The sequence below is a fragment of the Rutidosis leptorrhynchoides genome, chromosome 6 (assembly GCF_046630445.1).
Source record: "Rutidosis leptorrhynchoides isolate AG116_Rl617_1_P2 chromosome 6, CSIRO_AGI_Rlap_v1, whole genome shotgun sequence".
In the NCBI taxonomy this organism is placed as follows: Eukaryota; Viridiplantae; Streptophyta; class Magnoliopsida; order Asterales; family Asteraceae; genus Rutidosis; species Rutidosis leptorrhynchoides.
Window position 1 is genome coordinate 2,323,946 of NC_092338.1, and position 72,089 is coordinate 2,396,034.

At 33.7% G+C, this 72,089-nt stretch overlaps 2 protein-coding genes across 3 annotated transcripts; both read left to right on the plus strand.

Moving 5' to 3' along the window:
* The first annotated feature begins 34,831 nt into the window (after positions 1 to 34,831).
* On the plus strand, positions 34,832 to 60,538 carry LOC139852286 (intermembrane lipid transfer protein VPS13). Its single transcript, XM_071841555.1, has 47 exons — positions 34,832 to 35,132; positions 35,450 to 35,527; positions 35,828 to 35,940; positions 36,326 to 36,419; positions 37,843 to 37,886; positions 38,047 to 38,115; positions 38,989 to 39,050; positions 39,310 to 39,517; positions 39,940 to 40,008; positions 40,107 to 40,186; positions 40,621 to 40,770; positions 41,089 to 41,152; positions 41,830 to 41,931; positions 42,017 to 42,211; positions 42,290 to 42,417; positions 43,387 to 43,537; positions 43,845 to 43,943; positions 44,041 to 44,142; positions 44,716 to 44,774; positions 45,071 to 45,173; positions 45,818 to 46,000; positions 46,082 to 46,198; positions 46,424 to 46,710; positions 46,831 to 48,335; positions 48,445 to 49,634; positions 50,270 to 50,398; positions 50,522 to 50,677; positions 50,913 to 51,521; positions 51,595 to 51,666; positions 52,066 to 52,542; positions 52,642 to 52,825; positions 52,929 to 53,688; positions 53,795 to 53,911; positions 54,844 to 55,117; positions 55,213 to 55,326; positions 55,409 to 55,492; positions 55,891 to 55,941; positions 56,024 to 56,203; positions 56,287 to 56,615; positions 56,979 to 57,341; positions 57,670 to 57,733; positions 57,887 to 58,033; positions 58,179 to 58,283; positions 58,618 to 58,728; positions 58,815 to 58,919; positions 59,036 to 59,105; positions 59,580 to 60,538. Exons 1-47 carry the CDS (start codon positions 35,036 to 35,038, stop codon positions 60,278 to 60,280), a joined length of 10,551 nt encoding a protein of 3,516 aa, XP_071697656.1. The 5' UTR covers positions 34,832 to 35,035; the 3' UTR covers positions 60,281 to 60,538.
* Positions 60,539 to 64,216: 3,678 nt separating this feature from the next.
* On the plus strand, positions 64,217 to 68,706 carry LOC139852464 (DNA polymerase kappa). Of its 2 annotated transcripts, none has more exons than XM_071841761.1 (14): positions 64,217 to 64,335; positions 64,570 to 64,742; positions 64,887 to 65,060; positions 65,189 to 65,312; positions 65,395 to 65,495; positions 65,690 to 65,776; positions 65,925 to 66,020; positions 66,132 to 66,252; positions 66,438 to 66,566; positions 66,916 to 67,007; positions 67,089 to 67,200; positions 67,482 to 67,792; positions 67,973 to 68,295; positions 68,470 to 68,706. In XM_071841761.1, exons 1-14 carry the CDS (start codon positions 64,245 to 64,247, stop codon positions 68,582 to 68,584), a joined length of 2,049 nt encoding a protein of 682 aa, XP_071697862.1. In that variant the 5' UTR covers positions 64,217 to 64,244; the 3' UTR covers positions 68,585 to 68,706. The 2 variants fall into 2 exon arrangements, with proteins under 2 accessions (XP_071697862.1, XP_071697863.1); XM_071841762.1 differs by having other exon boundaries at positions 67,116 to 67,200.
* The last annotated feature ends 3,383 nt before the right edge of the window (positions 68,707 to 72,089 follow it).

Consider the following 72,089-nt stretch of genomic DNA (forward strand, 5'->3'; position numbering starts at 1 on the left):
GTAAGGGTGTAAGTCGAAATTCTGTCCGTGTAACGCTACGCTATTTTTAATCATTGTAAGTTATGTTCAACCTTTTTACGTTAATGTCTCGTAGCTAAGTTATTATTATGCTTATTTAAAACGAAGTAATCATGATGTTGGGCTAATTACTAAAATTGGGTAATTGGGCTTTGTACCATAATTGGGGTTTGAACAAAAGAACGACACTTGTGGAAACTAGACTATGGGCTATTAATGGGCTTTATATTTGTTTAACTAAATGAAAGTTTGTTAATGTTAATATAAAGATTTACAATTGGGCGTCCCTATAAATTACCATATACACTCGATCGGACACGATGGGCGGGGTATTTATATGTACGAATAATCGTTCATTTAACCGGACACGGGAATGGATTAATAGCCACTAGAATAATCAAAACAGGGGTGAAATTACATTCAAGGGTAATTGGTGTAATTGTTAACAAAGTAGTAAAACCTTGGTTTACACGCAGTCGATAACCTGGTGTATTCATTAAACAAAGTATTAAAACCTTGTTACAATTCGAATCCCCAATTAGTTGGAATATTTAACTTCGGGTATAATAATAATTTGACAAGGACACTTGCAATTTATATTTATGACTGATGGACTGTTATGGACAAAAACCAGACGGACATATTGAATAATCCAGGACAAAGGACAATTAACCCATGGGCATATAATTAAAATCAACACGTCAAACATCATGATTACGGAAGTTTAAATAAGCATAATTCTTTTATTTCATATTTAATTTCCTTTATTTTATATTTAATTGCACTTCTAATTATCGCACTTTTATTATTTGTTATTTAATCGCACTTTTAATTATCGTACTTTTTAATTATCGCAATTTTATTTTATCGCATTTTTATTATTTGCAATTTCATTATCGTTATTTACTTTACGCTTTAATTTAAGTCTTGTATTTATTTTATATTTTACATTAGGTTTTAACTGCGACTAAAGTCTTAAAATCGACAAACCGGTCATTAAACGGTAAAAACCCCCCTTTATAATAATAATATTACTTATATATATGTTTGTATTTTTATAAAAGTAAACTAATATAGCGTTGAGCTTTGCTTAAAGATTTCCCTGTGGAACGAACCGGACTTACTAAAAACTACACTACTGAACGATTAGGTACACTGCCTATAAGTGTTGTAGCAAGGTTTAGGTATATCCCATCCGTAAATTAATAAAACTTGTGTCATATTTTGTAGTATTTTGTATTAAAAATAATACTATTTCGTACCCTCACGCTACAACATCAAGTTTTTGGCGCCGCTGCCGGGGAACTATCTTAAAAGCCGGAAGCGCAACGCTAATATAAAAAAAAAAAAAGATTTTTAGTTACTTTTATTAAAAATTCGCTTTTGTAAAAATACGTTTTAATTATTCAAAAATATAAAAAGAAAAACAAAAATATAAGTATTTTTAGGATTTTGTTAAATATTTAAATTTTATAAGTTTCTTTATTTTTATTTTAGTTTATAAAAATATAAGTTTTAATTTTAATATCTTTTATTTAATTAAAAAACAGAAAACAAAATAAAAAAAAAATTAAAGAAAAAAAACGCGTAAAAACACAAAGCTGTCAACTGAATTCCTGAACCCCGCGACTCGCGGGGTGTTCTTCTTTATTTGCCGCAACTCGCGGAGACCTTCTGACACACGGACAAAACCCTAATCAAGCATTGATTACGGGTTATTTTTAATTATTATTAATTATTAAACCTAATTATAATTATTATTATTATTATTTTTAGTTTTAGTTTTATTTTTACTTTTTATTTATTTATGTATTTAGTATTAATTAAGTTTTTATAAAATTATAAAATTAATAGTTTTATTAAATAAATAATATAAAAATAATATTTTTATAAAAATTGTACTTTTTACAACTTTTTATATATTTTGTTATTTTATACCTTTTTAATCGTTGTAGCGTAATATTTGTATTTTTTTAGCTCATATTTAATTTTAAACTTAGTTTTTGATATAATTATTTTTACTCCTAGATTTTTAGGCTTTGCCGTAGAATTTCTTAAGTGCTTTTTCTTTAGACTAAGATTTAGGTGCTTTAGAATTTTGCGACGCCTTTTTAAGTTTTAGTTTCTTTTTAAGTTATTTCCATTTGGGATTTAGTTTTTCCTGTAAGCTTTAATATTTTTAGACACCTTTTACTATGTACCAATTATCATTCCAATTAGTAATCTCAATTTGCGATTATAATTTTAAGTTAGTTGTAGTAATAAGGTTAGGTTAGTTAAGTATTTTTAAGTTTCTATAAGTTTCTTTTATTTTTCCGTCACATTTTTCAACCATTTTTTTTTCTTTTTCAACCTTTTTCGACGAACTCTTTTTCTCTCTTATTTCTCGCCATTCTAGTTTTTAGGACTTAGAATTTTTTTTTTTTTTTCTACTTCTTATCTAAATTTCTTAAAATTACGAAAATTTATTTTAAGTGGTTAAATTAATAGACATCAAAATTTTCTGGTTCGTAGTAATAGTTGGATTTGTACGTGGACCGGGTTATTGGAGCCAAACAGTCCTCAATTATATTGAGACCAAACGAATCCTGCCCCTCTGCTGCATCTTTTGGCTATTCGAAACGTGGGCAAAATCAGAAAAGTCTATTGATTGGATAACTTATTATAATTTTTCTTTCCTTTTAAAAACTAATAGGATATTCAGTGAATGCACCGAGCAAGACGTTCATCACCTTTTGTACGTTCACCACCTGTAACTCGATCAAGACATCGTTTAACAAATATAACCGCCGTTGATTTTTCTTTAGAATCGTCATCCAGTCGACCAAGTACTTCAGTTCAAATTTTCGATAATCCAGTTTTTGAAACAAATCTCACAATTGAGAATCCAGAGAATATTCAGGAACGGTTCATAGATCCTGAACCACTAAACTTTCCTCCGGAACCACCAATCATTCAAACAGAGATTGTTGAGGAACGAACCATTAAATCAGAATCATCTAGTGATACCGATTCAACAAATTCAATTATGGAGAATCTGGAACCTTTAAGTATGGAAGACCGAATGAGAGCTAAACGCACTGGCCAAGGTCACGCAATTACTCATCCAGACATTAATGCGCCAGATTATGAAATCAAAGGACAAATTTTACACATGGTGACTAATCAATGCCAATTTAGTGGTGCGCCGAAGGAAGATCCAAATGAACATCTACGTACCTTTAATAGAATCTGCACACTATTTAAAATACGAGAAGTGGAGGATGAACAGATATATCTCATGTTATTTCCCTGGACTTTAAAGGGAGAAGCCAAAGATTGGTTGGAATCGTTACCTGAAGGGGCGATTGATACATGGGACGTTTTAATTGACAAATTTCTTAAACAATTCTTTCCTGCATCTAAAGCAGTAAGACTTCAAGCAGAAATTGTTACGTTCACACAGAAGCCAAATGAAACTCTATATGAGGCGTGGACAAGATATGGAAAGTTATTAAGAGGATGTCCGCAACATGGTTTAGACACCTGTCAAATAGTACAAATATTCTACCGAGGATGCGACATCACTACAAGAAAAGACATAGATATAGCAGCTGGTGGTTCTATTATGAAGAAAACCGAAACTGATGCTTACAAAATTATTGATAACACTGCTTCCCACTCACATGAGTGGCACCAAGAAAAAGACATCATTAGATCATCTAAAGCAGCTAGAGCCGATTCTAGCCATGACTTAGATTCCATTTCCGCAAAGATAGATGCTTTCGAGAGACGAATGGAAAAGATGACTAAGGATATTCACTCTATACGAATTAGTTGTGAGCAGTGTGGAGGACCACATTTGACAAAAGATTGTCTCAGTATTGAATTAACAATGGAACAAAGAGAGAATATTTCATACATAAACCAAAGGCCTGGAAATAATTATCAGAATAATTATCAACCGCCAAGACCGATTTACAATCAAAACCAGAATTATAACCGAAATATTCCATACAATAACCAACAAGGTCCTAGCAATCAACAAGTATCCAATAATACTTACAATCAGCAAAGACCGAATTTTCAAAACAAACCACCACAACAAACCGATGATAAAAAGCCGAATTTAGAAGATATGATGACGAAGCTAGTTGAAACTCAAACGCAGTTTTTCACATCTCAAAAACAAACAAATGAACAAAATGCTCAAGCATTTAGAAATCAACAAGCTTCTATTCAAAATCTGGAACAAGAAGTAAGTAACCTAGCAAGGTTAATAGGTGAAAGAAAACCGGGAAGTTTACCTAGTGATACAAATGCTAACCCCCGGAATGAAACAGCTAAAGCTATTACCACAAGAAGTGGTACAACACTTAAACCACCTGAAATACCTGTAACTTCTGATGAAATTATTCCTACTCCACAAGAACCACAACCTGATCAAGATAAGGAAAAAGAACCGGTAGTTGAAAAGGTTAATGAAGATAACACAGTTAAGGATAAACCTTATGTTAAACCATACCAACCACCACTTCCTTATCCGAGTAAAATGAAGAAAGAAAAACTTGAAGCCGAGCAATCCAAATTCTTGGATATGTTTAAACAGATAAATGTAAATCTTCCTTTCATTGATGTGATTTCAGGAATGCCAAGATATGCTAAATTCTTGAAAGATCTAATCACGAATAGAAAGAAAATGGAAGAACTCTCGGCTGTTACTATGAATGCTAATTGTTCAGCAGTGCTGTTGAATAAGATACCAGAAAAACTATCTGATCCAGGAAGTTTCACAATTCCATGTTTTCTGGGTAGTCTTAGTTCAATAGAAGCATTGGCAGACTTAGGTGCTAGTATAAATCTAATGCCGTATTCACAATACGCTAAACTAGACCTTGGAGAATTGAAACCAACCAGAATAAGCATACAACTAGCCGATAGATCAATAAAATATCCTAGAGGGATAATGGAGAACATGCTAGTTAAAGTTGGTACTTTAGTATTTCCAGTAGATTTTGTTGTTTTGGACATGGAAGAAGATTCTCAAGTTCCTCTCATATTAGGAAGACCATTCTTAAACACGGCTAAAGCAATGATAGACGTGTTCGGTAAGAAATTGACCCTAAGTATAGAGGATGAGAGTGTTACCTTTTCAGTTGATAGAGCAATGCAACAACCACAATCTGCAGATGATACATGTTATTATATTCAAACTATAGATGCACATGCAGAATTATTAGAAGAATTTCTAGAATTACAAGGAACAGGAGAATGTTCTTTAGGAGAAGGTAATGAACCAATTGATGAAGCTGAAATGTTAGCTACACTTATAGCTAATGGATATGAACCAACAACAGAAGAAATTCAAATGCTAAAAGAAGAAGACAGATATCGATATAAATCATCGATAGAAGAACCTCCGAAATTAGAGTTAAAGCCACTTCCAAACCATTTGGAATACGCTTATTTACATGGTGAATCTGAATTACCTGTAATAATATCGTCTTCTCTTACTGAAAATGAAAAATCACAACTCATTTCTGTGTTGAAAGCTCATAAACCAGCCATTGCATGGAAGATTCATGATATTAAAGGAATAAGTCCTTCGTATTGCACACATAAAATCCTTATGGAAGAAGGTCATAAAACGTATGTGCAACGTCAACGAAGACTAAATCCTAATATGCAAGATGTAGTTAAGAAAGAGATTATTAAACTGCTAGATGCAGGTTTAATTTATCCAATCTCTGATAGTCCATGGGTAAGCCCAGTTCAATGCGTGCCTAAGAAGGGTGGCATGACTGTCATCACAAATGAGAAAAATGAGCTTATTCCTACTAGGACTGTAACAGGATGGCGTGTATGTATTGATTATAGAAAATTAAATGACGCCACCAGAAAAGATCACTTTCCCTTACCTTTCATAGATCAAATGTTGGAAAGATTAGCCGGAAATAGTTACTATTGTTTTCTAGATGGATTTTCCGGATATTTTCAAATTCCAATAGCACCCGAAGATCAAGAGAAAACCACATTCACGTGCCCTTATGGTACTTTTGCTTACAAACGCATGCCATTTGGACTTTGTAACGCCCCTGCAACCTTTCAAAGGTGTATGATGGCGATTTTTCACGACATGATAGAAGAATGCATGGAAGTATTCATGGATGACTTTTCAGTCTTCGGTGATACATTTAAATCATGTCTAGTTAATCTGGAACGAATGCTAATTAGATGCGAAAAATCAAATCTAGTACTTAATTGGGAGAAATGCCATTTCATGGTTAAAGAAGGCATCGTTCTTGGACATAAAATTTCAAAAGAAGGAATTGAAGTGGATAGAGCTAAAGTAGATGTAATTGCTAAACTTCCACATCCCACCAATGTTAGAGGAGTTAGGAGTTTTCTAGGGCATGCCGGTTTTTACCGACGTTTTATAAAAGATTTTTCTAAAATTGCCACTCCTATGAATAAACTCCTAGAAAAGGATGCGCCATTCATCTTTTCAGATGAGTGTATCAAATCTTTTAATATTCTTAAAGAAAAACTCACTAATGCACCGATCATGATAACACCAAATTGGAATCTACCATTTGAACTAATGTGCGATGCAAGTGATTTTGCAATGGGAGCCGTTTTAGGACAAAGGATTGAAAAACGATTTCAACCTATATATTATGCTAGTAAGACGTTACAAGGAGCACAAACAAACTATACAACTACTGAAAAAGAACTCCTTGCTATTGTCTTTGCTTTTGACAAATTTCGTTCATATCTCGTTCTAGCAAAAACGGTGGTCTATACCGACCATTCTGCTCTTAGATACCTATTTTCAAAACAAGATGCTAAACCAAGATTAATCCGTTGGATCTTACTCTTACAAGAGTTTGATATTGAAATCCGAGATAAAAGAGGAGCAGAAAATCTCGCCGCTGATCATCTTTCTCGTCTTGAAAATCCCGAATTAGAAGTTCTGAATGAATCGGCCATAAAAGACAACTTTCCTGATGAATATCTATTGAAGATAGATTATAAAGAAATCCCATGGTTTGCAGACTATGCAAACTACTTAGTTTGTGGATTCCTTGAAAAAGGATTATCGTACCAAAGACGAAAGAAATTCTTCAGTGATATAAAACACTATTTCTGGGAAGATCCACATCTGTTTAAAAGTTGTCCCGATGGAATAATACGCCGATGCGTATTTGGAGATGAAGCTAGTAAAATTTTAAACCATTGTCACACAGGACCAACAGGAGGGCATTATGGGCCTCAACTAACAGCAAGAAAAGTTTATGAAGCTGGATTCTATTGGCCTACAATTTACAAAGACGCACACCTTCTTTGCAAATCCTGTGATGCATGTCAAAGGGCCGGAAAAATAAGTCAACGTGATGAAATGCCACAAAATGTCATCCAAGTATGTGAAGTATTTGACATTTGGGGTATTGACTTTATGGGTCCATTTCCAAAATCTCATAATAATCTATATATACTCGTAGCCATTGATTATGTATCTAAATGGGCGGAAGCACAAGCTCTCCCAACTAACGATGCACGAGTTGTAGTCAACTTTTTAAAACGTCTTTTTGCAAGGTTTGGAACACCGAAAGCTTTAATAAGTGATCGGGGTACTCATTTCTGTAATAATCAACTTGAGAAAGTTCTTAAAAGATATGGAGTAACTCATAAAATCTCCACCGCATATCATCCACAAACAAGTGGACAAGTTGAAAATACCAACCGAGCTTTAAAACGTATTCTAGAGAAAACCGTAGGATCAAATCCGAAGGAATGGTCCATTAAATTGGAGGATGCACTCTGGGCTTTTAGAACAGCCTACAAAACTCCAATTGGAACCACACCTTTTAGACTTGTTTATGGAAAAGCATGTCATCTTCCAGTAGAAATTGAACACAAAGCATTTTGGGCTTTGAAAACATGTAATCTTGATTTACATGAAGCCGGACGTCTACGATTAAGTCAACTAAACGAATTAGAAGAATTAAGACATGAAGCATACGAAAATTCGTTAATCTATAAAGAAAGAACGAAGAAATGGCATGATAAAAGAATCAGAAGTTCAAAAGAATTCAAAGAAGGAGACAGAGTTCTTCTTTTCAATTCACGATTCAAGCTATTTCCTGGAAAATTGAAATCAAGATGGTCTGGACCATTCATAGTCAAAAGAGTTTTCCCATACGGAACGATAGAATTAATAAATTCAAATGGGATTGAATTTAAAGTTAATGGTCACAGAGTTAAACATTACATACATGGTCCGGTGGAAGTCGACAACGAAGTTAATCACAATTTCGACACCACAGCTAACTAAGTGTGGGGAGAATCAAGTCTTTAAAGGATAATATGTATTTCTGTTAGAGTTAGATTGTCTGTTTTCGTGTAGTTCTCGAAAATGGAACACGTATGGTCTTTCCCTAGCAGACCCTAAAGAACTAGTCTTCTCCCCCCATTCTGAATTTTTATTTTTTTTAGGTTTTTACAAAATGAAGACTGCCTGTGAACTAAACCATGGTCTAATGCTACACGCTTTGATCACTAAAAGAAATAATGACATACTACCGAGTGAATTAGTATCAGTAATCAGAGAAAGAATGGACGGAGTTAGAAAAGGATCCAGATGCGAAGATAATAAGTTACAATTTGGTAAAGGAAAATCAAAATCCGCAGCGAAAAGAAGAGCACGACACCTAGAACGATGTCACAAATGCGGAAAATGGTCACATGGAGGTAAATGTTCAAATAATCAAACCTATTCAAATACCGAATTTGTTACTTTATGCAGAGACGGACCGTTCATATGTTTAGAAGAAAAGACAATGAATGCTCGAGGTTACGCCTATGCAGCCATGGAAAACCAATTAAACCGACTATCTTATGAATATAATAGATCATATAACTAAGAAATCTATTTCACAGGTATGTCTGTACAGTTTTTATTTTTATTTTTATTTTTAACCTTTTGATAATAAACGCTAATTTGTTCGCTAAAAAGTATTAAATTGGTATTAAATAAAATTAGGTTTGGCGACCGAAATTATTGATATCGTTCAAAAATTTATTACATCACTGCGAAATTTAACGTTTATTCTTAAGGTATAAATATCTTTAATCAATCAACCCAAAATATTTCAAAAATTCGTCATGAGTTAAATTAGGTCTTGGAACCGAAATTACTTTACCGAAAAGAGGGGCGCATATTTTTGATAATATTTGATTGATTAAAGTGGGATAAAAAGACAAAAAGATTTTTAATTTTTTTTACCATGTTTTTAAAATTAATATTTAAATCTTAAATTAATATTGTAAACTTTGTAAAAACAATATATTTAAAATTATAAATATTTGAAAAATTAATATAAGTTTGATATGAATTTATGAATTTTTAAATTAAGTTTGGTGTGAATTTTTAATTTTTAAAATATGAAATTTTAACTTTATGCATTTCAAATTTTAAGTTTGGTGTGATTATTTTTTTTTTATTAATTTTGAATTTTATATTTAAGTTGTGTGAATTTAAAAACAAAAATTTACTTTATCTCATTAAGTTAAGAATATGATTTTTAAAATTCGTCGTAAGTTGAAGACTAGGTCTTTGAACCGAAATTGCTTTACCCGAGGGAGGGACGAGAACTTTTATTATCATTATTTTTAATCTTATTGATTTAAAGTATGCCAAAAACATTAAAAAAACCCAAAAATCTTAGCTTTTAAAACAATCGCTACAAAAAGACAAATTTTAAAATTTTGTCGAGGGACGGACTAGGACATCGATCCGAAACGACCTCGTCCTAAATAACAAGGGAAACAAAATTTTAAAATTAATTTCTTAATTGTTTTATAAGTTAAAGATTATAAAAAAAAAAAAAAAAAAAAAAAAAAAAAAAGGTAAACTCCGCGACTCGCGGAGTTTGCAGGCAAAACCTCCGCGACTCGCGGAGGGTCCAAAACCCAGAAAAAAAAAATAAAAGAGCTGCTCGATCAGTACACTCAACAACACAAAAACAACCCGAAAAATACTGCGAAAAACCCACGAAAACCACCGAAAATCACCCCCAAAAATCTCAATTTTTAACCGTTAATCACCAAATTTTTTGCTAAAATCATGTTGAGAAGGATGATATCTAAGAACTACTCAAGAAAAACGGTAAATTTCTACACCTAAACACCATTTAATTCGAATTTTAGTGTTCTTGAGCTATTTTTTCCCCAATTTGATTTTGATGCTTTTTAGTGTAATTAGACTTAAATTGTTTATGTATTATGCTTGTATAACCTAGATTGATGTTGTTTAACATGATTAGAAGCCGTAAACTTCAAATTTTGAATAATCTAGGGTTTGTGTTCTTGAGCAATTTGGGGCTTTTTGATATAAACAGGTTATGGCCGATTTTTGTCATGAATTGTTGCTAAATTGAGTAGTATAACATGTCTAGGTAGTTAAATGATCCAAACTTTGAGCCTAAACATGATTTTGAGAATTAAAGTGGACTTTTTCAAGTCCAAAATTCATGAACTTGATTTTTGAAAGATAATGCCATTTGAGACTTGTTTATTTGCTAGTAATGATTATTTTGACATGTTATTTGAGTTGAATGCTTATGAACTTGGCGAAAATTTTCGTATGTGCTTATTTGAAAAAAGTGTAGATTTGATAAAAATGTGAAAATAAGCTTAAGTTTGATATAAATTGATAATGTCATTGTAATTATTTTGATTGATGATTTTGCTGACACTAATGCATATTTGGATGCACAAAATTTGTGTTTGATGTGTTTTGCAGAATGAAAGGGGTGAATCTTCATCCCAAGCCCGCCATGCTCCTGCTGAGAATTTGGAACAACAGGAGGTAGATAACTACTACAAGCAGGATGTACCTCATCCAGTCATGACCTTTTCAGATATGCACTTGGAACAGTTGCACCCGAACCTGAGATTTGACAGACTTTGGATAGATTATCCAAAATATCAACGGGGTTTGCATACTCTTCATTCCAAGGTTGTTGAGGTACCGAGGGTCATAGAATGGGGACCCTTGGAAGCTGTAGAATTGGCCGGGCCAATTAGGGAATTACTGGTACAGAGGTATGGTAATTCTTCTTTTAATGACTGGATATGTTTATTCACCATACGCAGACCTGTATATAAAGTATGGTGTGAAGAGTTGTTATGTAGTATAGAGTTGAATGATCGGGTAGCTAGTTTAACCGATCGTTCTTTTATTAGATTTTTGTTAGGCGGTTCGATGCGCCACATGTCTTTACTGGACATGGCTCAGGCTTTACGTATATATACGCCTGAGGAGTTAGCGTCTGCCGATTGTAGAGGATTGATACTAAACGGTAGAAAGATAGATGAGAATTTTGATACACACGGTGTGTGGAGTCAAATGACAAGCCATCACCGTTTCAAAGGGGGAAACTACTCTTATTTGGATATAGATAGAGCCGAATTAAGAGTAATACATAGGTTTTTAGCTAATTCGATTACACAAAGGGGTAAAAACAAAGAAAAGGTAAATGAACAAGATTTGTTTTACCATATGTGTATTCGAGACCCACACAGCGCTGTAAGTATACCATATTGTGTGGGTTATTATTTATCAGCTATGGTTCGGGGGATGCGTCCACATAGCATAATAGGAGGTGGTATTTTTATTACTTTGATTGGTGAATATCTCGGTGTGGATATAAGTCGGGGGGGATTATTAGTAGAAGAGCCGGAACCCCGCGACACTATAGGTTTAAATGTATACCATGGTGCGAAAGTTTTGAAGCGGCGAAATAACGCCGCAGTACGATACAATGGTAGACATCCACAGGTAGAGAGAAACCAGGAACAAGGTAATGTAGGAGGGGGGAATGAGATGCAAGAAATGCATAGGTTTATAGCTTCTCAGGAATACGAAAATGCTAGACAGAGAGCATTTGAAGATTGGCAAGTTCATCAGAACCAGATCATAGCGCATTGCCAACATATAGGTAGAAACTATATTCCTACACCGAAACCCGTCTTCCCTCCTTGGTCGATAGAGATGCAGCCACCATATCCTACGTATGACCCTGCCGAAGCATTCTATAGCACTTATGGTTATGCGTGGAACCCCTATTGGTACCAATATCATCCTTAGTTTACTTTATATTTTTTTTTTATTATTTTGTAAATTGTAATTATTGATGCATTTAATATTTTTGTTAATATTGTAATCATTTTTATAATTATCTAACTTTTATTCTTAGATTTTAATAATTTTTGAATGTGGGGTAATAAACCAAACTTCAAAAATATGTATATATGTTTGCAGTTTATCTTATGTACACAACAGGGTAAAACAACGCATTTTCAAAGACTGGCATTAAGTTCAGCAAAAGCAATTAATTTTGACGACAAGATGCAAAATATATGTGAAATAACAACAAGACGGAATGAACAAATGATGTGCACCATTTATCATTCAGCAAACAAACGCCAATATATTTGGAAACTTTGGTAAAAATTTAATCATTTTCACACAAATCACCCTCAATAATTTAAATTGTTACTGATTTCTTGCAAATGAGGGCATTGCAAGATCTTAAGTGTGGGAAGGGGTTAAATTCTTTCGGATTTTAAAATTTTTATATTAAACACTTGGTTACCATTAAAAATACTAGTAAAGCAGTAGTTGTATTAGAATCTAGTGCTCTCTGATAAAAAAGAACAGCCCTAGTCTTATATACTGACTACCCAATTCTAGTAAAAATTTTCAATTAAATGAATTCAAATCATGTTTATACATATTTATGAACGATAAAACTAGGTTTTAACACCGAAATTATTGTTACCTCGGAAAGGACATAAATTGAGAAACAAATTAAAATGTTAAAATTCATTTAAAATGGAATAGAGGACGATAAAAAGAAAAATAAAAAGCCAAGTGTGGGAAAATTTACCAAATTATTTTAAACATATGTCACATATATCTGTAACAAATAACTGAAAATACTTTTGCTTTGGACTAAACTAAACTGTTTTACCCAATGAAAGAAAAGAAGAGATGGATCTACACGATGAATCAATTCCATCATTAAAAGGAAGTAAAGTCTTCCGAAAAAGAAACGCGCTTCTTGATTTAGGTCATGAAGTTGTCGTCCAGACCAGCTGTAGGTTGACGAAAAATCTAGAAAAGTCATCACTAAAATCAGCAGGAAATCCACGGACCTCAGCATTAAACAGGGTCGCCAAGTGGTCAGATTTATCCTAACCATGAGAAGGATTTATCTCGTACAATGGGGGGGCACCATGCAAATTAGCTGGATAAGACTAATGAATCAGATCCCCAGAAAGGATAATCTCCTTAAAGATTAAAAATCAGCTTTTAAGACTGATATTACTCAATCCTAGAGATTGACCTTAAAGATTGAGAATTCAAACTCATGGAATTCAATGATATCTAAACTCGAGCTTAAACGAGAAAATACTTTGATCAAAAATTACAAACCGATTTGTTTTCTGAAAACCCTATTTTCAATGCGTTCATTACCATTGAACGTAAAATCCTAGGAATTCACCTGAAATTCATTAGGTCACCTGAACTAAATCGGGTGTCAACCGTAAGAACGGTGGTTGCATAGTGGTCAAAGACAGGACCTTGTGCCAGACCGACAAATTATAAGGGTGAGCTTTACTATTGCTCCTACTAAGGATAGTAATTGCGTCCGACACGTTATAGACCATAATCAAAAGCATGTCACGGGACATTGCCTTAAACAGTTGCTTGTTCAACGCTTTCCTTTACAACCGGACGGTAGTTTGCCGAAAGGTAATATACGGAACAAGTAAACTGGACGTGTTGCTTTCCAAATACAAGGTTAGCAAGTGGGTGACACAAAACCGCAATTTTTGAGCTAAAATTTTCAAATCTGAAACCCACCAAACCCACAAAAATATTTTGCAAACACCGGTAAAGGGTTATTCCGGAAAACTTATCTAGGGTAAAAACTAGATTTAATTTTCAAAAGATCAAATGTTTTCATAAAGATCCAATTTCCTTAATGGATCTAAATTTTTATAGTCATGTGGGACTGTAAACCATATCGTTACTACCATTGTTTATACCGCCGTATAGAAATCACTGATGTACAAAGTGTGAAGAATAAAGAAGTGATTCTAGTATTTCAAGACAATATTGCTTGAGGACAAGCAACGCTCAAGTGTGGGAATATTTGATAATGCTAAAAACGAACATATATTTCATAGCATTATTCCTCAAGAAAGACAAGCTTTTAGTTGCAATTGTTCTATTTACAAGTGATATTCGTTTAAATAATAAAAGGTGAAGACAAAAGACAGATTCGACGAATTGAAGACGCAAACGACCAAAAAGCTCAAAAGAACAAAAGACAATCAAAAAGGTTCCAATTATTGATAAGAAACGTCTCGAAATTACAGAAGTACAAGATTCAAAACGCAAAGTACAAAATATAAAATTGTACGCAAGGACGTTCGAAAATCCGGAACCGGGACCAGAGTCAACTCTTAACGCTCGACGCAACGGACTAAAAATTACAAGTTAACTATGTATATAAATATAATATAATATATAATTAATTATATTAATTATATATATATTATATATATATAATAAAAACCGTCGGCAGCAAGAAACTCCAAGGGTGTGAGCTGTAAATACCTCTCCGCGACTCGCGGAGTTTTAAGGGCATTTTGCCGCGAGTCGCGGAGCCCCAAAAATCAAGTCTGGCTATAAAACCAACCGAATTCTGATCAAATTATATCATTTTTTTTTTCTTCCTCTTCATACGTAAATATATTTATATTTATAATTTATATTTTAATTTTAATTATAATTCTAATAATAAGGGTATGTTAGCGAATGTTGTAAGGGTGTAAGTCGAAATTCTGTCCGTGTAACGCTACGCTATTTTTAATCATTGTAAGTTATGTTCAACCTTTTTACGTTAATGTCTCGTAGCTAAGTTATTATTATGCTTATTTAAAACGAAGTAATCATGATGTTGGGCTAATTACTAAAATTGGGTAATTGGGCTTTGTACCATAATTGGGGTTTGAACAAAAGAACGACACTTGTGGAAACTAGACTATGGGCTATTAATGGGCTTTATATTTGTTTAACTAAATGAAAGTTTGTTAATGTTAATATAAAGATTTACAATTGGGCGTCCCTATAAATTACCATATACACTCGATCGGACACGATGGGCGGGGTATTTATATGTACGAATAATCGTTCATTTAACCGGACACGGGAATGGATTAATAGCCACTAGAATAATCAAAACAGGGGTGAAATTACATTCAAGGGTAATTGGTGTAATTGTTAACAAAGTAGTAAAACCTTGGTTTACACGCAGTCGATAACCTGGTGTATTCATTAAACAAAGTATTAAAACCTTGTTACAATTCGAATCCCCAATTAGTTGGAATATTTAACTTCGGGTATAATAATAATTTGACAAGGACACTTGCAATTTATATTTATGACTGATGGACTGTTATGGACAAAAACCAGACGGACATATTGAATAATCCAGGACAAAGGACAATTAACCCATGGGCATATAATTAAAATCAACACGTCAAACATCATGATTACGGAAGTTTAAATAAGCATAATTCTTTTATTTCATATTTAATTTCCTTTATTTTATATTTAATTGCACTTCTAATTATCGCACTTTTATTATTTGTTATTTAATCGCACTTTTAATTATCGTACTTTTTAATTATCGCAATTTTATTTTATCGCATTTTTATTATTTGCAATTTCATTATCGTTATTTACTTTACGCTTTAATTTAAGTCTTGTATTTATTTTATATTTTACATTAGGTTTTAACTGCGACTAAAGTCTTAAAATCGACAAACCGGTCATTAAACGGTAAAAACCCCCCTTTATAATAATAATATTACTTATATATATGTTTGTATTTTTATAAAAGTAAACTAATATAGCGTTGAGCTTTGCTTAAAGATTTCCCTGTGGAACGAACCGGACTTACTAAAAACTACACTACTGAACGATTAGGTACACTGCCTATAAGTGTTGTAGCAAGGTTTAGGTATATCCCATCCGTAAATTAATAAAACCTGTGTCATATTTTGTAGTATTTTGTATTAAAAATAATACTATTTCGTACCCTCACGCTACAACATCAAAGTCAAAATATATATATCTTCAAGGAAAAAGTGAGTATATAGTCCCACTTTTAAAATCTAAATATTTCGGGATGAGAATACATGTATTTTATGTTTTACGATATGGACACAAGTAACTGAAAAATATATTCTACGTTGAGTTGTACCACTGGCATACTTCCCTGTAGCTTGGTAACTAATATTTACAGCGGTATTGTAAACGCGAATCCTGTTGATAGATCTATCGGGCCTGACAACCCCAACCGGACTGGACGACCAGTATTCAACGGTTGCACAGCACTTCGTTTCGTGACTACACTTGGTACAGTGTAGTAAGATTTCATATTAAAGGGAATATGCGACGTGATTAATTGTTAAGTATGGTTACCAAGTGCTCAACCACTTAGAATATTTTTATTAAAATGTTTATATATGAAATCTTGTGGTCTATATATATATATTGCTGCCGGCATTAAACCTATATCTCACCAACTTTATGTTGACGTTTTAAGCATGTTTATTCTCAGGTGATAACTAAAAGCTTCCGCTGCAACATGTTGAATTTAAGCAAGATCTTGAGTATGCATATTTGTGTCAAAAATAAAACTGCATATCCGAGGAATTGTAATGTAAAATATGCTAGAAATCGTATTGTTATCATCACATGTAAAGTTTGTAAGTCTAAGATTATCGCTAAACGATAATCATCTTTATATTGTCTAAAGCTTGTATTAATATAAGAGTTATGGTTTGTAATGTAAAATAAATGCAGTTGTTCTTTTAAAAATGTCACATATAGATGTCAATACCTCGCAATGAAATCATACGTTATCTAACTCGTTCTTATGGTTAAGGACGGGTTATGACAATTAATTACCGAAGAATCAAATCTTATAGATTTCGAAGATTATCTTTAAATCCCTGAAATTCCGGAAATCAGCCTTGACTACGTCAGAGGTTACGACAAATCTTTATTATCTCATTTCAATCTTTTGTGACAGCTTCACTTGTACGCTTCACATAATTGAATCGTTTTATCTATATTAATCAATAATGATAAAACCCTAATTTCCAACTCATATGAGTCATGAAAACATACTTATTGTCAGCCATGGCCATCCCAATCAAATTTCGGGACTAAATTTCTTTAACGGGTAGGTACTGTGACGACCCGGAAATTTCCGATTAAATTTAAACTTAATCTTTATATGATGTCGACACGATAAGCAAAATCTGTAAAGTTGAGTCTAAAAATTTTAGAACTATTATCATGAATTCATTTAACCTTGACTATTCCCGACGATTCACGAACAATTGTTTGTAAATAAATATAAATATATTTATATATATATATAAATATAAATGTATACTTTAAATTTATTTGTTTCAATATATATAATTAATATACTTATCTATGTAATAAAATTTGATAAAACATAATTATAGATATTGCAATTTAAAAATATATGAATACTATACATAAATAATATTGTAATAAAAGGTATAAAAATTAAATATTGATCAAATGAGTGATATCATACAAAATAATATATAATTAATAAATTGTAAAATTAATATATTAAATGTGGTTACAAGTTAAAAACATTATTGTATGCTAATATTATTATTGCTTCATTATAATTAGTAATATTAATATTAATATTAATATTAATATTAATATTAATATTAATATTAATATTAATATTAATATTAATATTAATATTAATATTAATATTAATATTAATATTAATATTATTATCAATGTTATTAATATTATTATATAATATTTAAATAAGAAAATTTGAAACAATTAATGTGTTATAAATTACTAAAAATATTATTATTATTACTTTTATAATTAGACTTATTATTATTGAGTTTATTTTGATAATATTATTATCATTATTATTATTAGTACTTTTATTATTAATAATAATAATATCAATATTATTATTAATATAATTATTAATTATAAATATTAATTAAAAAGAATTAAAAACCATATAAAGCGTACAATTTGTTATGTATCACAATCAAACTATAATTACTTTTGTTCTTATCTCTAGATCTGTTAAAAATTCGAAATCAATTACAGACAACACCAAATTCAGTTGCAAGTCGTTTTCTTTTTCTGGTTTTTTTTCTTGTTTTTCTTTTCTGCTACAATTGTTAATGTCGACCCATTATTGCTATAAATTAAACTGAACAATTCATGTTACTAGACATAAAACTCATTCAATTATTTCCATACCATTATCAATTATCAATTATAACTCACTGCCTACTAAAAATTTAACAGAAAAATATATACATTGCACGTATACCTCTGTTCTTGAGTTATTTTCACAAAAACTCGATTTCAAAGTTAATTTAAAAATATAATAATGCAGTCTAGTTAGGTTTGATCTATTTAAACTTTCTGCAGAGTTTCACACTTCAATTGTTCTTATCGAGTCCTAATTAGCGAGTCAAAGTTTATTTGTAAAACGTCAAACCTCATGTTCATCGTGAAATTTGAGTTTGTGGTTATGTTTCCAGTTAAATTGAGGGTTCAGGAAGTTTCTAATAATGATTATGAAACTTTTTCATGTTGTAATTAACAACTAAAACAGTCCTAAACTCATAATCAATTTTGAGTTCTTGTACTTCATAAAAACGAGCTGTGGTCAATTTTTTTTCTTTCTTTTAATTTAATTCATCAACTCTGGTTGTTTCAATTTCGATTTAACATCATGTTTAAAGGGTTGAATTAGTTATTTTGATTATTGATTGACCTCTGGTCGACTAGCAGTTAAGAAGATGAAGAAGAAATTAGAGAAAACAATAATACAAGTTATAATTAATTAGGTGGGTTTAATTCCAGAAAAACTGACATGGTCGGATGGTAAATGAGGTTAACGGGTTAGCGAGTGGTCACGGGTTCGAGTCTCGTATAGGGCAATTCTTTTTGGAAAAGGCTTTAAAAGGGTATACCTTCTTAATTTCATTTCTATTATTATTATTATTATCATTATTATTAATTATTAGTAATTATTAAGATTATTATTAATGTTATTATTATTATTATATATATAATTATTATTGTTATTACTACCATACTTATAATCATTATTATTATTACCATATTTATAAGTATTATAATCATTATTATCATTAGTATTAGTATAAATATTATTTATATAATTATTACTAATTTTATCATTTTAAGTATCGTTATTAATATTATGATTATTATTATTATTATGAAAATAATAAAATTTATTATAATTTTCATTAATATTAGTATTAGTATCATTTTATAATTATTAGAATTATTATTAATATTATTAACATATGTATCATTATTATTATTATTAAAATTACCACTATTGGTATTGTCATTAATAAAAATTTTATCATTATAAACAATCATCATATTATTATCACTAAAACTATCAGTATTATTATTAGTATTATCAATATTATTAACATTAAAATTATTATGAAAATAAAAGTTTTAAAAATATTATTATAGTTATAGGTATGTATTAATCATATTAACAATTTCTATATAAATATTCATAAATAACAAATTAAGTATTTTAATATATTACGAATCAGATATATATATATATATATATATATATATATATATATATATATATATATATATATATATATATATATATATATTATAACTATATAAATATTAATCAATACTAATGTATACATAAATTATATATATATAATATATAATTTATGATATAATATATAAATTTGTTCAATTACGATTATATGTTTTAATATATATACGAATGATATGGGTTCGTGAATCTGAGGCCAACCCTGCATTGTTCAGTTTCGTCGTATGTATATTTTTACTACAAAATATCGTATTGTGAGTTCATTTGATTCCCTTTTACTCTTTACATTTTTGGGACTGAGAATACATGCGCTGTTTCGATAACTGTTTTATTAAATGCTTTTGAGATATATTTTTGAACTGAGAATACATAAACTGCTTTTATAAATGTTTGACGAAATAGACACAAGTACTAAAAACTGCATTCTATGATAGAATTATTTGGATTCAGAGGTTCGATTTCTATAAAGATTGTATTATCGACCATCGGTGAGATGATTTTGCATTGCACGACGCATTAGCTACCGAAATGGTTCGATTTAGTAGTTAGTAACGGTGAGATTATTTTGCATTGCACGACGCATTAGCTACCGTTTTAGCTACCCTCGGTGAGATGATTTTGCATTGCACGACGCATTAGCTACCGTTGTAAAATTATTTACGGTGAGAAATTTTTGCATTGCACGATGCATTAGCTATCGTTATTGAAATTATATTGTATTAACTACCACGGTGAGATGATTTTGCATTGCACGACGCATTAGCTACTGTTGGTGAGTTAGTTTTGAAAGGTTCTGGTGTTCTTCATATGAATGATTTTTACAGCAGTGAACAGACCTACACAGATTGTTTTCGAAATTTGAGTATCTTGTGGTCTATTATATTATTGGAAATGATTAATTTTGATAAACTAATGAACTCACCAACCTTTTGGTTGACACTTTAAAGCATGTTTATTCTCAGGTATTAAAGAAATCTTCCGCTATGCATTAGCTCATTTTCCGCTGTGCATTAGCTCATTCTAAGGATATTACTTGAAGTCATTCATGGCATATTTCAAAAGGCATTGCATTCGAGTCGTTGAGTTCATCAAGATTGATAATAAGTCATTCATAGCTCAGATATATTATGGGATAGTGTGCATGCCTGTCGACTTCCGTTGAAATGAAAGTTTGTCTTTTAAAAACGAATGCAATGTTTGTAAAATGTATCATTTAGAGGTCAAATACCTCGCGATGTAATCAACTATTGTGAATCATTTATAATGTATATGAACGGGTCCTTTCAATAAAACACTTATGTGTTTAACCTTAATTGAGCTTAAAATGTCATTAAGATGTCTTTAGGTGTGATTAGTAGAAATTAACATCTTTTGGTTCAAAACTCTTTTGTGATCAAAAAGGAAAACTATTATAAGTATGTTTAAAAAGGTTTTGTAAATTATAGATGCCTCAAAGTGGTCTAACTTAAAGTGGATGATTTTGGTAACAGAGAAAATTGTGGTCGAGCTACGGTCGACCGTGTACTTGGCCGCACATCATAAGTTTGAAAAGGATTGCAGCCGTTAGTACAGGACATCTACGGTCAGTCCCTCAGTCGACCGTGGTTCAGCCGCATAACAAATTTACCAAATTAATTATTTATGTATTGGTATTTTGCTAGAGATAGTGTAGGCTTATGAACTCATGTCGTCTTACATATGATTAATCACTTATCTCTTTTGTGTCATCATCAAAACAAAGTGATTAACTTTTAAATATTATGATTGGAATCTTAACCAACACTTCTGTTACATATGATAGATGATTCGGTTACGTTCTCTTTAGATAAGGTTCAAGCAGCTCTAGATTTTCAAGGCTTTCACAAACGTAAACGGGATCGTTGTTTAAATTTAGGTGATGATGGTGTGGGTTCGGTGGGGTACGAGAAGGTTAATGGGGTGTGTGGCGAATGTCTGATTGAGTAGTGAAAGATGGCCCTAATGTACAACATGTTTGTAATGTGATGGCTCAAGTTAATGTCTCTCACGTCGATTTGGGTCAAAGCAGAGAGGGTTTGAAGAGGGATCGTGAGGATGTTGTGGGTCGTGACAGTGTTGATGGCCCGGGCCAACGTCTGATTTGGGCCAGGGTAGTGTGATGGGCCTGGACCAGTGACTTACTTGGGCCTAGGCGAAAGTATTCCATCGGCCAAACCTTCTAGCTTTTTTGAGGAGGTAGCAAAAGAACTTGAAGGTCGTATTAGTGTGGAAGGTAAATTGATTGGTTCGAGGACGCTCCGAAGCTATATGTAAGCAAGAGATCTAGGGAAAAGAAAGTACACACGGGGGTGTCGCAAAAGGTTAGCGTTGAAGGTTTGTGAGGTTCCCGTTTCGTTTCTTTAGTTTATTCGGTTTGAAGGACGTTTGAATTTATCTATTTTCGTTTGATCGTTCGATATGTCTCTTATTTTTGTCTTGTTTTGTTAGATTGGTGTTTGTTTAGGATTTAGTCGTGCTTTTTAGTCCTAGTCACCTCTGTTTGTAACTTTGTCTGAGTCTTCATTTTTTTGATGAAGATTTCGTGTTTTTTATAAAGTTAATGTTTTTTTGCAAAAAAAAGTAGCTAGTTATATTTTCGGAATCATTATTTACAACTTAACGATCATATATATGCATCTAACCATTTGATTTTGACCGGGTCATTAAAGGTATTGGTTTGATTAGGTCACTCCAAACCATGACATACTTCCTCCATGACTAAGTGTCATTAAGTGACACATCAGTGTTACATCAATATTTCCTCACAAGAACTAACTCAACACTAAACACTCTTAACTATGACATATTTTCCATCTTTTCAAATTGTTTTATTATTATAAAATAAATAATAACCTAATTATATAAACCAAAAATACTTTCATTAATAAAAATAAAATTACATTTTATTTAGAAAATAATTAAAAACATTACATTGATAAATTAAAGTACGGAATAATTAAAAGTACGACTTAATCATTTTCTGAACAGAGATATCGACATCGAATGCTCTCATTCGTCACCCACACACGCGTTAGGAGGAAACCCAATTCGCGACGAAGTTGGCAGTACCATCGAGGGTTAGGAAAACCCCTCGTGACCTTCTCGATGTTAGCAGTACCATCAAAGGATGAAAATTATATGCTTGGAGTGAGAATCGAACATAGGTTAGCCATGCCCCAAGTTGGATCTCACCCCATACCACTCAAGTCAAGCTTTGGTGGTAAAAGTACAATATAATTAAAATACGAAAAATACTAAAACAACTCAGATTCATCCAACGACTCCGCAAGTTGCCTCGCATTTTTTTTTATCCTTGCGCGAGCTCTCATCATCATAGCGTATTCGTCGGGAGGTAAGTCACATGATAACATTTTCAAAGAAGCTTTAAATCCTTAAACATTGTATGCATCTCAGCCTCTTCCACTATCTTTTCCGTTGTTTGTTTCATGACTAATGCGGCAGCTTCCGCGGACTCAACGATCTTCTGGTGCTCTTCCTTGGACGATCTACGAGAAGCGGCATCCGATGAATACGAATCCCTTTGGCTCTTGGTTCGACCAGGTGGACGTCGTGTCACATCGTCCCTAAATAAACTCTCGTACAAAGTTGGACTTTGTTGGTGTCCGACTTCATTTTCTGCAGTCTCTTGTGTGTTTGGGAAGAGGTTATCGGCTTGAACTTTTATTTTTGTGGGACATAAGACCTTCAAACGCTAAAAACTTCGCACCGTCTTTAAGTGCGCGTCATGCATCCTCGTACATAAAATTTCATTTCATTTGTTGTTTGAATTGTTTGCGCGCGTGTCTCATAAGATCTTCCCCTTCATCATCGCTTTGCCAATGTTGTTGTAGTTTTGAGTGGATTGCGGTAATAATTTTGACATAACGTTGTAGTTTGCTCCATTTTTTGCTAATTTGATTGGCTCATCGTGGTGTCTGAACAAGAGAGTGGTGTCTGAACAAGAGAGTTGTGTTGCGCACGTACATCCCCCAAAATGAGTTTGTGGTTTGTGAGGTTCCGGTGACTGGATTTTAAGAAAATCACATAAAATACATGGCTAAAAATTTGCGTTCTTCGTCTCTCCATGCTTGTTTAGGACATTTCACTTTCTTGCCTTTGCGATCTCTTGCGGGTTCGGGCTCGAGCTCGAGTTGTGTTTCTTGCACCGCGTCAACATTATCATCGTCATCATCTTTGTCTTCGGGTAGAGTTGGAATATATGAAATTTGATAGTTGTGATTCGGGATGAATGGATGTTGTTATTGTATTTGGTTTAACAATGACTGGTAGGATGCGTTATTTGCATAAGTTGCAAACCCAATGTTTGGTGCGAGTGGGTTGAAAGATGACCCAATTGGTGAGAAATATTAGTGGGTTTCCATCAAATTGTTAAATATATCATTAGCTTTACTAGTTTGAATCCGTGGGTTGGTTTTGAATTTGGATTTGGTTTGTTTTTTCGGTCCCATTTTGTGTTTTGAAGGTGTAAATTGAGAGTGAAATGGAAGTTGTATTGTGTAAAATGTGTATGAATTAGCGTGTACATATTGAAAAAATTGAACAAAAAATGAAGTATAGCTGTTGTCAAACAGTCAGTTTAACTGAATTTTGGTCCATTTCTTCCGTCATCTATTCTGTTTAAACAAAACAAAGCAGCATGGTCACCAGGAGAGCGATCTGGACAGCTTTGAATTTGACGTCGCCCTCCTATGAGGTATCCTGGACAATGAGGACGAATAGAGGGTAGGGAATGGACTTATTGTACGTGGCGGTCATTGTTCCTCATTATCCATCATATTCTACTGTAGCTCCATCAATTCATACTATAGTGATTATGGAGTAATCTGTTTCTTGATCCACCAAATTAAATTTAACTTACAGTAACAAAACACCATCAAATCAAATTAAGATAAAAATTATGTGTTTATCCATAAAGTTTGTTCGACTTGAACAAGAAAGTTCATCGTACAAATTTGGCGATTACAAAAATAAAGAAGTATATTCCTCCCCCTCAGTATCTTTCCACTTCCGTCGTTCAGGAACAACCGAACAAACACTTCACTCTTTTGAATCCCGGACCAATTTCCCCCACTAACTAATTACGTTACGACCAATGTACTGACTGATATTATGGAGATTACTTGGGTTAGTCGGACTGTTTGTTTGTGAAGGCCAAAGGACTGGAAAATGAGGTTTTTGCTAATGTTTGCACATGTTGCGTGGTTGGTATCTGACTCTAACAGAAGTTGGTCAAGTCCCGTTAAGTGACCACATGTGCGTAGCACGTGAAGACATTTTCATCATTACTTTTTTTCTTCTTCCGCTTCACTTCTTTCATTCCCTTTTCTAACCACGACCCTCACACTCATTTCTTTCCCTTTTCTAACCACAAATATGTAAATTAAGTAACCACCCATTTTTTCGGATTTGTAACTGTCGACATCTTCATAAATGTCATCCGAAAGTGCCATGAGTATATATGACCTTGATAACTTGTCACCTTTCGTTCGATCTTTTTGTTGAGCATCCATTTCACTTCGGGTCAAAAGAATTGTACTATTTGGTTGAGTGTAGGTAATCGGCCCTTCTTCAAGAGAAGCCTTGATCTCGTCACACAAATCATGACGGTCGATGAAGTCCAAAAATCGATCTCTCCATTGAGAGAAATTTCCTCGGTAGAGTAACGGTGGACGCGTGTCCGAGCCCAAAGCTAATGCGTCCTTAGTCGTCATCTTAACCGAAGCTTATTAAAATATGTCACTTATCACGGATTAGATCACAAATATCACAGACACAAGTTATTGTCAAACAGACAACGATTCTGTTTTCGGATCAATTTGTCACACAATATGTAGAGACCCGTCCTAATCCATCCGAACGAAGTCCATATCGATTATAAACGATTCACAACAGTTGATTACATCGCGAGGTACTTGACCTCTATATGATACATTTTACAAACATTGCATTCGTTTTTGAAAAGACAATCTTTTATTACATCGAAAGTTGACAGGCATGCATACCATTTCATAATATATCCAACTATAATTGATTTAATAACAATCTTGATGAACTCGATAACTCGAATACAACGTCTTTTGAAATATGCCATGAATGACTCCAAGTAATATCTATAAAATGAGCAAATGCACAGCGGAAGATTTCTTTCGTACCTGAGAATAAACATGCTTTAAAGTGTCAACCAAAAGGTTGGTGAGTTCATTAGTTTATCATAAACATTCATTTTCATCATTTTAATAGACCACAAGAATTTCATTTCCAGTTCTCATAAATATACGTCCCATGCATAGAGACAAAAATCATTCATATGGGTTGAACACCTGGTAACCGACATTAACAAGATGCATATAAGAATATCCCCTATCATTCCGGGAAATCCTTCGAACATGATAAAAACAACATCGAAGTACTAAAGCATCCGGTACTTTGGATGGGGTTCGTTAGGCCCAATAGATCTATCTTTAGGATTCGCGTCAATTAGGCGTGCACTAATTCTCAAAATTAGTAATGTTCCCTAATTCTTAGGTTACCAAGTAAAAAGGGGCATATTCGGCTTCGATCATTCAACCATATAATGTAGTTTCGATTACTTGTGTCTATTTCGTAAAACATTTATAAAAATTTCGCATGTATTCTCAGCCCAAAAATATAAAGGGTAAAAAGGCAAATGAAACTCACGATACTGTATTTTGTAGTAAAAATACATATGACGGCACTGAACAATGCAGGGTTGGCCTCGGATTCACGAACCTATTATTCAATCATGTATATTAATACATGTAATGGTAATCGAACAAATATATGGATTATTAGTGATTTTATTTGTTATTTTATATCATGTGTTTTATTAATAACTTAATTAGATATATTTATCTTTATATAGGTAATTAACATTTATTAAAAGAATATTAATATGGTTAGATTTTATGTCATAAATATACCTTTATATAGAAAAACTTCATTTGATATATTAATAGTACTAATAATAATAATGATAAAAAATAATACTAATTATGATAAAAATTATGATAATTCTAATAATAATAATAATAATGATAATTTTAATATTAATGATAAAGAGAGTACAAATATTAAAAATTGTTTGTAATGATAATACTAGTAACGTTTAATGATGATACTAATAATTATGATATAAATATGGTTAATAATAATAAATAAACTAACAATACTAACAATAATAATTATAATAATAATAATAAATATAATGATAATAGTAATAAAAATATTGAGTAATAAGTAAACTACCTCAATGAAGTAGCCCTTAAAAGAAAATGCCCAAGTCCGGGTTTGAACCCGTGACGTCCCGCTAACCCGAAAAAAATCGACTAGAGTTTTACTAAACCATCATCATAATCGTATCACCATGATTTCATATCATCATCATCATCAATCTCACATAATCATACATTAAAATCATAATCTAATATCATCACCATGTTATTCATACTATCACCCTCATGTATCATAATATCGTCATCTATAATGAATTCATAATCATCGATTTACATCGTGATTTTCTCACCTCATTATCATCTATATACCATTCTAAACATCATCATCCTAACTATCTAATAATTGAATTCATCATCATCTCTTGTCCTCATCTTCGATTCAATCCATCTCTATGATTATACGTAACCATTATTATCATATCTTAATTATATCATAATTCTACAATCATCATCGTGTAACCCTTAAAACGTCATCCTAGTCTTTTCAGCCCAATAAATCATTGCAGTCCACTAAACAAATTGCTCCAACAAAACATCTAGGCACTCGGCCCGTTTCTCAAATCAAGATCATAACAGCACAGCTAGTAATAGGATAATATAGAAATCTAGTTATGGTTTGATTTAAAATAAAGAACCCGTTTGTATTTGGAATCCAAGATTGGTGTCTCCTAGTCGGTCCCTCCACTTCCTTTTTGTTCGATTAATTTACGTAGGGTTCTGGAAGTAGTGTATCATTGGTGAGTATTGAACTAAAAAAATATATAACACGCGTGCATTCAGCTTATCAACTGTCGGCCATGAAGTAGATTTGTCCCACCATATAAACTGCATCCAATTAAACAATTGATGAGATGGGGTGAGTTGTTGAAACTTTCGGTAGTGGTACTTCAATAATAGCATCATCCCATTCTCTTTTCAGCCTTATTTAATCGATCATGTTGCCATTATCATCAAATTTATAATCATATTCGTTCAATCATAAAATAAACGAGAGCATGCAGCAGCAGCTACAGGTCTGTAGCAGTAAGCAATGAACAAAGAAAAGAGAGAAAATAATAATACTAAAAGATATTAGTTCCTAATAATAATTTATAATAATACTAATGACTCCTAACAATAATAATATCTAATATTACAAGTGATATAAAAGATATACCAAGTTACATGTATTTTATTTTCATATTAGAATATTGATATTAATCATATTGATATTGATATTAATATTAATAGTAAGGTAATAATTATACAATTATATTTTCAACTTGTAATTTCATTTAATATGTTACTGTTATAATTTATTAATTATATCATATTTTGTATATTACTCCGTATAAAATAACATACATTGAATATTAAATCTTTATAAACTTTATATATATTCCAATATATATACCACTTATGTAAAAGTTTATATATTGTTTTATATTAATTCGAATTAATATATACACTTATATTTACATTACCTATTTATTTGCACACAATGGTTCGTGAATCGTCGGGAACAGTCGTAGGACAAAGAATTCATATAAACAGTTCCAAAAATTTTAAGACTTAATATTACAGTCTTTGCTTATCGTGTCGAAATCAAATAAAGATTAAGTTTAAATTTGATCGGAAATCTCCGGGTCGTCACACAATAGTCCAAATTTTGATCAAAGTGAACAAGTCCTTGGCAATCTTTTATCTTTATAAACCTCATACATAAATCCGCCACATGTCGCCTCCTTATTCAACCTCACAAAATACCTTTTTATCAGAATTTTGAATTAAAAATTCCTTAATTCCCTACGTCTGAAGCGTGTCCCAAATTGAACCCATTAATCGTCTTTTTCTGCTAATTAACAAAAACCGCCCAAGTTTCAAAATTAGGGTTCCAGGAATCGATTTCTTCCTCCAACTTTTACATACGTATTTTCTCAATCCTTCTGATCCAAAAAAATATGTTCATCATGAATCAAACTTACGTATTCCAGTTTCACGCACCCGATTGAATCAGCTTTAGGGTTTCCATAATTTTGGAATCATCATCATCATCCAATCCGTCAGTATCATCATCATCATCATTCCTACAATCTGTTATCGTCATCATCTTCATCCGTCAGTATTACCCTGATTGTTTGGTTTCTTCAATCTTGCTATTGCTGTCTCAAACATGGTGATTTCGATTATCTAACTGTAAGTGATACGAATTATGCATTTTTTTATTATTTATTATTGGTATTGATAATTTGCATGTTACTCTATAAAATCAACACTTGATCCACACAATGCCTGTTTTCAATCATGCAGTTGTGAGCCACTTCCGAATGGGCGATTTTTCCTAAAGGTGAGATTATTTGTTTACCACCTGTTTGATCAAAGGCGATTCATTGTATTTGTTAATCTATACCCAATTTTGTTTTATTAAATTAATTTTTAATACATTATAAAAACCGTATATGTGTTGCAGGTGAAAATATTCTTGAAGGATATTGATTTCTTTGATCGTTTATGTCGTGTTCATCATTTGAAGGCCAATCAATTTTGTTATCATATAGGTTCAAGGTATTGTGCTTGATTTATGTTCAATTTTTTGTTTAAGATAGTTTTTTTTATCAAGGTATTATATTTATCTAATACATCTTCAATTAAGACACACTGACATGTTTTTTTCCCACTTATAATTTAGGTATCTGCTACCTTGAAGTAGCGTGTATGATTTGGATTCATAAGAACCTAAAGTACTTTTCTTTGTAAGGGTAGATGCATTATATATTCTTCAATCTTTTTTTTCGTTTGTAGCTTCTGTATATGGTCTTGAAGGATGCATCAGTGGTTTAGTCTGTTTAGATATAGATAAAATATCACGTGACAACGTGATGCGGCGTAGATGAATAAATCTTCCGGAATGATTATCCCTGCTCGATGGGTCTACACCCATCCCTGAATGTCGTAGGGTACTGTGCCACATGTGAAGAAGAAACATAAAGAAGAGTGGGTAAAATGGCATTAGTTAGGTATAAAAGAAGAGGTAATGTGTTTGATATTTTTGGTACAAGGTACTAAATAATACTCCACTGTATTTTTTTGTTACCATTTTATTTTCTATCTATGTACAAGTAAAGGTATCAGGTTTACAGTAAAGTATAACTAATTTAGATGTTGCTCTCAATTTTACATTTTTCCTTATTTACATGTGCAGGATGATATTGATGCAACAGTGGAGGTAGGTGACACCTACATGGCATGTAGTAACAATTACGTAGTCAGAACTATACACATGTTTTTCATATAGTGCTGTTACAGAAAATAGACAAAGACTTACTTTCAATCATTTTCTTTTTCGATAGTGTGATTCTACTTTGACAACTGGTGTTAGTCAAACATTTGGTCTTACAATTTACACTGGTGATAGCCCTCCAAAGAAATTGATCAAACACGGACCAGGAACATCTCCAATGTCAGTGAAGTCATCAACCACTAAGGTAAAGAAGTCAATCTTTTGAGAGTAAAGTGACCAGCAATATGTTTTAATCTTTTTGGATCTCCAAACAGGTTATACAAAACATTCACAGTTCGTACAACTTATTTGATCATACACAGTTAGGGCTTGAACAAACAAAAGGTAAATACTTTTGATTTTGGGTGCTGTATCATTGTAGTTGAATGTGTCTATTGTTTGCATATACATATGTTTATTTTTTTTTAAATGGATTTGCTTTATTTGCTCAACCTTTTACTATATTTTTGACTAGCAGAAAACATTAGATACGAAAGGGCAAATGAGAGCTAACTGTTAGTGACAACTTGGGCGGGTTGGCGAATATGGTACAATATCAAACGGGTGTTAGTTACATTGAGTCACAAAGGTTTTTTTTGACAATTTGATCTTTCTACAAGGATATTACTTTTAAAATCAAGTTGGTTATTAAAATGTTTGAGAACCGGAATAAAGCTGAAACAATTATTACCAATCCCCATGGTAACTATATTACTTGATAAGTTATTTAACCATTTTGGTTTTGTTTCTCACAAATTTTCATGCTACTTAATGTCTTCTACGTTTCAGCACTACACATATTTCATCATTTATATTTCATCAAATTTTCATGCTACTTACTTGCTCTCACCATTTTGGTTTTGTTTTGTTTTGCGAAATCACCATATGAAATTATGGAGTCTTCCAAGAATACTGCCTTGGTGTAATTCATGTAAATCATAACTTGAATCTTAATGTATTATATGCATAGAAATAAAATTAGGCTTAAATGCTCTTTGCTACTTAGTGCCTTGGAAATGAGTGATATTCTGCTATTGGCCATAAAATTGGTAATTTCTATTTTTCCAAATTCTGGACTTTGATAAGAATGTCATTTGTTTATTATATACATTTATTATTATTTGTAGGATGGCACAATGGGTAATTGGATTGAATTGTTTAAAGGGTAAAATGTCGCAATTCAATTTATGCTACTTAGTTTCTTGTGTTAGTTAAGATATAGTTACTTCTCATTTTAGCCAAATAAAACATTTACCAAAAATGATGTATGTTAGCATACCAGTATCCCAAATATAGGTCATAAGATACTTCTTATAGATAAAGTTATATGTGTTCCTTTCTATTCTTATCCTACTAAAGTAGGTGAAAGGGATGCTACAATTATAAGACTGACCAGTGGCAACATTTGTGATGATAATCTTTCTTATTAGCTGCTATCTGTAATAGATAAATTTCTCTTTAGTTTTTATGTTGTTGTGTAACGCACGAGCTCTCAATTATATTCATTGTAATTGTATCATACACCTAATCGGTCTCAATACGAACTTTTTCAAAGGGATTACATGAAGTAAATGGTTAGTTGTAACCAAATAGCTTTTGGGGTGTGTTACAAAGACACAGGTCGCCCATGGAGGTATAAATGACCGATAAATATCAGGAGAATATGTGTTTTCTTGCAAAGAAAATCATGTCATTACCTCTTGAATTATGATGTCCTCATGGATATATTATTTGTTGCATCAAATTTGTATCAAAATGTGTTTGACAAAGTAATAAGGGTCTGATTCTTTATATATGAAGTACCCTATTTACTTATGAGGTTCTCATATGATATCCTTAATTAAGCATATGTTGTTTGTAATATTGCTTTCTTTTATTTTTTAATTCTTATCATTAGTGTTTTATTTGAATGCAATCTTAAAAATAGGATTTTTGTTGACAATTTTGAATTTTTTGTTTCCAACAGGTATGTGTATGGTATATGTGGATGGTGAAACAAAAGGTGTTTGATGAAGTGGTCAATAAGTGTTAAAAGAAAGAGTATACACAAACAAGAAAGAGTATACACAAACAGATGGAAGCTTAGGTTTTGAGTTAATTACAATGGCAGGTGTTCAGGAGGCTAATGAAGCTAGATGGAACCAGGAGTTTGTATTAATTACAACAACACCAATGTAGTTAATTCATCATTCTCACTTGATTCAGATGTATTTATTCCTGACTAAAAACTATCGAGCCATTTTTTGGTTTTTTTTATCTGTTATTATTATATTTTGTTTTTCAGCTGATGCTGCTACTTCTGGAGTTCTGGGTCTGCTGGGGAACATACCTCATCGGCTAACATCTTACGACTGTAAGTGTATACTTTCTCTGTTGAGTTTCAATCTTTATGTTAGTCTTTCATTGTTTCTATCTACTATTGGTGAGGTGCATTTGCTATGCTAGCACATTTGCGCAGAAGAATTGTTAGACAGATACTTAGATAGTAGTGATGTTGTGTATAACCACATACGTGAAATCAAAGCATTTTTTTCGTATGAAATGAAGTATTACAACTTGCATGTGGTGTTGCACGAGCTCTTAATCAGTGATGTGTTTTGTATATTCCTACTATCGAATTTTTTTATCTGAATCTATGTCTTTTGTGTAAAACAAACATACTTAAGTAGATTTTGTTATTTCATCCAAAAAAATACTTATGATACTATTTTTATAATATCGTTAATTGATATAACATTTTACGTTTCAAGTTTGTTTGATCAAGAGTCGCCGTGCAATGCACTGGCTCTTAAAGGATAGTGTGAAAATTCGTGCTTATTAAATCGTGTGATGTCTGAAATGGATCGTCTAAATTTATTTCAAAAAGAAGTGAATGTCTGGAATTATGAAATTTTCATACCCAGCGGTAATGTGCTGGTAAGTCTAATATATTATCATTTTTAATTTATAAACTCAGATTATTAATGGCTAAAGTATTTATCGCATCTACTATCTACTACTATATAATAATGTTGCTAATTACTGAAATACAGTTCAATATTTTGCGTTATTATAATTTTATATAACTCTTTTGTTTTTTTGTAGCGTCATCCAAATGAGTTGATGTTACTTCCTGGTCTACGTAGTGGTAAAAGAGTATCGTGCTTCAATTTGGATAAACGAAAGTACAAATGGAGGTTGAAACAAGAGAAGTCGAAGAAAAAACCAAACCTTTGTGTGTCTTATAGATTCACCCGTTTTCGAAAAGAAAATCGGCTAAAGCCTGGCACAAAAATGTTTATTCAATTACTGATATAGAGAGCGTGCTTTTTTTTATATTATTTATTTATTTTTAATCTATTTCATGTTTAGAACACTCAATAACTTAAAACTTGTGTTATGAATAACTGTATGAACAAATATTTTCAACATTTTGGTGATGTGTATTCTTTATACTTTACAAATTCGACCCACAACAGTACTTACGAAAATGATCGTATAATAATGTTATTTCATATACATTTGCAAAATACTATATAATATTTTCGGATGAGTACCCGTACAACGCACGGGCTCATAAATCTAGTTATATATATACACACTATTTGTTGTGTCAATTTTGATCGTTTACACAGGTGAAAAACGACAACCACCACATTTTTTAAAAACACCCCCTCATTCAGGGTCTAACAGGAAATTTTATCAGGGGTGTACAACGTAAAATTATTAATTTATTAAACAAACATAAATAAACACCATATGAATTCTAAACGGGCCGTATCTCCCTCCTCGACGCGAGTTAAATTTTTATGCCATCACCGTTCAGCTCGAAATAATTTTACGAACCCAACGCAACTGGCTACACGCGAAACAGACGTTCTTTTAAAAACGTTCAATATTTCGGGCTACCTTTCATACATACCCCACCTTCAGAAACGCGCTTTCGATTTTGTAACTACATAATGCGACTTTAAATATGAGTATGCAACCCGAAAGACCCCGTTGCAACGCGCGGCCCGATCCGAATCTTGTTTAAACAATAACCGACAATTACTATGCTAACAAGCTACTAAGTATTTTAACAATGTAAAATATGTCAATAATAATGGAATTAAGGACACTAATGGGCCAAACTAGTTAACCACGTTAATGGACTTTGGATTTTAGCAGATTAAAAACAAGTCACAAGCAAATTTGAATGGGCCAGGCTAAGCTAACAAGCACATCTTAATGGGCCTGGCTAAAGCTAAACAAATTGGGCCTGCTACAATGATGTTTTTATAATACTAGGAATTGAAAAAGTATACTGACATTGCTGAGATTCGAACCTTAGTCACCTCGAAACAAAACAAGGTTGTTCACCAACTGAGATGTTTTCAAGTTTTGGAATATTATGAAATGCAATCGAATCTTTAAAATCCTTATTTTCAGTCTTCTTTTTCACCCAAATAAAGAAACAAACACACTGTTCTCTTACTTCTCGTTCAAACACAAAAACACGAGCAATTGCAAATAAAGAACCCTAGTTTCTCCCACCTTCAATTCGTCCTAAATTAACTCAAATCAAGTGAACCCTGGATCAAATTAAACGAATTTCATAATTTACAATTATGTTAAAATAAAAAAAAAATTAAACATCAAATTTGATGTAGAGGTGACAATTTTGTAGATAATAATTTTGTGTTCTGATTGTATATTTCATATAGGAAATGTTTGAAGGTTTAGTACGACAGCTTATATTAGGGTATCTTGGGCAATATATCAAAGACATACACAGGGAGCAACTCAAGATTACTTTGTGGAATGGTAAGTCACCATTGAGATTGAATATCCTCCTGGCCTTTGTAATTTTAGTTTAGTAGTAGTAATAATACTCCTAATATACGTACAGTATAACTAGTATTCATAAAGAGTTGTCGTACAATATATATATATATATATATATATATATATATATATATATATATATATATATATATATATATATATATATATATATATATATATATATATATAAAGGCTTGTTAATGTTCTCTGTGTTAGTTTCATTATCAATGGCAATTTTTCAAGTTTGTCCTCATTTTTATTATTATGTATACATGTCAAATTCACCTTTAATGCAGAGGAAGTGTTACTGGAAAATGTGGAGTTAATGCTAGAAGCTTTTGACTATCTTGAACTTCCTTTTGCTTTAAAGCAAGGTGATCTCTATCATGTTTAGTTTTACAATGCTTTTTCTTTCGTGGTTATTGCTTGGATGTTTAAGATATTAATATTATGATGCAACTACCTTTTACTTCTGCATATAAAATGTTACTATAACTGTTTTTCTTACTTGATAAAACCTCTCATGAGTAGCATTTGATTATCCGTTTTTGAGCTGAGGTTGAGAGAATTAATTTATTGCATTCATTTTTATTGGTTTTTCATTTTATGACGGTTGTCGGTTTTTTTTTTTTTGGTTTTATAAACTCCCACATTGACATATTTGGTGTTTGTAGGACGTGTTGGGAGGTTAAGTATTAGAATTCCTTGGAAAAAGCTTGGCTGGGACCCTATCATAATAATTTTGGAGGATATATTAGTTTGTGCATCCCAACGTGAGGATGAAGAGGTATGGCCTCATCTTAGTATGAGTATTGTGTATTTCTAATCATATTATATGATTTCACATTGTTTCATGTATTTCAGCGCCTTACAGTTTCAGAAAGTTCAGTTTGATGTGGAAAGTGACATATACTATATTTTGTTCATCACTAAAATTAGGAAGACTCATATTTTATATGTCAAATTTAATTAATGAACACAGAGCTTCACCACAGTGGTGGACTAATATATATTTATGAAGTCTTGCAAACCAATGCCTATTTTCTAATGTCTCTGAAATATAATCCTTTGTTGGTGACAGCCACACAAGGGAATTTGGTAGAACTGGAGTGGAAGTTTTTATTCTTTATTATCATATCGAGTCGAGTCTTATACATATACTCTTTTTGTAGTGGAGCACTGATGCTGTTGAAAGAAGAGAATTTGCTGGGAAAAAGGCTAAACTTGCAACAGCAGAACTGGCAAAGTTATCGCAACGTGTATGTGGTGAGCTACTTATTTTCACCTATCGGCTACTTTGATGCATCTTATGTTCTTCGTTGTACACTAGTATATTATTCATAAATCTATTTAGGCAACTCCATATTTTGGCCTTTGGCTGATAGGACTGAGTAATACTTCAATAGGATTATAGCTGATTACTTTGGACTTGAAAGCTTGTTGTGGTTTCTGAATATGGAAATGACAATCATACTTGAATATGCAAAGTTGTTTGGATTTAAGGTTATCGTTTGGTATTTTTTTTAATAGTTGAACACTTGCACTTATTTGGCTATCTGGTCGACAATTTCTTCGTTATCATATTATAAACAACGTTTTTAGGGTTCATAACTTGAAATTGGATTAGATTCCCGCTATGTCTAAATCTGTCTTTTCTCAAAATGTAGTCACTATTTTATAATGCATCTGTAAGTTTGAATCACACCGGTTCACATGCTATTCGTAACCAATAATGTCATCATACAACATTGAACCTTGGGTTAGCTATCAATATGCAAGTCTAAAATATTTCTGATTAGGCGAAGTTATGCTCAGATTGGAAATGGATGATCTGTTACTTGAAAGTGATACTAAGCTATGTAAAAAATAAAACAAAAAATACAAGTGTAGACGTTGAGGCACATTGAAAGGTAAGATGACCGATTCCTTAGATAACAACCGGTTGTTTTCTCAAGTCAGTTTTGCTACCTCTGTTTTGCTCTATGCTCTCTTCTACGTCAAATATGCTCTCTTTTTCAGGTTGTCTGGAAGTTGCTTGTAATTGTGCCTCTTGTCTATGTTGAATTTGCTTATGATTTCATTTTTATTTCTTTCGTTTAGTGTTCTGTTGATCTCTTTGTTACAACATACATGTTTGTGCATGTTTCTTATAGCCTTGTTGGAAAACATAGGTGCATTAAGAATTTAAGATGTATCTTACTTTTTGTATTAAGAAGTTAGAGGTCATAAACAGTGGTAGTGCATGTTAAAGAAGTTGGAGAACTATGGTTAGTTGGTAATTTTTGTATTCTAGGTCCTAGGGAAAGTCTAGCAGAGTTGGCTGCATCTTAGTAGAATTATGTTTTCTATGTATGTTTCATTTATTCACCATTGAACATCCACTTTATTCAAGTGTGACTTGCCTCATAGTTCACTGAATTTGTGATATTGGCCAAATATATTCAATGTTTTTTTTTCTTCATGAGATCGAACTAAAGGAAACTTGTTGACCATAATCGAATATGCAGCAGCTATAAAGCAATTAGTCTTATTGGGGGAAAAGTAGTAGTTACAAAAAGGCAATTTTTTGTGAGGTTGTTCCATTTTGCTATTTGTTTCTTTTCCAGGGGATGTCTATTTAGTTGCATAAAACTGATTAAAGTAAGCATTTTCACATTTTATATGCTTATAGTTCTAGTTTTTCTTGCAGATAATCAGACCGGGAGTTCATTTATTTCATACATTACTGCAAAGGTAGTGAGATTCTTTGTTGCTTTAACCACTCTAATGATTAAATCATTTAAAATTATGTATGTATATGTATCCTTTGCTTGTTAAGTGTCTTGTGAATGCAGTTTTCTTGTAAATGTGTAAATGCACTGACAGTAGTTTGAATTATACTCATTTCCACCAGATTATTGATGGCATTCAAGTCTCCATCAGGAATGTCCAGGTGGTATATGGAGATATTTCAAATGACAAGGTCCTTTCTGTTCTATTGCATGTCCTTTTTTTTTATTACGAAATCTTACTTTGTCAAAGTGGTCCAAATGTCTTCTTAGCAATCAGTTTCGCCAGTTAACAATGGAGGTACTCCATTTTAATAAAATAAAATTACACTGTAAATTCTATGTATAACTAAGAACCCTGAAAAAATTGAAGTGCGTTCTCCAACGTAACCTTGCAGCCACCAGCCCATCTGTTCTCCAACGTTCTTAATCAAAAGAAATATCAGTTGTACTTAATAGTACAAATTACAAAATTCTAGGATTTGGGTCACCAATAGGTAAAAGATATAGTACTCCATGCAATAGTTCACCCAGACACCATATAATCTAAAATAATGCAACTAATGGAATCACCTCAACATATTCAAGTATAGCCATTTTTGGCAGCATTTGGAATTTTATATTCGTTGTAGATACTGATATGATTACTAGTATTAGATAAACTCCCACATCAAGTTTTTATTTTCATTCTTTCTGAATATGCCTAAAAATTACTCAAATTATGCAATTCTGGTAAGTCCTTTCAACTTAATAACTATTTAATCCTTACTAAATGGAATTTCCAAACCCATTTTCTACCACGCGGTGGGTATTTGTTGTAAAATATCTGTATTGCCCTCTCTTTTTTTGTTCTTCTTTCCGTGTAGGTGGAACTTTTAGTAATGTAAGGACTAATATGGAAAAATCCATCTTAAGTAAGTTTATTAGTAACAATGTCAGGTTTTTGTATAATTTTGAGCTGGAACAGTATCATTAACTGTTCTATGATATACAAATTAGCTGATGAATTTTATTTTGTTGTAGAACATATCTGATGAAGCATTAGTCATATCTGGGTTGTTTTGCAGGAACAAACTGTATTTGGTTTGAAGTTGGCTAGTTTGACTGCAATGAAGCAGAATCTCACCGGGTATGTTTTTCTTACTCTACATCCATGTTGTTCAGTGTAGCCTTTTCAAGGCAAAGTAGTCGAAATGCTTTCAGATTTAACGGCTATCTAAGCTAAAAGATTTATCAACTGATTTCACAATTCTTTAAACCGTATATCATTGGCCACTTTTTGATTTTCATGAACCTGAAATTAGTGTGCTACTTTGGATCTAACAATAGTTGAAGAAGATATAACTGTACTTCCAACTGAACTTCTTGTTATTTGAAATACTTGTCAGGATATCAAGCGGAAAGGTGAGAATTGGCCAAGTAAATAAACTTGTGGAGATTAAAGGTTTGGAAGTATATTGTCGAACTTTTGGTGGATCTACAAATGATCTATATACTGACAATGGTGAGGACTCCATGTCAATGGTTGTTGCAAGCTTTCAAAGTGATGAACATATTCACTTACTGGCTCCTGTTGACGTATCAGCTTCTATTTCGGTATGCATGCTTTGCTTATATCATCTCATAACAAAATGATCTGTTCCCACAAGTCAGGTATATATGTAGGTGCCTATCAGTTAATAAACCCTTCTGAGACTTATATAAATCATTTCCGTTATGAGTTTCTTTTGGCTCTGTGAAAATATCTTGTTGTTGACTATTGTTTTGGTTTGCTTACGTTTATCTTGTTCACTTACATTGTCTTTGTTGGTTCAAAGAAGATTCATTCATTTGTACCACTGAATATGCAACATATTCGGATGTGTCTGATTAAGAAAGTGTTTGCCTGTTTTACTCTGGTAAAATTTAGTGAACTGGAAAAATACATGCAGATGCAGTTTGTACCTTGTAGCTACTTTTTATAGTTTGATTAATGCATGTTGTGTACAGTAGTAAAATTTTTGCTGTTGTTGTTACAGGTGAATAGGTCTGGACAGCTAGAGAATAATGCGGCACAATACTCTATCGATGTCGAGCTATCTGGCTTGGTTAGTTCTACAACATTTTTAATTAATTAATTACTCGTTGTCTAGAACTTACTATTTTTGACATTATATAACAATATACTGACGTGCCAAATTTTTAGGAGTTGTCCCTAAATGAAGATCAGTTGCAGCAAATCTTGTATCTATCTGATTATCTGTGCACCTGCCGTCTAAGAGAGAAGTGAGTGAAGGCAGTTGATCTGTGTTATACTTCATAATGTCAAATCTTCTTGTACCTTTCATGTCTTATATAACCCGTGAATTATTGACATACATTCTGTTTCGTGCCTTTCTAAGAAAAGGCCTTCTATTGGTTTCCAATCATGAGTGTCATTGATGTCGTATTTACCGTAAATGTTTACTCTTAGTTACGGTTCATGCTTTTGCTGTCCGTAACGTATTATTAATTTTTTTTTTTTTTTGACATTTCATGTGGATTATAATGAGCGGGTCTAAAGTGTTCTATTATAGGCTACTACTTGGTATAAATTTGATTTAAATAATGTGATACATGACACTTGTATTCTGTTGCTGCTATATGCTTGTTTTTGTATACTCGATAAATGCAAATTTTTTGGATTATTAAAGACGTTACACTGCTTTTAATGTTGTTAGGTATGGGCGTTATCGTCCACGGGGAAGCCCTTTATCAGAAAGGCCTGTAGGATGGCAGATACAATGGTGGCATTATGCTCAACAATCTGTGCTAGCTGATGTTCAGAAAAGACTAAAGAGAACTTCATGGCGATACTTAGGTGAACAGATGTAAGTTCTTCACCTAAACTTATATCATGCTATTCTGTTTGTTTGTTTGTTGTCACCTTGTATTTATGTCCTAGCATTATTCATCTTGCATGCTTGAAATTTTGAACATATTTGACTTCATTAGTTTATGTTATGCTCAAACTATCCCTTGAATGTACTGCACCCTTTCCAAAATATATGATTTTTTTATAAAGAGGCGTGCTCCTATTTATAGCAGGAGACATAGAGTAATACCAGATTGTAAAGATCACTATGCGTTTTTTTTAATCATCGTACCTTGCTACCTTCTATAAAAGTTTCCTGATTTTTCTTGTACAGAGGCAAAAAACGGCGGTATGTAAACTTGTACAAGTTGAAGTTGGAGTGCCTTCAGAAAGAGGAGGTGAGGTCATTACAGATTCAGTATTTTGCACAACATTTTTTATTTTAGAATGTCATAGGTTACTGATTTTATGATGTTGAAGCATTTCACACCTTGGTAAACTTGCTAGTTTCATTATCTTTTTGATGCCATCTGAATATTGTTACAAGGATATGGCCATCTGGTTAAGCATACTGATCATTAATGGTTACGTGTCTGCTATTTCTACCTAAAGTGCAAGTTGAATCAACTTTGTTGCCCTTAACCGAGACTGAATTACCTTCAATTTCATGGGTTAGATGTTTGAATGTATTTCTGTGTTTTCTTACAATATAGTCATTTTATGGCCCATGTACGCTGAAATTCTCCCAAAGTGTATAAATATTTCAGAAAACAATCTAAATCAGCTTGCACATTATACTAGATTATTATCAACTGACCCGGTTTTGTTATTTAAGTTTGACTCACTATATATGTATTTTTATTCCTTTTATGTTCCTGTTTCAGAATTTTTACGTTGACGTTTACTGTAGTATAGTTGCTTTGATAAAAGGAAATTTTAGGTTTCTACTTAAGTATATGCTGTTGAGCTAAGTTGGAAAGTCTGCCAATATTAGCAGTTACTGTCTGACTATAGTGGGCCGCTAAATTAGTAGCTTATTATGATTTACTCAGTTTTTTTTGGTAATTGTGATCAGCCTCTGGATGATGCAATTGTTATGGAGTTGGACCAAATGGAGAAATCATCTGATTTAGACGATATCTTAAGTTATAGGTCTGCTGCTGAGAAAGAGCTTCAGGTATGATCTTAATAATTTGGACCAAATGGAGAAATTATGATTAACCTTATTGGATATAATAGCCTTAATTACTCTGCACATGTAGGAATATTTGGTGGGTTCTATTTCTGGCGTTGGAGTGAATGAAGCTAATACTTCTTTTGAGAAGTCGGTGGATGATGATCAACCACAAGGCAAGGCCCAAGGATGGTTGAAGTGGTTGTCCCGTGGCATGCTTGGTGCTGGAGGTACAGATGATTCAAGCCAGTTTTCTGGTGTTGTTTCAGATGAAGTAATTAAGGTATGTTTGTTTTGCACTTAACCTTGATTGATCTGAATAATTCCACTTGATCTCATCATTAAATTTTTTTATTGACAGGATATTTACGAGGCAACAAAGTTCCATCCTGCTCCTTCTTCTGTTCTGGATGCTGGTGGAAGTGATGGAATTCTTTTGTCCTCCATCAAATTTTCTATACGTCAAATATCTGCTACGCTGCGCAACAAGTATGAATAGGATTAGTTAAGACTTTGAAGAATTATATGCTAAAGTTATTAACATAAAATGCATCCCAAAAGAATCATTGCTATATAGACACATATACTCTATCATTTCATAAGCTCATGGTAACACCATGTGAAAACTGAGTTCCTTTTTACCTTCTTATATGTGATGTTTGGTCCAGTCTTTGCTCTATAGATATATGTCAAAACTGTTGTGAAGATAACTATTTACCATCAATTTAAATACTACTCAGTAATAAGTACTAATAATGCTGGCAGCAGCATATGAAGCTAAGACTTGAGGAGGTTTCTGTTTGTTTCACTTCAGGTTTTGGTGGGTCAGTTTATCTTTTATCTTCTCCTCATTGGTGCATGGGTCAATTTGATCTGCGTTATGTTCTCGTAATACTGGCGTTTAGATTTTGAGTTGAAACGCAACTTGTGCTCTTTGAGGAGAAGTGCTTTCGTGGCGTTTTGTGTTACGCTGTGTGTGAAGTATAGCTTTTGTCTTGTAGTAGAATATTGATGATGCGAATAAGTTTGAGTCTTGTTGGCCTTTTCTTTCTCTCAAACCCTTTCCATCATTTGCTGTTTTTCTGATGACATGATCATATGCTTAATATGTATGCTTGTCTGGAATGAAGCTATAAATGGTGGCCGGATATTGATTTGTCAGGATGCACTTTGTTTGAGTAAAGGATTAAAGTTGTGAGTAGTAACATAGTCCCATCCTCTATGTGGCTATGTATATTCTATATACGTACAACTTTACCTTTCTAGCTCCATTCTGCTTACTGCATTAAGTTTACTTATAGACACCAATCTGGCGAGGTTGATTTTGAGTATACCTTGATATATATATATGCTAACTAACTTTAGTTTCTAGTTCAAGATGCTTAGTAATCTTTAAGTTCAGTCCTTAGTAGTAAATATCCCATTATTAGTTCCTAAAAGTTTATTCTCTTTGTCTAGGAAGCTTGGCCGTGCTATCGCTGAACTGGTTCTTGAGGGGAATCTTATGGAGTGTATGATTTGGGAGAAGTCGGTTGTTGTAACTGCCTCAATCAATGCTGTTGAGATGATGAATTCATTGAACGAGCATGCTATTATACTTGTTAGAAGGGTATGTTCTCATGTTCCCTTCATACTTGTTTCTATTTATTAAGGATAACTGGATAAGCAAGTCTGGAGGTAGTAGATTTTCCCTACTAGCTGATTTAGCATGGTGCATACAATACTTTGACATACTGTATTGTCGTATTAAGGATAAGCAAGTCCAAGCTACCCTGTTTATTACGCTGTCGTATTGGCAGTAACTCTTGTAAATGTCGTCTCATAAATGCAGATTAACTTCCATCTCCGACCAATTATATTTTGGTTTCTCCATAGTCCATCCATGGGTGTTAAAAGTATTTTTCGTTTTCTCTCAGGTTGTTTCCGAGGAACATTTTATAAAAATTGATAAACCATCTTTAAATATTCAAGCTTACATTCCGAAAGAGAATCAAGAGGTTGAATTGACATTGAAGGTACTCTACTTGAAATTTCTTAATTACAAAACTGGAGGTCATTACCAACATTGTTTGAAACTTCTGACAATGAGAGTGACCCTCGGCTTTATTTCAGGTACTTCTTGAGCCAATTGAAGTGACTTTTGATCCAACATTTATTTTGAATATCATGGAGTTCAATACTGTCCTGAATTCCCTTACATCTCATGAAGAAAGGGTTAGTTTTTTTTCTTTCTTTTTTTTTTGGTCACCGTTTATCCATTTCACAAAGTACATGCATTCTTTAAGAACCATCAATATATTGCAGTATCGATATCTTATAACTAGTTTAAATCTTGTAACAATGTAACATGCATCTAAAATTGCATAATATACATGTATTCTTTTCTAAAAATTCTATTTAGTCAAAAGAATCCGTAGTTGAGCGGTTAAGCATTAATTGAATACATAAGTGGCTCTATTACTCAGATTTTTGTAAACATACGAGATTTAAAGTTTAATAAATATCATTTGCATAAAGTTATTATACCCGTTTTTCTGGTCAGCAAATAAATGTTGCGTGGCCCAGATGTTTTCTATCTGTTTGTATTGATGACAATACCATCCGGATATGCAACTAATAGTATCTATCTATCTATACTATTAAGTGAGAGTATGAGAGAGCTGGGAAGTTAGTGTATATATTTTTGGAACTACACAAGTTCAAGGATTGAAGCTCACAATGACAAGTTAACCTATGTTGTTGATTTATTGGGTTTGGAGTAACTACTAACATTGGGTTATGTTACAGGTCCTAAAGTCGCTTAATGGGATTAATGATGTGAAGTCACGGCTAATATCAAAAGCCGAGTATGTGTTATCTTTATTTATTTATTATAATCTCACTTGCTATTATTTTCTGGAACTACTAATATCTGCAAGCATTATTTGTGTCATCTGTGTTTTAACTGTTGAGCATTGTTAGAGGATACCTAGTACGGTTGTGGTTCAGTTGTCACTGGGCCTTAAATGGGAGGTCTCAAGTTGGACCTTTTTCATATCCCTTTAGGTCCTAGAAACTGAGTAAACAACAACAGTATGTGTAAAACTGTACTTTCCTTTAAATATGGAATCCGTTATGTATTCTATTTCCTATGGTTTTGCAGATACATATTGTCAAGTCGGAAGCGAATGAAGTTAGATTTTAGCTTGATAAATGTTAAAATAGTTATTCCCTGGGAGAATGAGAAGTCGGAGATGCATAAACTGGTATATTATTTCTCATGGTCATTTGAACACGCTATTATCTTCCAATCTTCTTATTCTGATCTGATTCTAAAGTTATATATTCATACTCATCTGTATAACAACAACGATGTTTTATGGTCTACCTTAAGTTTTGTAGATGACTTTGATACTCATTAAAATTATCATTTTATATTCATCGGTGGATCGATGGCTATAAAATTAATATATAAGACAATTATTACCTTGCTGCATATCCAGTTTGAAAGTCTGAAACTGAAAGCTAGTCTCTCTTTTTTTAGCTTATGTTGATAGGATACTGACGCGGTACGGAAAATGAAGAAACTTGATCCTCAAGGAATTTGATTAAAGTATCATTGAGTAGATTAAAGTATGAAATACTCTTATTAATGAACTTGATCATCGTATTGGCCTTTAGCTGATCAACCTAGTTCTTGCTTTCTAAAATATGATTATACTATATGACATTCTGATTTTACCCGCAACGCTTTGATGGGTCCAGACCTGTATGTTAATTCTATTAAGATGTTTATATTTAGCTTTTCTATTAGGTAAGTTAATTTTTCATAATTATTCTCTTGCTTTTAGTTCATCAATTTTCCTTCATCCTAAGACTAGTGTATTAACTATATTACTTAACTCCCCAGGTACTTGGAATAACAGCTATTACCTTTACCTCCAAGCGTGATATTGGCTGTTTTGCCCCTGATATTAATGTGCCATCTCAATTTGTGAGGAATTTGATAGATATTGATTCAAGTGATGTCCTAAAGGGAATTCAGATTCAAGATCTGCATGATCATTTTGAAATCAAATTAAGTGATTTAGAGGTCAGCACTGTTTCTCCTTACGAGTTAATGTTTCTCTCATTTTATGCACAGAACTGATGCTCCCATCTGGCCATCCTGCAGATAAACTTAGTTGTGCCTCACTATCCTTATACTTATCCTATCATGGAAAAACTCGATGTTTCTTCTGCTTTAGCACGGTGCATCGTCCAGGATGAGCCTTCATTGAAAGCATTAGAGGTAGGTAAACCTTCTGGGATCCTAACTCTGTCGATGTATAATATGTGAACTAAAGTTGGAGATAAAACGATTGACATCTTTCTTGGGGGATTACTTGTGTGCCGATATGCTCCTCTCATTTGCATTTTTTTAAATTTGAATATATTATTAGAACCTATTAATTAGTCTTCCTTAGTGGTCTAGTAAGTATATGACATGAGATCTAATTCCCTTGTTTGGTTTCAGGTTTATGTTGTGGTGACAACGCTTTTGACACACTTGTCGCCATCAATTATTGGTGCAGTTTTGGAACTGGTTGAAAGTTTCAATATGCTGCATCATACATCACACTTAGGAACGACATCGACGATCTCGTCATATGATATGGGGGGCTTTAATAAATCTAAAAACCTTAGGACCTCCAGGATTTCTGTTATTGCTAATTTGGAATCTGCTAGTGTCATTGTTGACCTTGAAAATGGCTTGGATGCTAGCTGCACATTAACTGCTTCTCTACAGGATTTGGATGTTAGGTAAGTTCTAGAAAGTTGTTAATAATAAGTTAACTTATGACCTTACACTGATATACAGGATATGTTAGACTTTGAATAGATCACTGGGAATGATTACTTGTTTGTGTTCCTATTTACTAGATTTGTTCTCAAGGAATCGACAAAAGCTTGCTGGATGTGTACAAGGGCTTTAAGAGTAACGTTTCGTTCACTGAATAGCGCAGATGACCTTGTACTATGCTTGTCTGAAAATAATTTTTCTGCCCAGTCATCACAACACAATGAAGATGATCTAAATAGTTCACCTAATGGGTGCCTCATGTTACATTATGATGGTGATTTGGTTAAACAAAGGTTTAGCATATGGTTAAGTGATGTTGATCTTCATTGCTACCCATATGTTATTGGATTACTGGTTGGATTTTTTGATAAGATTTCTGAGTATTCACCTCCTGATGCTGTCAAGAATCAAGACTTTTTAGGAAGTAACGGTATGTTATCGGGTTCTTATTTTGACTTTCAAAGGTTTGGTTGCTCTAATATATATGAGACCAGTTCTGCTGATTGGGAAAGCATCTCAGTTGATCATTACCCTTTTGTTACAATATACAATGACAGCCCACTTGTTAACCTTGAAACCTCATTAATTAATATCAGTCCAGACTGGAAAAAGGCTGTTAATATAAGGCGAAGTAAGATTAATAGTTCCAAGTTTAGTGCAAAAAAGGAATTCCAGAAACTATACACCCCATTGGTGGTAACTCATGACATAAGTTTACCGTCAAATCCTGATCAAGGTGGTCTTGTTGTAGTGAATCTGCATCTCAGCAACATAAGACTGCACTTTCATGACTCGAAGTGCATTGTCGCATCTGCTACACTTCCTGCTGCTAAATCCTTTATTGCTATCCACAAAGACTATTTGGACGTGTTTTCTTCTACTGAGGGGTTGGTCATCTCTTCCTATTGGTGTCCTCAGCCTGTGCAAGACTCTCTATGGGGACCTGCATCGCCAAATCTTTCCCCAGTGTTCAACATGCGCGTGAAAAAAAGAAATATTGAATCAGTAGGAGGAGGACCTTGCATTGAATTAGATTTTAGTATTCAAAACGTATCGTGTATATTGCCACCTGAATTTCTGGCCGTTCTCATTGGTTACTTCTCATTGCCTGATTGGTACTCGAATACGAAAGAGTCACCTGCCGAGGATAACATTAGTTTGACTTACAAGTTTGAGATATTGGACTCTATTTTATTTGCACCTGTGGTTAACGTTGTTAACCAGTTTTTAAAGCTTGATATTCCACAGATGTACTGCACTTATATCGATAAATGTGATTTGGTTACTCTTTTAAGAGGAATCCCAGCTGAGTGTTGTGTTCCGAATGAATTTATTGTGGATCATAATCATTGTCTAAATTTATTTGGGAGGGGCTTATCTCTACATCATCTTCTTCTAAAAGACAATGCATATGATTCTCTGAAATTTAATTGCGTTATTGAAAGAAGTGCTAGATTGATTGAACCTTTTAGTGGAGATGTATGGATCAGAATACCATACGAGCCTAATACTCTGTGTTCTTCGTCTTCTTCTTCTTCAGTATGTGTCATGTCAAGGATTAGCGATTGCCAAGTTATTGCTGAAGGTAAACTAGCATCTTTAACACCTCTCAGATTCCAGACTCATCATTTACATGTGTGATATATATATTATTTTTTTTATTTATGTGATACTCTTTCCTTTTTTTTTTTCAGGAAATGACATACTTGGCTGCTTTGGAGCATTCGTAGATGTCATTGACGAGTTCTCATCTGTTAAAGATGTATCTCGACATTATACTTCTGATGTTTTGCAGTTTCTCCAGTCAAAAAGGAGTGCTAAAGAAAATCAGGTGCCTCCTACTGAATCTTCGGCTGCGACACTCACAGAAATTAGATGTTGTATCCAATCCATGTCAGCAAAACTTTATTCTCAGCAGCAGATAGAATATATTGGTAGCGAACTAATCGCCAAAGCTGACATGAAATTCACATGTGCAGTATCGTTGAGAAATGACCAGCTTCTTTGTTTGGATATCTCATTTACTTCTTTGACACTCTCTTCGCTCTCTACCTCAGTTGTTGTTTTAGTTGAGTGCACAACATCTTCTCGTGAAAGTCTACCTGTACTTCAATTAAATGTCTTAATGTCAAATGAGGGTGAAAATCAGCTTCGTTTCTCCCTTCCTTGTGCTAACATATGGTTGCATTTGTCCGAATGGAGTAAAGTTATAGACTTTCTTAGCTCTTCCTGTTTACAACTTCCTAATACTGCCATACGGGATGAGGTGCCAAAGAAATCTACTGTGGATCCATCTGATTTTTCTACTACTCCAGAAAACACGTCTCCATCAAACAGTGTGTCAAGTTACAGATCATCAGAAGGATTAGCGCATCATCCATCACTAATTGTGAAATCAAATCATATTGGCATAAAAATTTGTGTCCCAATTGAAATCTCTGGAGAATTTAGATTTTTTGGGGCGCCCCAAATTCGAGAGCATAATTCGTTGAATGACTACAGCTGTCTTTTTATTTATTTGCAAAGCAGGTGCACCGAGGTGAATGTTAATGGTAAAAATGCAAGTATGACGTCTAACATTGGGAAGATGACTGGAACAGTTGAACTATGTCGGAACAAGAGTGTCCATTCCTGGCCCATCTTTCAGTTGTTGCAGGTCAATGCTGGGGTTGATATTGGTAACGATCAGATGGAGCACATGCATTTTAAGGGGGATATTCAGTGTGATAATCTTGATATTTGGCTTTCACACGACATCTTTTATTTGTGGCAAACTATGCATTTTGTGTTTCCGGAGGAGGCCGGGTCTTCAAAATCTCCAGTGTATGAAGTAAATTTAAGATTTCACCTACGCAAGCTTTCGATTCTTTTGACAGAACAAAAGGTATGTTCTCCTACGTTTGATACCCCCAATACATCGAGTTTATTGAAGTATTGTAGGCAAATGACTATCTTAGTATATGTTTGGATGTAATCTTGTGTTAATGTATTTGGAATTCCCTGTGATATAGTCTAGAGCTACTTTGCCCAACTTCAACAACTTTATATATTCAAGTTGGCCTCTGCACTTATGTCTTAGGCATATTCATGAGACAGAAGACCTAAATATAAATTTAGTGAAATTATTTGCAATCACACCTTTTTCTAATTTTTGGTTTAAACTAAAGCGGCAGAATGGGGGCTTGGTCAAAACAGGTTCCGGTCACAAAAGGTTTTTTCTTTGTTTGCGGCTAAGATTGGGTTGCTCGAAACACCATTTTTTAAAATAATATGATTTAGGAGGCATATTGAACCCATTTGGCATGTTTGACTCATTTGACTAGTTACCCTCCTTGACCCTTTTTTATTACCAATTGAATTTGTTAGAGATAAGCAAAATCTGTATCTATAAATAAATGGGTCAAAGTTCTTCCCTTTTAACAAGAAGGTGCTAGGAATTCTGATTGATTTGCAAAATCTCTTTTTTCCCAATTTCACTGATATAGTAATGGAACTAATGTCGTGTTTGTGATCATCTAGTGGAGCTCCAGTGGCCCTCTACTGGAAATTATCATGGGAAGCTTGTTATTTAATGGTGTGATGACTGAGAATCTATTGGAAGGATCAGTTGATAGTGAGCTTCAAGTGAATTATAATAACATTCACAAGGTGATGTTTCTGCTGTATCATTATGTCATCTTATTCTTACTGGTGTATGTAAACAGTATTAGATAGTGTATATAACGAATAATGATGATTATAGTAGCTTATTTCTATCTTTTATGCGTCCAGGTGTTGTGGGAGCCTTTTGTTGAGCCTTGGAAGTTCCAAGTAAGCTTAAGAAGAGAGCATGGGAAGAGTGCCCTAGAGAACAGCCCGGTGTTAACAGATATTCATCTTGAATCAATAATGAGTCTCAACATCAATGTTACTGAATCCTTTATTGAGGTTGTTACTTTCTTGGTGTAAAATTATATTTAATTTAATTCTTGTGGTCTTTTTTTACACTACGTACATTTGAAGATTTTTCAGCCTTCTGAAGGATACACAACAATTTGGTTCTTGTGACAATTTTTTCTGTTTTCTTCTACGTTCAGAATAGACTGAAGTTCAATTCAATGATGTCATATGTTGTTAATTATTATATTATTGCACTAATTCATTCTGCATTTTACTTTTTAAGGTTGCTTTCAGAGCATCTGATATGATTAAGGATGCGTGGGCTCTCATGGAGATGAGTGTTTTATCTGAAAACTCAAGATTGCCTGGAACTGGTACCAATGAAAAGGCAGTCACCGGCAGATATGCCCCTTACACACTTGAAAACTTAACTTCACTTCCTCTGGTGTTCTATATTTTCAAAGGTTCTAAAAATTCTGATGGTTTCGAAGTATCATCATCATTGAAAGATGGAAAATATGTGCAGCCAGGTTCTTCTTACCCAGTATATATCGACAATACCACTGAGGAACAGACCTTTAGATTTAGTACTAGCCATTCTTCTGACAATTTAAGTGAAAGGCAACCTGCTAATGCACAACATCATTATATGATGTTTCAACTTGAGGGAACATCCACACTGTCTGCTCCTATTTCTATTGATCTGGTTGGTGTCACCTCTTTTGAGGTGGATTTTTCTAATACCGGAGTTGACAGTGGCAGAGATATCTCTAAAGGTTTTAAAGAGTTTGAGGGTAGCAAGAGACAGTACACAAGCAGCAGTTATGTTGTTCCTGTAATAATTGATGTTTCAGTTCAACGATACACAAAGTTAGTGCGCTTGTATTCGACGGTAAGTCCAAATTGTTACCTTTGTATAGCACTAATGCCTGTTTCTATATCCTCTGAAAGATTTCGGATTTCAGGTCATACTTTTGAATGCAACGTCAGTCCCATTTGAATTGCGGTTTGATATTCCATTTGGCGTATCTCCTAAGGTACTGTGAGTTAAGAAAATGTGTATTATATTGAGGTGGCTATTTCGTCCCAGTTAATTTTGAACGGATCAGTTTGTAAAATCATATTTGTAAAAACCTATATGTTATACACCACATGATCTTATTTGTAAAATCATTTATTTTTTAAAATATTTATGTTTGAAATATTTATATTTAAAAATAAACATTGGTCAACGTCTGTCTCAACCCCGTCTCGACTCCGTCTCGACTGACCTGACCTTTCAAGGTCCTTAGCGACTCGTCTCCGTCCCGCGTCTTTTTCAACCTTGAACTCAAACTCGGCCTCCAAATTATGCTTCCTCTAGTTTTCTTTCTTCTTTGTTTATGGCAAGTAGTGATGTAGGCATATTAATGTCTCATAGTGTTTGTTAACTTCAGATTCTGGACCCTGTGTATCCTGGGCGTGAGTTTCCTCTTCCTCTACATTTAGCTGAAACTGGGCGCATAAGATGGCGTCCATTGGGTAGCACGTACTTGTGGAGTGAAGCTTATAGCATCTCTAATATTCTTTCCAATGACATTAAGATTGGTTACTTGCGCTCATTCGTCTGCTATCCTTCTCTTCCAAGTAGTGATCCTTTTCGCTGTTGTGTATCGGTGCATGACATGTGTTTGCCTTCCGTTGGGAGGATAAATAAGGGATCATCTCTTAATAATAATGCTCCTCATGATACTTCAAAACAAGCAGTTGAGAAAAACAAAAGTGACAAGATACAGAACCATGGTCACTCAAGGAAATGTTGTATTCACCTCATTACATTGAGCAATCCTTTAATTGTAAAAAACTACTTACCAATCACAGTATCTTTGATAATTGAGAGTGGTGGAGTAACTCGTAGCATGCTGCTCTCAGAGGTTTGTTGCTTGTAATAGACTTCTTTATAATCTTTTTTCTTATTTGAGGTGAAATCATTTTTTTATAATAATCAATTCTCTTTGTTCCAATATTTGCAGGTTGAAAATTCTTTTTATCATATTGATTCGTCACATGATCTTACACTAACTATTCATATAGATGGGTTCAGACCATCCAGTCTGAAGTTTCCCCGTGCAGAGAAGTTTAGTGAAATTGCTAAATTCAGCGGAACAAAGTTTTCGTCATCGGAATCAATTAACTTTAGTGGTGATAATTCTAAAGGTGATGAATACATTTTTTTTTTCCCTAGGGATTTTGTCTGTAACATATGTTATGCACACACACTCACAAAAGTTATTTGGTGTGACTGCTGATTTGTGTTTAGGTCCGTTATATGTGACAATGGAAAAGGTGATGGATGCGTACTCTGGGGCTCGTGAAATCTGCATTTTTGTGCCATTCTTATTGTATAACTGCTGTGGATTTCCCCTCGTCATTGCAAATTCTACTAATGAACGCATCGCAACTCATGGTTGCACTGTACCTTCCTGCTATGATTTGGATGAGCAGGATCTGTTTGTAGGCCAAAAAGATGGTCTTGGCCTTTTGTCTTCCAATCATCTTTTACATACTGATGGTAATGGTAATGGTAATGGTATGAGAAGACTTCCCCTAAATAATAATCTAGTTTCCACCAGAAAGTGCTTGGAAGCATATCATGGTAAGCTTCTGAAAGAACCCTTCAATTCGTCTGGTCCGTCAGGAAATGAGATTATAGGCTCTCAAAATTCATCTTTGCATGATAAGGAAAATGGTTCAGTTTCAACAAGTCAAATAAATGTGAAACAAGTCGACTTTGATGAAAAAAATCGCAAAAAGGTCAATTTTTGCATGTATTCTCCAGATCCTAATCTATTGTCGAGTGAGATTATGGTAAGAGTGAGGCGGGGCCAGTCTGATATTGATGTGGAAAGTATCTCGGACTACGCATGGTCTAATCAGTTTTTCCTTGTCCCACCAACTGGTTCAACTACAGTTCTTGTTCCCAAAGCATCAAGCAATGCTTCATATCTTATATCTGCTGCATCTAGTGCTATTGATGGACCATTTTCCGGGAAAACAAGGATTATTAATTTCCAGCCCAGGTATTACATTTCGACATATCCCCGCCGCGATCACACCAGTTACTTGGAAACATTGGTTATCTTCTCCTTACTGATCATTTATCTATTTATTCTGTATATACTCCAGATATGTGATTAGCAATGCATGCAGTAAGGACTTGTGCTATAGGCAGAAAGGATCTGACTTGATATATCATTTGAAGGTGGGGCAGCACTCCCATATCCATTGGACAGACACGTCGAGGTACTATAAAAATATTTTATTAAATTGAATTGGTATCTCCCGTAGTTAAATTTTCATCTTCATCCTTGAACGGAGCCTGAATTCAGTTTCTACCTGCCTACCCAGTATCTCAAGATATGAACACTGACCATCTACTGGTCCAATAGTTCAGACCATCAACAACACCTAACATACCTCAAGATCATAGTATGCGACCGAACCAAAAAGTTGCGATAACTACTTTTAGCTGGTTTAAACATTCTCTCTTTTTTAAGAAGCTAGAAAGTACATTGATTCAGTTTTAAAATCTCGGTTTTGGTGCTCCCCATATAGGTTGTTCAGGGAGCACTGGGTCGTACATGTAGTGGGTAGTGGAGAGAGATTATTTGACTGACCCTGTAATGGTCAGATAGCTCATACTTACAGTGGCATTTATGTTATTTTTTTCGGAATGTTGAAAATTCGGGAGATAACCAGTCTTATTTTCTGAAGTTTGTACCAAACTAGAGAAATTAACTTGGTTTATGCACCAAGCTAATCTTGGAGAGTGTGTTTTTCTAATATAATGGTAAAAGTTATGTAACAACAAGACTCTACTTGAACGTGGATTTTGTTAAATGTTATACGAGTCAGAAAAAGTTACCTTCTGCTTTGCCTGATTTTTCGACACTTGATCTTGATATATTTTATTTTCCCGATCCCCGTTTTAATATGTTTATTCAGGTTTATGCTGTTATCAAATGTAGTGTCTCTGTTCACTCACTAGTCATTATCTTTTATCACATGCATATCTACTTACATAAGCGGAAAATGTTTTCCCGGGGAGGGCGAGAATTTTTTACTTAGATGAACGCTACCTAGCCGGGTTAATCCCATGACTGTTTTCGACCCTTTCCCAGACCACCCGAAGATGTATCTCTATCACACGCTTATCCACTTGCATATGGCTGCAGGGAATTACTTGTGTCTGTTCGCTTTGATGAGCCTGGATGGCAGTGGTCCGGATGCTTCATTCCAGAACATTTTGGTGATACACAATTAAAAATGCGCAACTATGTTTCTGGTGCTGTAAATATGGTGCGCGTCGAGGTCCAAAATGCTGACGATGCTATCAAAGATGACAAGGTATTCGGGAACCCTCACGGAGACTCTGGGACGAACCTAGTTCTTTTGTCTGATGACGATACTGGCTTTATGCCATATAGGATTGATAATTTTTCAAAGGAGGTTAGTTAGTGCATTATTCTGGTAAAATGTCTTGTGTAGGTCTGAACGCATTCATATTCGTATATGATTAATTTAATAAACTTTGCTGTTTGCAGAGACTACGCATCTATCAACAAAAATGTGAAGCAGTTGAGACTGTCGTCCATTCTTATACATCTTGCCCATACGCATGGGATGAGCCCTGTTACCCGCATCGTCTGACTGTTGAGGTATACATTCAATTTATAAAGTATCCTGTAATGTAATCAAGTATAGAGATGTTTCTCATTTGTTACGTTCCTCATCTCAAAGGTATTTGCTGAGCGAGTAATCGGGTCTTATACTCTAGATGATGCCAAAGAGTACAAACCTGTGTATTTACCTGCCACTTCTGAGGTAAATTTTTCATACTCGTTTACTTCTGAATTGTATTCTAAATTAGCTACAAGGGGTCAAGTTTCGATCACTTTTGAGGTACAGGTCTGACAACAGTTGTTTTTCTAAGTTTTAAGTGAACTACTTATGGGTGCATGTATATCTTTGCATATATATATATATATATATATATATATATATATATATATATATATACATATACATATACATATATACATATACATATACATATACATATACATATACATATACATATACATATATATATATATATATATATATATATATATATATATATATAATGTGATGGAAAGCCATTCAACTGCCCAGAAAAATAATAAAATAATAGTAATTCCGATTTTTGAACTCGTGACATTTTTCATAATTTCATATTGCAGAAACCTGAAAGAAAGTTGTTGTTATCTGTCCATGCTGAAGGAGCATTGAAGGTATAATTTAATTATTCTGACAGCAAGTGTTGATGTTTTTAATCTAATTCTTAGTCTAAGGGCCCTCTTTCCTTTCCTACAGGTTCTCAGTGTCATTGATTCGAGTTACCATAGTTTTGATGATATAAAAACCCAACAGTCTCCTCGGTTAAATGATAAACGAGAATATGACCAACGGCAAGAAACTTCTGTTCCTTACCTTGAAAAATTATCAGTTGCCATCCCCTTCATTGGAATATCTGTTATGAGCTCTCAACCACAGGTACTGTTAATTGAATGTTTGTCACTTGTTTGTAGGTTAGCTATTTATTTTATATTTATTTTATTTTATTTTTGGCTTTGTAGGAGTTGCTTTTTGCTTGTGCAAGGAACACAATGATTGATCTAGTTCAGAGTTTGGACCAGCAAAAGTTTTCCTTGAAAATTTTTGCTCTGCAGATTGACAATCAACTGCCAACTACACCTTACCCCGTTATATTATCTTTTGACCATGAATATAAGAAAACCCCTGCTGCTTCTCAGATTGAAGATAAAGATCATACCTCGAGGGTCAGAGGGGAACGTATGAAACAGCTTATATCTGACAGTTCAATCGAGCCTGTATTCTCATTGGCTGCAGCTAAATGGAGGAACAAAGATAGAGCATTACTATCATTTGAGCATATTAATTTAAGGTGTGTTTTGTTGAAGTTCAGATGGACTTCAGGGGCTACTAGAGTGGCTGGCCAAAACAGGTTTCGGGTTGAACAGGTCAATACTGGTTGGGTTTACTTGAAATAGTTTTTGTCCAAAAGTTATAGAATTTCTTAATGTATTAATCCACCAGTTATAATTACCAACTTGGATGACCATATACCCATAATATGTTTTAGGAAACTATTTTGGAGGTTTTACGTACAATTTTGGACGACCTTTGACCAATCTAACCCGTTTTTGGACGACTTTTGACCCATCTAAGGGTTAAAGGTTAAAGAAAATCTGATTCGAGCCATTCATAAATAAGTTGATAAAAGTTACTAATATAATTGTTGCTTTAGAATGACAGATTTTCATCTTGAACTCGAGCAAGATGTCATCTTAGGTCTATTTGACTTGTTTAAGACAGTTTCTTCAAGGTTCCTCCATAGCAGAGCAATGGCAGATGTGGATTCAGTCCTGCACCCATTGTCCTCAAACTTCAGTGTAAATATGACAAGTAAAGTTTTTGAGGCCCATCAAAGTGAAAAGGCAGATGGGGATTTCATGTTTGTTGAGGGTAACAATCAAAGTCAAGGCTTTCCTTTACTTCCTTCCATAGTTCCAATAGGAGCACCTTGGCAGAAAATCTGTCTTCTAGCACGAAAACAGAAGAAAATTTACGTTGAAGTGCTTGAAGTAGCCCCCGTCACTTTAACTCTAAGGTGATTCACACTTGTTGCTTCTATCCATGCTTTTTTCTCTAATTGAAACACACGTTGATATTTAGGGCTGTGCACTGGACCTGTACTTAAAGTTTGAAATATATGGAAATTAGTGGTTCACTATTGGTTATATGTACTGTTAGAATCAATTCAATTTCAAATTGTATCATTCAAACTTTAGGCTAGTGATTGAATCCTGCTTTATTATAACTTACAATGACATCATTTTGTTGAAATAATTGAAGAAAAATGTAATATTGGACCGGACAGTACTGGCTATGTTCTGATTTGGTTTCACCTGCTGCCTTAACAATTCTTCATTTTGCAGCTTTTCAAGCAGTCCATGGATGCTAAGGAACGGAGTACTTACATCGGGAGAGTATCTTATTCATGTACGGGTGACTCTTGTTGGGATAATTATTATCAAAATTTAACTTCATTTTTACTTTATCATTTTTAAAATTGAATCATGCATCATGTTGTTGATTAAATTATTATTATTGTATCTACTGCTCCGCGCTACTTATATGAGTACTTGTGTACAGAGAGGTCTTATGGCTCTAGCTGATGTAGAGGGAGCACGAATTCATCTTAGGCAACTGACAATTTCTCATCAGTTGGCTAGCTTAGAATCCATTCGAGAGATCTTGATTATACATTACACACGACAGCTTCTTCATGAGATGTACAAGGTTAGATTTACCTTTAGCATGTGAAATTCTAATATATGGTCTTTTTGGGGGCCCACCTACATGGTGTCATCTGCTTTGTAATGGTAATGTATAATATATGTCTGTTCAACACTACCTTTAAAATTTTGTGATTATTATGCTTTAGGTTTTTGGTTCTGCTGGGGTTATAGGCAATCCTATGGGTTTCGCAAGAAGCGTCGGACTTGGTATCAAAGATTTCCTTTCAGTTCCAGCCAGGAGCTTTATGCAGGTAATTTTATGTAAGATGTTTTCTGGAATATATCCATTGTCCAAACATCTTAAATCTGTATTACTTTAATGAATTGATTATATCTTTTTCAGTAATATATTCTAAATTACATGTTAACAATGTCATAGATGGCTTCATGCCTTAAAAGTGTACTTTCAACGTACTTGGCGTGTTTTCTTTTAAGCTATCTTTACAGGATTGACCCTTATCATGGGGTCAAAAATGCTTCCTCAAGATAAATTGGTTGCTAGTGTCGATGTTTGTAATGTTCCGTAGTTAATCTGTTGTTGCTTTTGATACTTATATTTAAATTAAATTAAATTAATGTTTGCAGAGCCCAGCCGGACTAATCACAGGCATGGCACAAGGAACAACTAGTCTTCTTAGCAATACAGTTTATGCCATAAGTGATGCAGCCACCCAAGTCAGTAAAGCAGCACACAAGGTATATTATAGCCGTTTAACGCTCAATCCCCCTTTTATCTTCGAATTTTTTTATGCTGGCTTTTAACGATTTCATACTGATGGCAGGGTATCGTTGCGTTTACGATGGATGACCCAACCACAATGGAATTGGAAAGGCAACAAAAAGGCATGTCATCTCATGGCAAAGGAGTTATAAATGAACTTTTGGAGGTATGTTTTTCTCCTAATCTAACTCTTGTCTTGTGTTATTATGTAACCTTATTTTCCTTATTACAAGTCTTTTTTTTAGTCTGCTAAATCTTTAAAAGTTCTGTTTTTTATCTTAGGGGCTCACGGGTCTTCTCCAATCACCAATAAGAGGAGCTGAAAAACATGGCTTACCTGGAGTCTTGTCAGGTTCAAACTAATAATTAACACAATATATAATACAACCAGTGGCGGAACTTGACCCCGACTCGAGAGGGGGCGAAACTAATTGAAGGGAGTAAGAAACTAATCGAAGGGGGGTAAACACTAAAAAAAAAACCTTATTTTTTCGTAAATTTTTTTTTTTTTTTTTTAGTGTAAAATTTTTTTTTTCTCGAAATCGAGGGGGGCGGATACCCCCTTTTGTCCCTTAAATGTTCCGCCCCTGAATACAATGAAGTTTTGGGCTTGCTAAATACTTTAAAGATGGATTTTTTTATATTATGGTCATAAGGGGTTTTAAGTCAGCTTGTGGTCCTGACTCCTGACACCACCTGATCCATACCTGAAAATTACTCCTTTTGAGCAGAATTATTTTACCTGTTACCTAACCTGCCCAAACTACCCCCTTTTTTTTACTCTATTTGTAACCAATAGAAAGATAAATGTTTATTGATATTGCAGGTATAGCTCTTGGAGTAACTGGACTAGTGGCGAGACCGGCTGCAAGTATCCTTGAAGTCACAGAAAAAACAGCGCGTAGTATAAGAAACCGAAGCAAACTCTACCACATGGGATCTCAACGCCTACGGGTCCGTCTTCCAAGGCCTTTGAGTCGAGACTATCCCTTGAGACCTTACTTATGGGAAGAAGCCGTTGGTGTTTCTGTACTTGCAAATGCTGATGACACGTTAATGTTAAAAGATGAAACCCTAGTTCTTTCCAAACCACTTAAAGAAGGGGGCAAATTCGTTATTATCACTGAGCGGCTTTTCATGATTGTTAGCTGCCCAAGTCTTGTAAATTTAGGGAAACCCGATTTTCGCGGGGTCCCCGCTGACCCTGATTGGATCATTGATGCTGAGATCACATTGGATAGTGTGATACATGTAGATACTGTTGAAGAGGTTGTGCATATTGTCGGAAGTAGTTCAGATGTTGTTTTGAGACAGAATCAGAGCCAACAAAAGAGGGGTGCTGGGCACTCGGGAAAGCAAAGATGGTATCACCCGCCCACACCATTACCGCTATTTCAAACGAATTTGGAATGTTCGTGTAAAGGAGAAGCCTTAGATTTGTTGAAAGTACTTTTGGCGACAATTGAAAAAGGAAAAGAGAGAGGATGGGGTTGTGTATATCGTTTACATCGTAGTAATATTAGGTAAAGTTGGTTGTACATGGTTCAAGTGTTCAAGAATAGAATAGGAATCTACACTTAGAAAGACCAAGGTAGCAAGACTTTGTTGCTAAGAATTTCACAATAGATAATAATAGTGTAGAATAGATATAGTTTGAAGGTTGGTTGTATATTTCAACTTTTGATTACAACTCCTAATTTATAGGCTACAAAACCTTAAGAGAGATTTTCTTAGCTTTTAGAGTGGTTGCTTATCTTTCACTTTTTTAGAGCGTATCGCTATTCGAAAATAAATTAATATAGGTTTATGTAATTGGAAAAAGGGTTACGGTTGCGGTAAATCCTTCACTATACAAGTTATCTGATGAGGTTTTTGAACACAACTTCAAGCTATCTCAAGTGATACGTATCACAAATATCTATAATTCCTTAACAAGGATGGTAAAATATCTAAGTATCCTTGGTAAATAAGATTACTTAATAGCTAAGTTTTCTTAGTGATCAAGTTTACATGGCATAAGATTAAGTAAACAAACTAATGTCTAATAACAATCTTAGATACACTAACAACTCTTCCTTAAAATTGTTGTTGGACATCATAAGTCGAATCTTCAACTAATAGCTTTATTCCCGTGAGAGACTTTGTAAGCATATATGCCAATTGATCATCATTGGTGCATTATTTTAGCTTGACTTCTCTATTCTTCTCGACTTCTCGAATAGCATGAAATTTGACATTGATGTGTTATGTTCTTCCGTGTTGCACCGGATTTTATGCTATATCAATGGCAGACTTATTATCACAATAGATGACTTATGGACTTTCTTGAGTTAGATCTAAGTCGGACAACAGTTTTCTTATCCAAACATCATGATTTACAGCACCTGCAATTGCTATATATTTTGCTTATGCCGTAGATTGTGCGACAATGCATTGCTTCTTTGAGTTTTAGCAAAATGCACCTGAACCAAGATTGAAAATATAACCAGAAGTACTCTTCATATCATCAACACTTTCAGCCTTAATCACTATAAGTATATCCTTCAAGTTTTCCGTCTTTGTTTCTCTCGAACATAATCTCTAGATCGAGAGAACCTTTTAAGTTTTAAGTATCTTGGGATTCTAATGGCAGCTCCCAAGTGAGAACTAGTTGATGAAGTTATAAACCTTGATAAGAAACTAGTTGCATAAGCTAAAGATTGTCAAATTTAATAGGCTCTCGATAATACTTCTGTATAGAGTTGGATCAACTAGCATCTCTCCATCTTCTTTAGACAACATGCAATTTAAAACAAGTGGTGATGCAACTAATTACATGAAAACATGTTGAATCTCTTGAGCATGCCACTTGCATATTTTTTCTGAGAAATATTAACACCACCGGTTTCTTGCTTTATTATCATGCCAAGAAAATTGTGCAAGAGTCCCAAATATGACATTTTTCAAATTAAGATTCCATTTTCTTTTTGACTCGTCAACAAGATTATCTTTGCACCCAATCACAAGTAAATCATCAACGCAAAGATAAATCAGTATTTCTCGAGAATTACATTGCTTTATGTAAAGAGTTGACTCACTTGAACTCCTCCTGAAATTATTATTCATCAAATGAGCATCGATCTTAGAATATCAAACCCTTGGTGCTTGCTTTAGACCATAAAGTGCCTTGTATAGTCTGTATACTTTTTCTTCTTGACCAGCTACTTCAAAGCCTTGAGGTTGCTTTACATAATTTTCCTCCTAAAGTTCAACATTCATAAATGCAGATTTCACATCAAGATGATGTATTTTCCAATTGTGTTGAGCAACTACATCTATCAATAACTTGATCATGTCATGACGAGCAACTGGAGCGAAAGTCTCATCAAATCCACACTGGAAACTTGAGAATATCCTTCCGCTACCAATCTTGCTTTATGTATATGAACCGAACCATCAGGTTGAAACTTAGTTCTAAACACCCATTTGACACATATTGCATTTTTTCCTTTAGCAAATCAACAAGCTTCCACATGTCATTTTTCTTGATCATTTCAAGTTCAACTTTCATGGCTTCATTACATTCATCGTGTTTTGAACCTTAAATTTAACTTTGGGCTCCATAACAATGTGATTACAAGACTCGTAAACATGTTCTTAAAACTTCATTGTTAGTTGTATGTTCAACATTGAATTCTGGATATCAAAATGAGATTCATCTTGGAGACTAAATTGTAGCTTCATGCCTTTTAACTTCTTTCATATTCCAATTCCAGTAGGCTCCTTCATCAACAGTCACGTCTCTAGTGATTGCAATTTTACAATCAGTTAAACATATATTCTATATCCTTTTGACTATGTTGTATAGCCAACAAAAATGCATTGTCTAGCTTTAGCATCAAGCTTTGTCCTCTTGACTTCATCTGGAATATGATAGTGACAAACGGAACCAAATATCTTCAAGTGTTTAAGTGAAGGTTTGATTCCTGACCAAGCTTCAACCGGAGTCTTTTTACTCACAGCTTTTGTTGCTAATATGTTGAGCAGAGCCGTCCTATCAATTTTATGGGCCATGTTCGAAAAATAAAAGTGGACCCTTTTTATATATACATGTAACTGTAATTTTTAAATTATTCCTATAAATTTAACGAATCGATGTCGGAGAATTGGAGCCAAACGAGGAGAGTATTAGATTATGGAGTATTCGATATTGATTACATGTACTATCTTTTCTAATTATTAGTTAATAAATGGACCTATCTATGTAAAATGAGCCTAGGTATGTAGTATTAAGATATAATTTTTGGGCCCTTATAGATATTGGGCCATGTGCGGCCGCACGCCTTGCACGCCCCTATATCCGGCCTTGATGTTGAGCAACAAAATTTCTTGGTTAAATTCTTTTCGAAAATCATCTACCTTTCCATCTCCATAACAGTTATGTTTTTCATCTAAGAAACTCCGTTTTGTTGTGGTGAGTATGGAACCGTGATTTGTTGAAGAAAGTCTTCAAATTCATTTGAAGTATATTCTCCACAGTTGTCAGTTCTCAACAACATAAATTTGGATGGGGGCATTACTAATAGAATGGTTTAAAAAATTTGAAAATCTCCGTGATCATGGTGGTGAAACAATATCTTTGACCAAATTATTTACCTTATAATTTATGAAACGGGTGAATCAATGGGTAATTGTAACTTATGTAGCATTTTTTTTTTTAATTCCAAATTATTGGTTTTTCGGGAGAAACGGAAAGATTTAAACGTATTATAACACACTCAATTAATAGGTACATTGGCACATTATTAACATATTCAAATGCACCTCCGTAACAAATATAAAGTCAAAATTCTTTATCATTTTGAGACAGTTTTACTCCAAAACAAAGAAATTGTCAACAGTTTAAAAATAGCGAAGATGGTACCCTTTCGGGAAGGAAAAACACGGGAAAATGCCAAAATGTTGTTTGTTGGAATGGTGAAACTTACTGATTATAGGACACTCTATTTAAAAAGATAACATGTCATCCTAAAAAATTTTGAAAATGTCAGAAAATATTTCCTGAAATTATGACCATATATGTGTTGCAACTAGCATGATGCACCGAGCAACATGTGTGGAGTGTGTGTGAGTTGGAGCGTAGCAAGTGAAACGAATCAACGACGAAGGCACCACACACACGCACATGCACACCCACACCCAGAATGCACCATGTGTGGTGCGTGATGATTGGTCACGAGGCATTTGGACAATTTTAATATTTCAAGGGCATATCGTTAAACATTTTAGAATTTTGGGGCATTTCGACTAATTTGCCAAACAGTTTTTGTAGGTTGAGCTGTTTTAAGAAATGTTTAAGCCCAGTCCATTAAATAGGGCCCTAAAGATTTATGTTTATGTGTGTGTGTATAAAATAAAAAGCCAATCCCGATTCAACAAGTTTCGCGGCTTCCTCTTCAACTATCTTGGATCTTTACCAAAAAAAAAAAAAAAAAAAAAATTTGAATTGAAAATGACGAAAATAGAAGAAACGTCATCAATGGCGGAATCGTCTGTCAAACCATGGGAGTCATATCACACTGTTTTTACAAACGCCAAAGCAGGTACCGCACAATTTTTCATCAAATTTACCTCCTTAATTATCATACACAGATTCCATTCCATTTTTACCTAATTAATTGAACCGGAGTTGATGTTTTTTTTTTAAAAGAAAAGAAAAATTCGATGATGTTTCTGTAGATTCAAGTAGTTATCTGAATGTTGAGAGGTTAACTTTGTTATTTTAAAAGTTGATTTGTGCTATGATGATGATGATGATGATGATGATTTGGTGGTAGGTATGGATGGGGTTGACAAGGAAAAAGTGCAAAGAGTAGTGTATGAGATGAGTAAAGGATCAAAATATTTTGAGAATGAGGAAAGAAAGGAAGTTTATATGAAACACAAGATCCAGAATATGCGCGCTCAGTGTGCAAACCTAAAACCTACTGATTTATCTCATTATCAGAAGGTAACTGCTTCAAGGATAAACTCCCCTCTTTCTTTGTTATCCCATGGTTGATATCAATGACAATGACTAAATCATGTTTTTACAAATTCGTGTTATCTCATATGGTGACGATTAACTTTTGCCTTTGTGACAATGTATGTATAGGTTGCTGATAAAAGAATTGTGGAATTTGAAGCTACGCGAGATCTATCAAGGATTTGGTTGCATGTAGACATGGACGCATTTTATGCAGCTGTTGAAACCTTGAGCAATCCCTCATTAAAAGGCAGGCCAATGGCTGTTGGTGGCATGTCTATGATCTCCACTGCTAATTATGAGGTTTAAAACTCAATGTTACGTTTTTTTATTGATTGGTTTGCTTGACAATCCTTACCTAATTACCGAACTACCTTTGTTGCTTTATCATATACTATGTTAAGAGGGAGCATTGATTTTTTACTTTGTAGGCACGGAAATATGGGGTTCGTGCTGCAATGCCTGGTTTCATAGCATGTAAATTGTGTCCAGAGTTGATATTTGTGCCCACAGACTTTAAGAAATATACACATTATAGTGACTTAACTAGAAAAGGTAAGATACATTACTTTTTTTTTTTTTTTGGATGTTATATTATTATACCTTATGTAAAGTATAATGTCTCCTTTCAAATCAGTCTTCCATGCATATGATCCCAATTTCACGGCTGCTAGTCTTGACGAGGCATATCTGGATATCACTCAAGTCTGCAGGGAGAGGGATATGACTGGTGGAGAAGTAAGTCATTATTTTTAACTTACATACGCACACATAAATAATGAAAATAATAATTACTATATTATTTTCCCTGGCCCCACCCCAAGATTTGAACCTATTCTCCAACCACTAGGCTATCTTGGGAGGGCTACATAAGTAATGAAAATGTAATTGCTAAATCCCTTTTTATTGTTGTTCTGTATGTATCTCTGAAGGTGGCTGAAGAGCTTAGACAAACTGTGTTTGAAGCTACTGGTTTGACATGTAGTGCTGGAGTTGCTCCCAATCGCTTACTTGCAAAGGTGTTGTAGGAGAGAATGAATGATGTGTGTTCATAACCAATTATTTGAAGTTACTAATGATGGGAGTGCAAGTATTGTTTCAGAAATTTGTATATGTTTTAGTTTTCATGTTATTGATACTATGTGTTTCCATCCAAATTTTGATCAGGTGTGCTCAGATATAAATAAACCTAATGGACAGTTCATCTTACCTAATGACCGGGATGCTATCATGACATTTATATCCTCACTTCCCATACGAAAGGTACTTCATGTTATCTACCGGTTTGTACTTTTAAGGCTCCAAATATAGTATTGATTATCTGAATATACTTTGATCTTTACTCAGAAACACATTTGAATGTTTATTTCGCAGATTGGGGGAATTGGTAAAGTCACTGAACATATGTTAAAAGATGTGTTTGACATTAAGACGTGTGAAGATTTACTGCAGAAAAGCTCATTTCTCTGTGCACTATTCTCTCCTTCATCAGCAGGTGTTTAAGTTGACCTGTGTTAACAGCCTGTATCTGATAGTTTAACAAAAAGAATTCAAATAGTCTGCCTGCATCTTGCTAGAAATAATATGTGAACAAAGGGGGAAGAGGGAGGGCATGTTTGTTAATATCTGTTTTCATACGTGATACTAAGTTTACTACTGTATTTTTGTTGCATAGTGTAGACTTTTTTATATCGGTGGGTCTAGGAATTGGAGGAACAGATGCACCTCAAGTTAGATCACGGAAAAGCATAAGCAGTGAGAGAACATTTTCTGCAACTAAGGATGAGGCGTTTCTCCATCAGAAATTAGGTGACATAGGAATTTTTCTTTCCAGTATGATGCATTGTTATATTATTAGTATATACACGGAATATTGCATAAGAAGGTAACCAAGTTGTTATAATTTCTTTCTTAGATATGCAACTTTGCTTACGTAAAAAAAAATATAAATATAAACGTTGAAGTTTTAAAAGTTGATTTAAGGTTAACCAAATCTGGAGTTTTAGCTTTTCTAGAACTAGTAGAAATCTCGAATTTAAGGTAACCATCTATTTACTATAGCCTTTGAATGTAGCCGGTTACAACAGAAACTGATGTTTAGTTTGCAGTTGAACATGCGGAGATGAGATGTTATAGAAAGTAATCGTTTTGTTAGCAGTTGAACTTGCAGAGATGCTATCTAATGACATGGAGAAAGAAGGTCTATATGGACGAACACTGACACTGAAATTAAAAACTGTATCATTTGAGGTACTCTTTCTTACGTACTTATGTGATTTCTTTTCTTGTCCAAATATTATTAAAAGTGTTAGGGGCGGCATGTATGTCCAGGTCAGAACTCGAGCTGTGACTTTGCAGAGTTATATTAGGTCAAGTAAAGATATACTGAAACATGCTTCAAAGCTTCTCAAGGCTGAATCTTTTGTATCACTCAGACTGATTGGTAAGTAAGTAAGAAAGAAAGCTAGTTGTGCCTATACCATAATAATACTCTATCATAGTTTTATTATTAAGTTCATAGCTTTTTGCCATCCACCATCTTTTTTAAATTGCTTGGTACAGTAGTTCAGTACCTATTGCTATTGCTATTGCTAATGATAAACTTTTACCATCCTCTGAATGTCTTGTTATAGATTCTAGTCGACAGTTGTCTCAAATAATTTTCGATATAGATAGATTACATTTGAGACTCGTTGCAGCTTAAAACATAGGATGCTTTTGTAGGACTGCGCATGTCTCATTTCAGCAAGGATAAAGGTGGTACTTTAGCCGATCCTACTCAAAAAACGCTGTTGAACTTTCTAAAACCAGGAGACATTAACAACAGGGAAATTGTGGATGATGAAGAGGAGCAGTCGGATGTTAAAAATGGTTATGAAGCAGAAGCAGCAGCAGCAGCAGATTGTCATGAATATGCTGATCAATCTTTTGACCATTTGTCAGAGGTTGATCATCATCATAACATTTGCATATCAATAGATAACAATGAGGAAGTAGAGGATGTTGGACTTGCTACCCATGAATGCAAAGACCAGGTACTCATAGCAAAATTGACTGTTTAGTGCATAATGTTACTACTGCTGTAAGAAGAAGTTGCAAACATAGAATATTTAGTATATCCATTTATTTGATCTTATCTGTAACATTACATTAAGAACTGGGAGTCTGCATAATGAGCTTGTTTGTGTCATGTGGCTGGCTGTTTTGTGTGACAGCTTAATGAAAATACTGTTGGTGAGCACTTGGTGAATGAGTCTTGTGAATTTGATGAACACAACGTGAGAAACCCAAATATGTTGCACGGGATTGGAGATAACGAAACTGGCTGTTCATCATCATCATCATCCTCCTATAATAATAGTCATAAGAAAGAAACAGTGGTGTGGTTGGATGATTACAAGTGTTCATTATGTGGAGTAGAGTTGCCTCCCACATTTGTGTTGGAAAGGCAAGAGCATTCCGATTTTCATCTTGCTGAGAAGTTGCAGGATGAAGAAGAATCAGGGCACAATCACCATATTCTGCTATCAAAACATAGGTATGCATGCATAATAATAATGCCAAGCAATTCATCATTTTATTCTCTTCTATAAAATATATAAATATATTACATATGTATCTTAATTCTAACTGAAAAGCATATGTTTTGATACAAGTAGATGAGTGAGATACCAATAAGTTATACTATATGGTGTTATAATTTTTGTATCAGGATGCTGCGACAGACTGAGGTTGCTGTTGGACAAAGCAAAGGCAAGAAGAAGCAAAAACATTCTCCTTCAAATGGGAAGCACATTCCAATTGACGCTTTTTTCACCAAAAAGTAATCGAAATCTGTATGCATATAAATACAAACATATATGTAATATGTAATATGTAATATATTTGTTATTGTTGTACCATTGAACATGGAAGATTTGTGATTATTGGAACTTCTATGTTTATGACACCTCCATCCGATGCATATGGGACAAATGTTACTGAACATTAATCAAGGAATGGAAGTGGAAAGAAAATCCAGAGATTTGGTGTTCAATTTGAAGAGAAAAGGGAAATGAAGTGAAGATATTATTCAGATAATTTTCCTTTCAAGGCGTCCTCTCAAATTGGAAGGATGCCACCCCCCCCCCCCCCCCCCCCCCCCCCCCCCCCCCCAACCCAATTTCATTTCTCAATCAATCTTCGGAATAGAGCCTAAAGAATCGTGAAATTTGTTTTGGGGTTGCATTGCATAGTTGGGTCCAAATTCTTTCTTTGTAGTTTCCGTTTCCATAACTCCTAATAGTCGTTGAACTTTCACTAGCCTGGTAATTCCGTTGGTTACTAGACTCTCAAGAGTTTCGCACACCCTCAGTGTTGGAGCTAATCGGTTCATTGTGTCCCACATCGAAAAGTGAAAGAAACAAATGTGCATATATAAGTTTATGGGAACCTCCCTCTATCAACAATTGATTTTAAAGTAATGTGGAACTCATGAGCTTATATGTTGTACATGTTGGTGGACTTGAAAACGATCCTACCCTCGCTAATATCCAAAAAGCTCAAGTTCTGAGATTACAAAATTATTCACTTCTACCATCACCTAAAGCTTCCTAATTAGGAAGATCCACCCTATTTGTTGAACCAACCATCAATCAAAACTCGAGCACAACATACATCTCTGAAAATCCATCCCGTAATTTCCCGAGAAAAAACCGTCTCCTTACTCGCGACATCAACCCGAAAGTTCTTTTAGAAACTGCGGCAACTTCAAATATTCATAACTGAAAATCTAACGGTCTGATCATCACCAAATTTTTACCGCTTTTAGACAGTATGTCTACCACCGCCAGTCTAAACATTAAGGCGATTTAACGATCCACGAAGCTGCTTTAAATTTTCACCCACAATTGCAATAACTCCCGGATCTGATAGCTTAACCAATCTCTTAGACAGGATTACAAATAATGGGAACATAGATCCAAAACCTGGATCCACGAAAAGTCTAACCTTTAACAAAAACTCACCAATCCTACCTCTAACTTGGTTAGAATCGTGAACCATCACTATCGTAATGTAACCGGCCATTGTTAAGTCTTAACCTTACTAGAACTATAGACAATCCTGGAGAGTAGAAGGCCTTGAGTACACAGATCATACCATTGAGTTTATCGCAATCTACCCTGAAATAAAGTTCCCTGATCTCGATACGTGTTTCACAGACCTTAAATTGTCGTTCATTCACCACCCGATGAGACACAAGATTACTCTTTCTTGGTATTGATCTAACGCAATATATTCACCTTCATAAAATAATCTAATCATTTGCCAATGAGGCCTTGCTTCATTGGTATCCATGTTTCATGGATTCGAGAGTGACCCAGGTTCGAGTCTAACAACTAACAACTAACCTTGCCTTTCAAAAAAAAAAAAAATCTAATCATTAAAACTATCTAAAGCGTATCGTAATGTAACTCATAAACTCACCATTGTTACGTCTTAACCTTACTAGAACCATAGACAATCCTGGAGAGTACAAGTCCCTAAGTACACAGATCATACCATTGAGTTTATCGCAATCTAACTAAATAAAGCTCCTTATCTCGATACATGTTTTACAGATCTTAATTTGTCGTACATTCACCACCACCACCACCACCAGATGGCTCACAAGATTACTCTTTCTTGGTCTCGATCTAATGCAAATATTCACCTCCATAAAATAATCTCATTAAAACTATCTAAACCATGCTCATAATTTGTCATTATTCTCAATCTTTAAAACCTTGAAGCTCTTATACCATTTGTCTAGAATTGGCAAAGGAAACAACCAAACTAACAATACACTCGTCACCAAAAAAAAATCAATCCACACAAGACTCGGGTAATTGAATTGTAGCCACATATAACAAATGGATGAGAAATAAATAATAAAATAAGGAATGGAATACAAGAATTTTACGTAATTATATACCTATATCTAAAAGGTAAAGTGGAAATGAATAGTACTATTCATTTTTCCACTTTACCCAAACTTAACCCCTTAACTTTCATTAACATACAAATCGAACCCCCCACTTTATACGTATATTTTTCCCAAAACTTCACAAGCTTAACCCCCTAACTTTTATTAAAATACAAATCGAACCCCCACTTTACTAACTTTTTTTTTTTTACTAATATTCAATTTTCACAAACTTAACCCCCTAACTTTTATTAAAATACAAATCGAACCCCCACTTTATTGTGATGACCGGGAAATTTCTGACCAAATTTAAACTTAAACTTTATTTGATTTCGACACGATAAGCAAAGTCTGTAATGTTATGTCTCAAAATTTTTGAACTATTTTATTTCATTCATTTAAGTCCGACCATTCTCGACGATTCACGAACCATTATTTTGCAAATATAAATACATGTATATATAGATATATATACACGAATATGAATTCTATAAAAGTTGATGATTTTATATTGTAAAATATCAAAACGTATAAATATTAAATATTAAATACATAATTATAATATCAATATGTTTAATTACAAATTAAAAGATAAATGTTATTATTTATCATTAATATTAATATAAGTATTATTAATATTACTGATTTACTATATATAGATATTGAGTCTGATACATTTATATTATTATATTATTATTACTAAATAATATAAATTATTATTTGTTATCATTATTTTATTACTTCTATCATTATTTTTATTAGTATTAGTATTTATTTTATTTTGATGTTGTTATTATTAATCTTATTATTGCTTCTAGTATTATTAGCATTTATTATTAATGTTATTCATATAAAAGAAAATTGATAAATAGAAGTGGATTCAGTACCTATAACTATCATACTGTACTAGATTGATTTTTCCTGTAACAAATTAGTACGAATTACAATATAACCATAAGAGTAAATCCAAATTCTGTTAGTGAAGAGAATCTACTTTTTATTTTTTTTTCTTTGTTTTCCTATTCTAGATTCGATGCCTGTCAACCACAAATGCTACACAACAAACGATCATCACTACATAACAATCTGTGAATCATTCCTGTTTTCACATCAATCTTTCAATTTCACACGATATATATATTCTATACAGCTATTAGTGAATAAAAGAGGAACTCAGAGAAACAAAAACCGTAATCATCCTCTCAATCTCTCTTCTCTCTTTCCTCTTCCTTTCTGGAACGTATTCATGAACCCTCATACAAAAACCATCAACAAGGTAATTGTGACTGTTACTGATTTTATTCTGTTTTCTTTTCTGGTTCCAACGTTATCATCCTTCAACCTACACGAAAACATGCAATTTTCTTCTTCGTTGTATACTGCTGCAT

Bases quoted from the DNA above. Each gene is read 5' to 3' on its own strand.
- LOC139852286 (XM_071841555.1), top strand. From the start codon at position 35,036: ATGTTTGAAGGTTTAGTACGACAGCTTATATTAGGGTATCTTGGGCAA. The intron at 53,912-54,843 runs GTACTATAAAAA...ATATGGCTGCAG, and splicing joins CATTGGACAGACACGTCGAG to GGAATTACTTGTGTCTGTTC. The intron at 58,284-58,617 runs GTAATTTTATGT...TAATGTTTGCAG, and splicing joins CAGCCAGGAGCTTTATGCAG to AGCCCAGCCGGACTAATCAC.
- LOC139852464 (XM_071841761.1), top strand. From the start codon at position 64,245: ATGACGAAAATAGAAGAAACGTCATCAATGGCGGAATCGTCTGTCAAA. The intron at 65,313-65,394 runs GTAAGATACATT...CTTTCAAATCAG, and splicing joins TAGTGACTTAACTAGAAAAG to TCTTCCATGCATATGATCCC. The intron at 67,793-67,972 runs GTACTCATAGCA...TTTGTGTGACAG, and splicing joins CCCATGAATGCAAAGACCAG to CTTAATGAAAATACTGTTGG.